At 35.1% G+C, this 72,089-nt stretch overlaps 2 protein-coding genes across 2 annotated transcripts; both read left to right on the top strand.

The window, feature by feature from the left end:
• The first annotated feature begins 31,933 nt into the window (after positions 1–31,933).
• Positions 31,934–66,685, top strand: LOC145307029 (uncharacterized). The gene is made up of 22 exons (XM_080149368.1): positions 31,934–32,186; positions 34,022–34,076; positions 40,361–40,421; positions 46,992–47,075; positions 47,931–47,978; positions 49,068–49,230; positions 51,225–51,476; positions 52,656–52,712; positions 54,344–54,435; positions 56,679–56,777; positions 56,975–57,017; positions 57,077–57,383; positions 58,264–58,355; positions 58,855–58,932; positions 59,919–60,001; positions 61,308–61,375; positions 62,010–62,085; positions 62,515–62,660; positions 63,742–63,793; positions 64,481–64,538; positions 65,522–65,851; positions 66,485–66,685. The coding sequence occupies exons 1-22, from the start codon at positions 32,124–32,126 to the stop codon at positions 66,683–66,685; spliced, it is 2,508 nt and encodes an 835-aa protein (XP_080005494.1). The 5' UTR covers positions 31,934–32,123.
• A 532-nt stretch (positions 66,686–67,217) lies between these two features.
• LOC145307243 (uncharacterized) lies at positions 67,218–70,983 on the top strand. The gene is made up of 6 exons (XM_080149616.1): positions 67,218–67,319; positions 68,176–68,297; positions 68,721–68,805; positions 69,392–69,442; positions 70,246–70,333; positions 70,761–70,983. The coding sequence occupies exons 1-6, from the start codon at positions 67,254–67,256 to the stop codon at positions 70,838–70,840; spliced, it is 492 nt and encodes a 163-aa protein (XP_080005742.1). The 5' UTR covers positions 67,218–67,253; the 3' UTR covers positions 70,841–70,983.
• The last annotated feature ends 1,106 nt before the right edge of the window (positions 70,984–72,089 follow it).

Below are 72,089 nucleotides of genomic sequence, written 5' to 3'. Positions count from 1 at the left end.
ATTGTACCTTGGGAATCAATATTTTTGTTTGGTTAAATTTTTTTAACATTTAAGTACACAGTGATCTAATGGGATAAGACAATATGGACGCTAAATTGATGTACACCACAACTATGATAAACAAAAATACCTCTTCTTTAGATTAAAATTATTGGCGGACTAGTTTATACAATGATAGTTTTTCACAAACAAATCAAGTCCCAAAAGTGTATCAAACGAAAGTGTTAAATTATTCTGGGACCAGTATACTTTACAGTCCAATGTCTCCTCCCTCCCTGGCTGTCACTCTATAATTGATTACGTTCGTTTACCTGACAATTTGTTGAGCTTTTGCATTTATGGATGTTGTCAACCTTGTTTATTAAATATTTTTTACCTTAGTTGATGCTTATTACATTTTCAATTTTCAGATGCAAATAAAAACTAAAATATTTTTTTTTTAAATTCAAGGATTTTTCTCTTTTTATTTGGTGGATTTTTTTTACATGTTCAATACTTGAAATATCAAATTATATGTTTATTTGTAAGGGAAAACCATATCAGTTCAGCAGTCAGTGAGATCCTTTGCTACACACATACAAACATCCCTTTACTTTTATAAAAGGTTAATTATTATCTCAGAACAAGGATCACAAAATAGGATTTAAAATAGCATTTTTCTTTAAATTAGGCATATTAGAATTGTCCTATCGATTTCAAACTTTGCATGGTGATTCCTGTAGTAGTTAGGTACGATTTATGAAGCGTAGCAACTCTATAATCATTACAAGAATGTCTGTATGTTCATTTAAACATGTTGATTTTTCTACTTTAAAAAAAAATTTATTTGATCTAAATATCCTATTGATTTGATTTTTGGTATGTTGATTCCTAGGACAACAAAGTACAATATTATAAGCGAAGCAACTCTATAATCAAGTCCTAAAAATGTAAGTATGTCCATGAACACTAACCTTTATCAAGCAGTTTTTCAACAAATTTACTTACAATTTTGCTTCGCCTCTTATACATTTATATTCTGATTATTCAGTTGTGACACAATACAAATGTTCATGTACGTTTGTCCTACCGTTTCAGTGCTTCACTTTTATGGAATTTGTCATCTTTTTTTTTGTAATAAACTGTAAAAAACAAAGAGATTTTTAAAAACAAAATATTAATTCACTTTTTATTCAGCATTTAAGAAATTTGAGAAATTACTTGCCAATATACTTTTAAGCTCGTTTACATTTTCGGTCTACTGGGTATCTGTAATCAAAACAAGGATGACAACATCCATAAAAGCGAAGACGAAGCGAAGAACTGAATATACAAAATAGGAATAAAAAGTTTGGCAAAATTATACTTGATTATAGAGATGCTTCGCTCATGATATTGTACCATATTGTAATTGGAATCAGTAATCCAAAAATAAGATCAATCAGATGATCACATAAAAAGTTGTTGTTAAAAAAGTAAAAATAAAACATGTTTAAAATGGACTTACAGATATTCTGGTAATGATTATAGAGTTGCAACGCTTTGTAAATCTTACCTAACTACTACAGGAATCATCATGCAAAATTTGAAATTAATAGGTCAATTCTAACGTGCCTAAATTAACAAACAAAGCTCTCCGTTGAGGACGGACTGACTGACCGACTCTAATTATATAAAAGCTTCGCCTTTTAAAAAGCCTAATATATCCATAATTTTTAAAGTGTATTTGCATAACACGGTTGGACCCTCAGATGTCAAAACTTTATTTTAGTGTTTGGCCAAAATGACTTTGCAATTGTATCTGTAAGTACGTCTAATAACACCCTTTGCTATTTTTAAAATCCTAGAAAATTTTTTTTGCAAGAAAATTGCATAAATTCGCAACCTTTTTTAGAACCACTGCATAACTCGAGTTTTAAAACTTTTTATATAAAATCCTTTTTACAAAAAATATCAATAATTACTTAAAATTAAACCTGAAAGAAAAAAAATCTCATTACACGTGTTAATTTGCATATTTTAGGTCTTTTTTTGAGGAAAGTATAACTTCCACATTTTTGACAATAATTATATTTTTTTAACATTTCAAAGTAAAATATAATAAAACTTAAACGATTTTTCTTGAATTATCAGTTGAAAATTTCATCAAACATGCAATTTAAGTGATGAAAATTTAATAAAATCATTTTTTGAATGTTTAGAATTACCAATTTTCTACATTTAAAACAAAATGTTAACAAAATTTAAAAACATTTTAACATATAACTTCAAAAATCAATAACATTTTATAAAAAGATGTTTCAAAAAATAAATCATTAAAAGGTATTAAAATGCATTTCAAATTACTTAAAATTAAAACAAGAACATCTTTTTACACTGTATTCTGTGTAATAGAGTTTAAATGACATGATTAGTGAATGAAATATTTCCTAAACTCATTAAGCCTTTTTGTGACTATATTAAAAATAATTTATTTTCTTTTATATTGTTTTTTTATTCAAATATTTGACAAAATTTTCCCTACGTCAATAAAATAAAGTCAGTTTTTTACTGTTTCCAGGTTTTTCTTTATAATTATAACAATTAAATATAATATAAATCTTCATTATCTTTTATTTGAATTATCATACACATTAAAATGTAAAGTATAAGCTAGAATAGCACTTTTTTTAACGAATATTTTAATGACATTATATCAAAATAATTCCTCTTAAATATCACACAACATATGATTGGGAAGTATAGCCATTTCTTGGAGGTATAATATTTACAAAAATACCATTAATTCTGTTTTTATCAGAAGTTAAAAAAATTTAACAATTCTAAAACAATGGTTGGCTGTCTAGATATTGAGTACACTAAGACTACGGCTCTGTTCTATTGAAATAACGTTGCAAAAAGAGGGGTTCTGAAAGTAATCTACCTAATTATTTTTAAAGAACCAACAAGTACTGTCAGTATCTTTTTTCTTGTAATCTAGCAGACAATCAAATCATAACACAATTTTCATGATAAAATATTCAGGTTTCTACTTCACATTTTAAAAAATATACTGATCAATAAAATGTTCAAAATTTTACTTTGTACTAATTGAAAAAATATTTTGTAATTCTTATTTTAAAGTTACATTTTTATCCCTGACAAAATCATAGACGACTTTTAAAGGCATCTTATCTAAACTTTTTGAAGAAAAACTTAAAAACGTTAATTAAGTATTAAAACTATTTTCTTCGATTTTTCTGAAGTTATTATCGCATTCTATGGGTTTTTTATTATCATTTACTTATATCGAAAGTGCCAAACATTGTACCCTAACTTATTCATTTAATAAAAAACCAAGCGTGATAATGGAAGTTTTGAATGACCTTAAAACTGTAAAATTATTTTAGATTTTCAACGTCCGACAATTCTCTATATTGTGTCTGTATAGAAGCTGATAAATTGATGTATAGCCCCTAATTATGATGAACAAAATTGTCCCTTCTGTAGAAAACAATTAGTACGTTGAGACACTTAAAGAATTATAGCACATTAATCAACTGAACATTGGGGATGGTACCACCAACCTCCCAAGAGAAAAAAATCATCTCCCCCCCCCCCAATTTTTTTATAACTTTCTTTTAAAATCTAAAATAAGAAATTGGGTTATCAAATGCGACTCTCCCCTTCTCAAGTGCCCTAGAGGCCTCTAGGGTGCGTAGCCGCCGCGCTAGTTTTCTATAAATCATTTTGTCTGTTTTTAAAAGCTTTTCTATAATTAGGGTCGGCCCGTCCGTCCGTACGTCTGAGATGGATAGCTTTTTTCATTAATTTAGGCATGTTAGAATTGTTCTATCGATTTTAAACTTTAAATGGTGATTCCTGTAGTGGTTAGGTACGATTTAGAAAGCGTAGGAACTCTATAATCATTAGCAGAATGTCCGTACATCCAATTTAAACATATTGATTTTTTACTTTTTGAACAACAAATTTTTATGTGATCTAATTATCCGATTGTTGTGATTTTTGGTATTTTGATTCCTGAGACAACAAAGTACAATATTTTAAGCAAAGCAACTCTATGAATAAGTCCTAAAAATATAAGTATGTATAAACATTTTCCTGTATCAAGATGTTTTTTCTTGATTTATTCTATTAATTATTCATTAATATTCTGATTATTCAGTTCTGACACTATATGTTAGTGTCCGTTTGTCCTACCGTTTCAGAGCTTTGCTTTTATGGATGTTGTCATCCTTGTTAAACTATATTTCGATTATCATATTAAAAAGTCTTTTGTAGTCCTAATTGATTGATTGATTAGTTTTTTTAGGGTTTGGACCTAAGTCATCTGCCAAGGACGTCCAAGGGGGGGGGGAGTAATCCTTTACCAAATTACCCTATAAAAAAAGCTTGAACGTCCTTGACATCATGGAGTAGGCTGAGATACTTTTGTATAGCCACTAGGGACAATTCAAGCTCATTATTATTACCTCAACCTGGCCGAGTATGGCAGGCGTCCCAAATTTAGTCAACTTAATGAATGAAGCTATCCACAAAGGAGTTTGGGATAAAATAGCAGTACTAAGTACATGACTGTAGTGTATCCAAACTTACTCAATAATCCCCTTCTTACATAACAAGGGGGAGTTAAAATTATGTTGTGGTATTCGGCAACCGTGAGCCATGCCCATGGCACCCCTGAACTGGGGTTCGGTGGAGGGTCAATGGCCCTCCCCCGAGTCCTGGGGAAGGGGTCTAGTGACCCCCTCCCTCTGCTTAGAATTAATGATTGAATCTGTCATGTTTATTATGGTTAACTGTATTCTTAATTCTCCCCCACCCTTTCCAGGGATGGGGGATCATTATTGCCCAAACTGACTATTGTATATGTGTTATAATGCTTTTATGTTATGATTATTTATTCCTATCCATGTACTTATTGTTTGTTGTATATAGCTTTAGTATCCTTTAAACCTCCAATAAAGTGACAACTGAAATAGATGTTGATTATTATCTAGTGAATGCTAGAGAAGCGTAGCTTCTCTATAGTAAGGTGTCCACGTCTGTCACACTGCCGTAATCTAATTGAACTCCGGTGTCTGCCACTCATCCTCGGCGGATACCACAACTTTTGGTGACAGCTGTGTGAGATTACGGCGAACCACAAGTGTAGAGCAGACGTGCATCTGAGACTAAGGTACTCCCAGCAGTGAAACTGGCAAAACTGACGCAAGCAACCTGAATTACCCACCCTGGACAGCAAAGTCTAACTCTGCATCCGGCAGTTGTGGAAGCGAGACAGCAAAATCTGACGAAGAACTGCGAGCAGCGCCGACATCTAACGGAGAATTGAGCGCTCAAAAGGCTGAAACAGGCCTGCGGACCGGCTGAAACAAGCCAAATAAGTGTAAACGGCTGAAAATAGGCCAACTTTACTGCAAGAAATAGTAGGATCCGAACCAGTGGCGCTAGCAGGACGGGACATTCCCTGCCGCCATCAGCCGGATTTGGATCAGCGGCGCTAGCAGGACGGGACATTCCCTGCTGCCGATTCCTGAAACACGCCACATAACTGCAAGCTGCGAGCCAACATACGAGCGTAGTGCACCAGAACAGAGAAAAACTACGCCAACTCCAAGTATCCTGAGAGGCTACAACGCAGCCACCCATCTAGAAAAACAGATATTGTGTCACATTGCAAGGATTACCACCCTGGTGTGATGGCTAAACAATAGATTTATGAGCAAAGCTTGGCAAACAAATTGTTGTGTTGTGATAAATCTAAGAATAGAACAGGCTTGGATTTATTGTGTATTGTGATAACAGCTAAAAATAGAACAGGGTTAGTAAACAAATCTGTTATGCAATTGTGATAAGGACAAAAATAGAAGCTAGATGTAATATAATAAAGACCCTGATATACAATCAAATCACCTCAAGCCCACAGCACAACAACAATACACCCCTTATTCCAGAGGAAAGGGAGGAGCCCCTCTCCATTGAAGGCAAATATAATCAGGATGATATAATAGATAAGCCTAGGATTAAAAAGAAAAGGCACTATTACACCAGCACACAGTTACCCCCCTCCCTCACAGGGGGAACGGACGGAGTTACCCCCGTCCCCTCACGCGCTTCCCCCCTTTCTACCCACAATAGACTAAGTCCGTCTGTAGTGTGGGGCTAGTGACCGGGAACACAGAGCGCCATTTACGGGTAGCGCAACAGAGTGCGGGAAATGCAATAAATTCAACGGACAAAGCGGACCAATGAGAGAGCGAGTTGAGGGTAAGTGCGCGTTTTCCCCGTATGCGCGGATTTGATGGTGCGTACGCGCGTTGCAAGGACAGGAGATTTCACGCACACACACACACACCGGAGCGGAGCTACTCCATAGCATTTAACAGGGGTGTTTTCAACAAATAAAGAATTACAAGCTTCTCTCCTTCTAGCTCTAGTGTGATAAAGGAAAACCCAATCAGTTCCTGACAGCAGTTCAGACCCTCAACATCTATCTACACCTACCAGCCTACCCTACTACCTCAGCACCTAGCTAGTGATAAGTACAGCTAAGCTATACATTTGCAACTAAAACTACCAACCTAGTGATACAAACAGTGTTGGCTGTTAGGCTAGCAAGCCTCCAGTGACAAACCATTCATTTTAATATTGTATAACTTTGTGTCCCGCCGTTGAACCGTTGACCCGATGGAACAGCCGCACGCTCCAGGAGGTGATCAAGCCCCAGGATGGCTCCAGGATGACCCTCAGCCGGCCCCAGCCGAGTACCGCAAGCTGATGCTGAGCAATCTGCCGGAGTATAGAGGGCCGCCCAAGCAATCCTGGTCGTCACATATCCGCAGGTTAGAAATGTCATGGGCGGCCTACCGCGTGCCACCTCATGATTCCCTCAACCGCCGCAACGCCCTCCTACTGTCACTGGTAGGGCAAGCGGCGGAAATGGCGTCCCATCTGTTTGGCGAGGCAGGCCAAGCCTTGACCTACGAGCAGGTCAAGACCGAGTGTGAAATGCTATTTCGTCCTGCTTTTGAATCCCAAACGCTTAAACAAGCGTTTAGGGATTACAAGCAACACTCGACAGAACCGATACAGGCGTACATATCCACTAAGTGTGCCCTGTATTGGGACGCCTACAGCCATGAGGATCTTGAGTTGTTGGTGGACGAATTAAACCGTGGAATTCGTAACGCCAACGTAAAACGCATCATGATGGGGCATGAAATTACGAGTGTACCTGAGTACACTCGTAAGGCCATGTTCACCGTCACCATGATCACAAAGCAACTGAAGGAAGGTGTGTGCCTAGTGGACTCTACCGACGGGCTGACTGGATCCGCCAGCATCCAGTTGCCCCAGTATGATGATTCGGAGCCAATGGAGATTGGCGCCTTGGCTCCGGGTCTCCACCAGATGGGGAAGGTCGCTCCAGATGACAAGGTTCCAGGACGCTGCTTCCGCTGCCAGGGGAGAGGCCACCGAGCTAGAGACTGCCCGACGCCTGTGGAGGTTAGCCTAGAGGAGAGACGCACCCAGCCACGCCGTGACCGTTCTGCCAAGTGCGAGCGCTGCCACTATGACGGTCACACGGCCGCCGACTGTAGAGCTGACTGGGCCCAGGTAGCCAGCCGCAGGCGCACCGCCGATAAGGGCGCCCCTCCAGGGAAGCCCAGCAGAGTTGCCCAGATGGAAGGGAGCGCGCCCCCAGCACCACCGCAGCAAGCAGCCGCCCCCAAAGCTGCGGACCGAGCCGATGGGATGCCGCAGTTTGGGACTGTCCCAGCTAAAATCAACGTACTGGGCGGCGCGGCTGAACCCAACAGGGTTGGCCTAGGCTTCAGCCTCAACCACCTGGGGCCAGAGCTGATACAACCCAACAACATTGCCGAGCCAGAGGTTCTGAGGCCCCAGCCTTTTAGCCTCAACATGATGGAACCTGCCCGGCTGAGACTACCCAGCAAGAGTGGTGGGGCGCTACCCAGCGTCCCTGAGACGATGTATGGGGAGGCCCTGGCGGCCGCTGAACGAGAGAGACAGGAGGCGCTAGCCAGCGCCTCAGCTTCGATGTATGGGACGCCACCCGGCGTCGCCACCTGGGATGACGGGGGGGTGCTATCCAGCGCCTCCCACCTGGTGCCTGGGGCGACAACCGTCGCCCCACCGAGATACCTGGATCCTGGAACGAGCCAGCCTCCAACCTGATGTCTGGGGCGACAACCGTCGCCGCCACCGAGATACCTGGATCCTGGAACGAGCCAGCCTCCAACCTGATGTCTGGGGCGACAACCGTCGCCGCCACCAAGAGACCTGAGCCCTGGAACGAGCCAGCAGTCCCAGAGGGAGGGGTGACACCCGTCACCCCCAGCCAGCCAGAGCCACCAGCCTGCAGGGAGAGCCCAGCTACATGCCATCCAGAGCCCCCTGCCAGCCGAAGGAACCCAGCTGCCCAACATCAGGATAAGTTGAATTTGTTAAATGTACTGTATCCAAGTTATTGTAAAACCCCAGCCTTGCCTGTGCCCCCTGCACCAGAGGCTGGGGAGATTGAAATTTGGGAAAATAAGGACTTGCCTGTGCCACATGCACCTGAGTTCCTAGGGCAGGGGAGGGAAGTGAGTAAGGGCGAGCCTGTGCCACATGCACTTCAGCCCCATGCCACTGGGCATGCCTTGAACCAGGGAAGGGAGCACTTGGGGCTAGGGGAGCCGACACCCAGGCAAGTGCCCGTCGCTTGCCAGTCTGTCATTGGGGAGGGTATTGGGGTGCCCCGGCCGCATAAAGATAACGCTCAATGGAAATTTGTATCTAGCCAGGAGCAGCCCAGCCATGTCCAGCCCCAAGAAGCAGCCGTGACCCGAGCTGAAGATCCCCAGCCGCGTGTGCGAGGTAGATGGTTGCCTGGAAGCCTCTCCCATTGGTGGATGGTCCTGTGGGGCCTCCTGCTGGCAGCCGTGTGGCCTACAACCAGCTACGTTCTGGTGGGATGGGACTGTGCCAACCCCACCCATGTCACATCCTACAATAAAGAAAAGATGTGTAACACGGAGCCCCTACACCAGGAGGTGCCCCTGGGCCATGAAGTGCACGTCCTGCAGCAAGTCAAGGTGAGGGAAACAACCGGGTACAGTTGCCAGCTCACCGTGTCCCAGTGGACATTCAGGTGTGGGGTATGGGGTCACCTCAAGGTGACCTCGGTCCCCACCCTCATGAGGCCAACCAAGATAGACCCAGAAGCGTGCCGAGACCTGGCCAGGAACCGAGTCTACACGCTGCCAGGCAAGACCCAGCCACTGACGTTCCAGCTGAACCACCCCCTGTTCTTCATCATCGACATGGTGGGCGCCCTCGTCAACAGCCCCGAGGGGGTGGGTTGTGAAGGGGAGGACGTCCACTTTGAGGGCCAGCTGTACCGCAATGAGTTAGTGCTCCAGGAGCGACGGCTGCTGGTCAAAGAAGAGACCTACGTGGTGGAGGATGGACGGGTGGAGTCCCAATCTGACCACCTGACCCTGGAGTGTCCCCATTCTGAGCTGTCCTGCATCACTGGGGAAGCCACCTACGTGTGGGACCACCTGGGGAGAGATTGCCCCTTGAGGCTGATCCGCAGCCTCCAGCCCAGCCTAGTGATGGATGCATACCTGGTTGACCATCAGGCCCAGTTTTTCATCAACATGACCAACCCCACCTCGATTGTGAACTGCGACTTCGAGGCCCATGCCACCAACCATCCAGCGTTGTTCGTGGCAGCTGACCCCGCCGCGGCTGCGCTGCCCAGAGTGTCGGCCAGGGATGTTGACGTCCCCCTACAAGCCCAAATACATGTAGGCTATATTGGGTTTACCCTGGAAACGCGCATGAAAAGCACAGCAGCAGAAGAAGTAGCGGCCAACTGCTGGAAGCTCCAGCAACTAGACCCGGCCCACCCGGTGCGTGTCCAGGGGAGCACGTTCTCGGTACTGAGGGGAGACATCCTGCTGCAGCTGACCTGCCAACGCCACAAATACGTTGTCCGCGAACACAAGGAGTGTTGGGACAAAGTGCCAGTAGAACCCACAGGATTTGTAGACGCTGTGACACGAGTCTACAGTGAACACGCCACCAAGATTCCTTGCTCCTCCACCTACCCCCTGACTGTGCACGCGGAGGAAGGCTGGATAGAGTTAACCCCCGCTCCTAAGAAGAGGCCACCCCCGCTGGACACGCCTAAGCAGTTGTTGACAGAGCCCTTGGATGACTTCAGTTCAGGGGGCTTGTATTCGCAGGCTGAGTTGAATGACTGGCAACAACTGCTGGCGTTCCCAGCATACAAGAGCGCCATGCTGACCGGCCTATCCTATGGCTCCTGCGTTCAGCAAGGCAGCTGTTCGGCCACAGGAGACCATGGGATAGTGTCCTACAACATTGACCGACTGGCGGAGGAAGGAGAGGCCGCCCTGGATGTCTGGGCTGGATTTAGAAAAGCTATCCACGAGTGGGGAGATGGCGCAGCCATACTGTGCTTGCTGTTGTTGATCCTCAAACTGCTGGGGGACCTAACCATCATTTCTCTGGCAGCAGCACAAGGAGGCGTCCGAGCAGCCCTGAATGCGGTGTCACAAGTATTCCTATACCATCCAACTTTGTATAGGAAGGCCTTGGCCAGAGCCAGGCTCACCCATGCCAAGTCCCGGGATTTTTCAGTAGACTGGGATGCCATTCCCATCGGCAGGGAAGCAGCCGAGGAGATGGTGTCTATGCAATCAGCCGATAGCGGGCATGATCGCCCAGGTAGGCCAGGACCGCCCTCTGGCAGACCCCGCGGCCCCTCAGGAGGACAGGGTGTTACCCAGACGATCAACCTGGCAGCCAGCGCCCCAGCCGCTGCCAACAACAACCAGCAGGCCCCGCTGCTGACCGTCCCAGCCACGACGGTGCCACCTGCCAACCTGACACCCGCCGGCGCAGAACAACGTGTCCAACCAAAGCCAGCCTCTGCCTTTTATCCCACGTTGGGAGCCCATCAACCCTGAGAAAACATTCACCACTAGGATTCCATTGAATCATTATCGTTTGTATATATATCTAGCCCTAAGGAGCGGACCGAAGGCCTCAACCACTGTCGGAAGTCTGGTAGGGAAACCCCCTCCCAGCCTTCCGAGGGGAGAGTTGTGGTATTCGGCAACCGTGAGCCATGCCCATGGCACCCCTGAACTGGGGTTCGGTGGAGGGTCAATGGCCCTCCCCCGAGTCCTGGGGAAGGGGTCTAGTGACCCCCTCCCTCTGCTTAGAATTAATGATTGAATCTGTCATGTTTATTATGGTTAACTGTATTCTTAATTCTCCCCCACCCTTTCCAGGGATGGGGGATCATTATTGCCCAAACTGACTATTGTATATGTGTTATAATGCTTTTATGTTATGATTATTTATTCCTATCCATGTACTTATTGTTTGTTGTATATAGCTTTAGTATCCTTTAAACCTCCAATAAAGTGACAACTGAAATAGATGTTGATTATTATCTAGTGAATGCTAGAGAAGCGTAGCTTCTCTATAGTAAGGTGTCCACGTCTGTCACACTGCCGTAATCTAATTGAACTCCGGTGTCTGCCACTCATCCTCGGCGGATACCACAATGTATTACAAATATATATGTCTTAATCACTAAACCTTTCTAAATGCAAAATAGTTTTTTCTTTCATCGTATTATAAACGGCTTTCAGCGGCTTTAGAATGTACAATTACAAGATTAAAACCAGATTTTTTAGCCCCGAGATGCCGAAGGCACGGGCTAAAAAAACTGGTTTTGATCTTATGATTGTACATTTCTTATTTGTAGAAAACTGGATATAATACGATGCTAGACATAGTTTTATCGTATGGATAAGAACCGGTTCCTTTCCTCCGGATTCGAATGAATACGAGAAAGTAATTGTTTTTCAATTTATTTTTTTGGGGGGGAAAATCTTCCAAATGATTTTGACAAAATCGTCTAACAAAATGTATTAAGAACAAGGATGACATGAGTAGCCAAGTTAAAAAATTGGATCTACTGCAGTTCAGGGTAAAATATTGCTGGTAAGCAATATTTTCAAAAATCTATGAATTTTAAAGGCTGCTAGCTGCCAAACGGCTGAACGTACAGATCATACCCGCATACCATTTTACGCGGCATAATAAGGCCTACAAATAATCTGAAATAGCCAAGATCCAATTATGCACAGGGAAAGCTTCACTGAAGAAAATACGCGTAGAATACGTCTTTTTCGCGCATTTCTCTGCACTGCGAGATAATTATGCATTATTGATTTATGGCTATTCCAGATTATTTGTAGGCCTTCTTATGCCTCTTAAAACAGTGTGCTGGTATGATCTGTACGTTCAGCTGTTTGGCAGCTAGCAGCCTTTAAAACTCATAGATTTTTGGAAATATTGCTTACCAGCAATATTTTACCGTGAACTGCAGTAGATCCAAAAAATTATGGATGAACAATAATATCCAGAATAAACTATAGATTATTTAAATACAAAATAAAAATTTTAATGAAATATTAAATGATTTATAATTTGGGAATCTAGGAATCGATCTAGCACCACAACCAATAAGTAAATCTTATTGAAACTTTGTGGAATGATGTACAATGTAAACTTATTTAATCCCTGAAAATTACAGCCGTCTATCTGGACTAAGAATTGAAAAAAAGCTTGAACACATAAAAAGCTAGGAATCGATCTAGCACCCCAACCAATAAGCAAATCTCACTGAAACTTTATAGAAGTGTGCAAAATTTGAATTTATTTATTGAATCCTTGAAAATTTTAGACTTTTATCTTTAATAGGAATCGATAAAATCATGAAAATTTAAAAATCTAGGAATCGATCTAGCACCACAATTAATTGACATATCTCAATGAAAACATGAAGAATTTTTAATCCCTAAAAATTCCAGCTGTCTATCTATAATAGGAGCTGAGTAAATCACGTTTCCCCCAAACGTTTCAGACAGACATACAGACGGACATTTCAAAGAGTAGTTTCGTAATAAAAAATAAGAAAAACAACATCCATAAAAGCGAAGCTCTGAAATGGTAGGACAAACTTAAAGCGTGTCAGAACTTAATAAGCAGAATATGACTGTTAAGCGTTAAGACTCAAGGGGACTAGGTGTCGCTTCGGGTACTAGACCTAACTCCACGCACCTTGGAACATACATACAATACTTATGATTGCGGTGTAAAACGTCCATTCACCCATCAGACAACCAACTCTCTGAGATGCACGACCTTTGTCGGTCGCGGGTTTGAGAATATTACTGTACTATAAGTCTAAACAAAGTTGTAAATAAATTTGATAATAAAACTACATGACGATTCCTATTACAGTTAGGTACAATTTAGAAAATGTAGCAACTCTATTATTGTTACTAGACAGTCCAAACGTCCATTAAAAATATGCTGATTTTTGTAACAATTTGACAACAGTTTTTTTTGTATGATACTACGATTATACTATTTATCTGGAATAATGATTCTTAGGACAACAAGGTAAAGTATTATAAGCAAGGCAACTCTATAATCAAATCCTAAAAATGAAAGTATGTCCTTTTACTGTATCCTATATACGCAATTTAGACTCATACATATTCGTTAGCCTAATAACTTTGGGGACTTCTTTTAAATTTTGATTGGTTGGTTCATTAAGTTGAGTGTCCAAAGGTTCCAACCATTATTTGTAAACTAAATTTAGAAATCTAGGGACGTACATAAATTTATCAGCCATTGTCTTATCCCTTTAGATCCCTGTAAAACAATAATATAAAGGCCTGTTATATGTATATTATTACCAAATATATTCATATAATAATACTAAACTTTTAGATAGCAATAAATTTTAGGATTTCTCAGCCTAACTGAAATTACATGTATAGGATCTTATTAGAGACAATTCTCCACAATTACTACATTAAGAATCATAACATTAATACCACTTTTAATAATATTTCTTTTTCATTTTAATATCAGCGGATTTTAAAAAAAATATTTAGAGGATTTTTAAAAAATAAGTAATATACAATTTGGAATTGAATAATAAACAGTCTGAAGGGATAAGACAATAGCCGATAAATTAATGTACATCCCAAAATGATGACACATTAAATTACCCCATCTATAGATTAAATTAGTAATTAAACACTCAAATTAATGAATGAACCAATCAAAATTCAATATAAGGCTCCAAAGTTGTTAAGCCAACTAATAAGAAAATGTTATTATAAAACTCTGGGGACTAGTGTAATAAACAGCCCATAATCCATTCGCTGTGGAAAACCAAAATTCTCAACGAACAAAAAACCATTAATGCTTTTTAAAAGCAAAGCTTTTCTATAGTCAGGGTCTGTCCGTCCGTCCGTACGTCCGTCCGAGATAGATAGCTTTTATTCGTTAATTTAGGCATGTTATACTTGTCCTATCGATTTCAAACTTTGCATGGTGATTCCTGTAGTAGTTAGGTACGATTTAGAAAGCGTAGCAACTCTATAATCATTACCAGAATTTCTACTTTATTAAAAACGAATTTTTATGTGATCTAATTATTCATTTGATCTGATTTTTGGTATATTGATTCCTGGGACAACAAAGAACAATATTAAAGCGAAGCAACTCTATAATCAAGTCCTAAAAATGTAAGTATGTCCATAAACATTATCCTGTATCAAGCAGTTTTTCAACAAATTTACTTACTATTTTGCTTTGACTGTTATACTTTTATATTCTGATTATTCAGTTTAAACGCTATACAAGTGTTAATGTCCGTTTGTCCTACCGTTTCAGTGCTTCGCTTTTATGGATGTTGTCATCCTTGTTTTAATTAAAATATTTGGTTGGTTTGAAGAAACACATTGGAGAACTGAGAATTGGAGTCAGGGGGAAAGAGAAAATTATCTCGGCCAAGAAATGAGAATCGATTTATTACCCAGAGCTGGATCTTTAAATCATTTCAATGGTGCGCCAAATCGGAGTTAACCAACTTTCCACCAATGAAAGCACAGCATTTTACGAAATGCCGCGCTTTCATTGGCTGAAATTCGGCGCACCCCGATTTGGCGCACCATTGAAATGATTTAAAGATCCAGCTCAGGGAGGGAGCGGACATTGGGCTGTTTATTACACTAGTTCCCAAAGTTTTAAAACACTGTATTCTTATTCGTTGACTTAACAACTTTGGGGACTTGGTGATTTTTTATTGGTTGCTTTAATAAGTTGAGTGTTGAAATGTATTAACCACTAATTTTATTTTACAGAAGGAGTAATTTTGTGTTTCATCATTACTAATATACATCAATTTATCGGCTATTATCCCTTATCCCTTTAGATACCAGGAACCCTAACAGTTCAGTGGTTAGCAATAACATCAGATAGATAGATAAACATCCTGTTACTTATGTATATAATTTATCAACCATTGTTCTATCACTTTAGATCCCAGAGATTTATTACAATAGATCAAGAAAATTTTCAGATTCCCACTCCCTACCAACACAAAAAATGATTAGAATAATACAAAACTTCCCTAAAAATTTAAGTCAGTTTAGTGTAAGGGATAACTATATGTATCAATGGGAATGTACATAATTTTTTATCGGCCATTGTCTTATCCCTTTAGATCCCTGCAATATTACTTATCCCTTTAGCTATGAAATAACTTTATACAGAGAGAGAGAGTCAGTTTAGTGTAAGAAGTAATTTTGTGTATCATCATTGGGGATGTACATCAGTATTTATCAGCCATTGTCTTATCCCTTTAGATCCCTGCAATATTACTTATCCCTTTAGCTATGAAATAACATTACACAGAGAGAGAGACTGAGTTATTTTAGGGAAAGGGGTGATTTTGTGTATCATCATTGGGGATGTACATTAATTTATCGGCCATTGTCTTACCCCTTTAGATCTCTGCCATATTACTTATCTCTTTTGCTGTGAAATAACTTTACACAGAGAGTGGAGTAAGTTAGTTTAGTATGGAAGCAAAGCAGTGGCACGGGCATGGCCAAGCCAAGTGCATTACCAATGGATCTATTATTACATGGATCCTACACCAGATTTTCATGTTTTATAATAAAGTGAACTCTAAAATAACTATCTATCCCCCCTCCTTTACCAATAAATGCGATGGGGGTATTGCAACCTATAAATTTTTCTCCTGTCATAATATCCACGTATATTAAATCCATTGCGCCATTACCAAATCCAGTGTACATAGTAGTGACTTGACTAGTGGTGAGGGAGGAAGAAACAAAATTACGCAACACTAGCGCTAACACGCCCGTGGCGGTGGCCATTTTGTGAACTAATCAACGTGAAGGCATGAAATATGATAGATAGGTAGATAGTTAAACAAACTGAAACAACAGCAGAAATTGAAGTGGTGATACACTGATAGTGAAAGTTATTTAATAGTTATTCATTGCATATCGTATTATAGACAGCTTTCCGCGGATTTTAAAAATGAAAATTATATAAGATTAACACCAGTTTTGTGAGACCGAAGGCCCGGACTAATATAACTGTTTTTATTTTATTTTATGATTTTTATGTTAATATTCGTTGAAAATTGTCTGTAATAATAAAAACAATAATTATTCTGTTATTTCTAATTATTCATTAAAAGTTAATATAATTGTGAGTCATATTTTGGCTGTAAAAGTGATTTTTGTTAGTTTGTTATATGATTTTTTATTTATGTCGAAGTTAATTTTAATCAATACATAGAAATATTATATAAGTGGTATAAGCTTTTTCTTGTCTGTAGCGAAGGTTCTCGCTAACGGCTGACGATATGGTTTTCCTTTACAATAAAACTTCTTATAGGAAGGTGGGGGGGGGGGGGCGGTGTGAGTTCCCCCCAACTTCAAGTGCCCCTAGAGGCCTGAAGGGGCATAACCGCTAGTTTTCAATAATACAATACTTTTTTTAAAGGAATAGAAAAAAAATACTTCATACCAGAGAGAGAAGGGACAATGGGCTGTTTATTACACTAGTCCCCAAAGTTTTATAATAACGTTTTCTTATTCGTTGGCTTAACAACTTTGAAGAATGGTGAATATTAAATGGTTGTCCATATGGTGTCCATACGTTTCAACCACTAATTTAATCTCGAGAATTGGTTATATTGTGTATTGGTGATGTGCATCAATTTAGCGGCCATTGTCTTATCCCTTTAGATCCCTGGCTATATCCTACTCTTTAAATATTTCTTTTGTCTGTAGCTTAAGATTTCAATAACTGAAATTGAGTTCTCATCTTTTAGGGAGGCTTCATATTGGTCCTGGGATGGTTTTAGGCCATTCTATTTAAAGATTTAAGTCTTAGAATCGTTTTTTCTGTCTTCCTTAGATGCTAGGGGCGGAGCTGCCAGTAATTTACACGTCGACCTTCAACTTTTCATTTTATTTTTAAAGATAATTATAAATATTTTTTTGTTGATGCGATTTTACTTGGGAGGGTGGTACCCTCCCACAAAATAATTATAAACGTTCTCAAGACCTATTAAGAAGCTTTGTTTTAAAGAAGGACCATATTAGTTCAGCGGTTAGCGGGATGTTAAGCTACAGATATATATGTCTTGAGAGAGAGAGAGACAGAGAGAGAGAGAGAGAGTGGTTAGTGAGATCCTTCGTTACAAAAAAACAGACATCCTGTTACTTTATTATAGTTATAGTTCAAATTAGTTAAAAACCTTCCCTGGACCTATAAGAAGCTTAATTGTAAAAGAGAACCATATCGGTTCATCCGTTAGCGAGATCCTTTGGTACAGACAAAGAAGCTTACTACTTTATATAATAGGATAAGTCCATCTCCATTAAAAATTAGTAACTACTGCTGCTTCATAACTGTTACTTTATTATAAGGAGTTTAAATCTGAATGTTTCTCGGCTATTTTTATGTTTTAATGACCAACTGTTATGTAACTTACTTTGTCCGTTTGTCAATTCAGAATTTTTGGGCTTCGCTTCTTAAAGATGTTGTTTATATTAATTAGTTTTTCTTTGTATGATACTTGCGGTTACGCCAAAAGAAGTCTCTAGTGGCACTTTAAATGTTTTTTATCAAGTCTCTCAAATATCTATTTTTTCAATTTTTTTGTGATTTCTCTTAGGAGGGTTATAAACCCTCCCAGGACCTATGGGAAGCTACCCTGTAAAGGAGAACCCGATCGGTTGAGCGGTTAGCTGGATCCTTCGGTACAGACAGACACGCAGACAAACACACATCCTGTTACTTTATTATAAGGATATCTCTATCCATTCAGGGAGGGAGGGAATATTGAACTGTAAACTATACTGGTACCCAAAGTTTTATAACCACGTATATCTTATTAATTGGCTCATAAACTTTGGCGACTTTTATTGAATTTTGATTGGTTGGTTCGAAACTAGTTGTGTCCAGTAGTTATAATCTTTAATTGTTTATCATCATTGGGGATGTATATCAATTTATCGGCCATTGTCTTATCCCTTAATATAGAATTAACAAAACCGTTGAAAAAAATAATTATCTATTTATTAGAGTTTTATCGATTTTTCAAAAAGTGTTTTCATGGATTTACCAATTTTTAATTTGTATATTTTTAGCTAATTTCTGGATCAAATGCAGTTTACAGAAGAGAGAGAGAGGGGACATTGGCCTGTTTATTATTCTAGTCCCCAAAGTTTTATGATAACGTTTTCTTATTCGTTGGCTTAACAACTTTGGGGACTTTAGTGAACTTTGATTGGTTGGTTTATTATGTGGAGTGTTCATATGTTTCAACCACTAGGTTTAATCAACAGACATCCTATTACTTTATTATAAGGATTCTCCTTATTAAAGCATTTTCAAGCCGTTTATAAAATTTTACATGACACATACACACAAACACACACACAACTTTAGTATTAGGATTTTTAAATATTGCTAAAATAAATTTTGGTTACATTTTGTGATACATCTTATTATGACTCATAGGTTACCTAGGCCAGGATTCTAAAGGGATAAGACAATAAATTAATGTTCATCCCAAATGATCATACACAATATTAACCATTCTATAATTCACAATTAATGGTGGAAATATTTGGACACTCACCTAAATAAACAAACAAATCAAAATCCAATAAAAGTTACATGCTTGTTAAGCCAACGAATAAGAATACGATATTATAAAACTTTGGGGACTAGTGTAATAAACAGCCCATTGTCCCCCCCTCTCTCTTCAGTGATTTTTCATTGGTTGGTTTATTTAGTTGAGTGTTTAAAATTTTCAACCACTAATTATAATGAGAGAGAGAGAGAGAGAGAGAGAGAGAGAGAGAGAGAGAGAGAGAGAGAGAGAGAGAGAGAGAGAGAGAGAGAGAGAGAGAGAGAGAGAGAGAGAGAGAGAGGAGAGAGAGAGAGAGAGAGAGAGAGAGAGAGAGAGAGAAGAGAGAGAGAGAGAGAGAGAGAGAGAGAGAGAGAGAGAGAGAGAGAAGAGAGAGAGAGAGAGAGAGAGAGAGAGAGAGAGAGAGAGAGAGAGAGAGAGAGAGAGAGAGAGAGAGAGAGAGAGAGAGAGAGAGAGAGAGAGAGAGAGAGAGAGAGAGAGAGAAGAGAGAAGAGAGAAGAGAGAGAGAGAGAGACAAAGACATAGAGAGACATAGAGACAGAGACAGAGAGACAAAGACATAGAGAGACATAGAGACAGAGAGAAGGAGAGACATAGACATAGAGAGACATAGAGACAGAGAGAAGGAGAGAGGGACGGAGAGAAAGAGAGAGAGAGAGAGAGAGAGAGAGAGAGTGTGTGACAGACAGACAGACAGACGTATGGATATATGCTATTTATAGAGCAGCTACGATCCTAAAGATAGTTGTGCAAATGGATATATGATATACATGGATATATTGACAGGGTAAAATTTGTCGTCAATTTAGCTTGCCTCATTTATTGGTCAGTACGTTCATCTAGTAGAAGGGATGGTTAAGGAGGTGTGGGCGTGGAGTTTCGTTATTTTAACCAGCTGCGAACATAACTTTATTCAATTACATGAAAATCTGGTCCAACATCTATGTATTAATATATCGATTGTTGTAAACTTCATAAAAGCCATTCGATCTTGTAACGATTTAACAAATAAGGTCTTATGTACATATATAGATTATTGGGATCCGATCCATTATACAAAGAAATATGATTAAATAATAGTAAAGTAATAGGATGTGTGTGTGTGTGTGTGTGTGTGTGTGTGTGTGTGTGTGTGTGTCTTTCTGTGAGTACCGAATGATCTATCTAACCGCTGCACTGGACCGATTTGGATATCATTTAAAATAGACTTCTCATAAATCCTTGGAAAGTTTTGGGAGAGGTTACCACCACCCTCCCAAGAGATATCGCCACTAGATGTGGCAATTTTCTCGCTTGTTTGTACATCCCAAATGATGAAACACAAAATTACCCCTTCTGTAGATTAAAATTAGTTGTTAAATACTCAACCAATCTAAGTCCCCAAAGCTTTTAAGCCAACAAATAAGAAAATTTTTTTAAAACTTTGGGGACTAGTGTAATAAACAGTCCATTGTTCCATCTCTCTCTATATATATACAGCTTAAAACATCCACAACATAATTAAAAATCTTTTTTGCGCGTTTTTTCTTTAGCCGCGCATTATTTTGATTTTGCTATTATTCGCGGTTTCTAATCATTATAATTTGCCGTTTGGCCGTATGTTGCAGAACACAGTAATAGTGTCTGACTGATTATGACGTAACAAAAAAAATTAGCCAATGAGAGGCCACTATAAATTTTACCATTGGTCAATAACGGCCTCTCATTGGCTAATTGTTTTTTTACGTCATAATCAGTCAGACACTATTACTGTGTTCTATGTTGCATTTTTAAAAAATTATATATTCTCTGTTTGTACTTGATCTATCTTATTATAAAGGTAGAGAGAAATGGACTGTAAATTACACTGGTTCCCAAAGTTTAAAAATTACAAAAAAATTTTGGGGTTGGCCTATTGGTTACTTTTATTGAATATTGATTGGGTGGTTCCAGACTAGTAGTGTCCAAACTTTTCAACCAACTGTTTTAATCCATAGAAGTTGTAATTTATAATCCATTGTCGTATCCTCTATCTACATATCAGGGAGGGATTTTACAGAGCTCCAAACACATTCTGACATTCGATGGCATAAGACACTTTTGGGAGGTTGATTCCAGATAGAGAGAGATGGGACAATGGGCTGTTTATTACACCAGTCCCCAAAGTTTTATAATAACATTTTCTTATTCGTTGGCTTGACAACTTTTGGGACCTTAAGGAACTTTGATTTGTTAGTTCATAAAGTAGATTGTTTAAACGTTTCAACCACTAATTTTAATTTATAGAAGGGGTAATTCGGGTATCATCATTGGAGATGTACATTAATTTGACGACCATTGTCTTATCCCTTTAGATCCCTGAGTTGATTTAGTGTTTCAAAATAATATAGTCAAAACATTTTGGTTAGGTTAGGTTAAGTTGGGTCATTTGATTGTCCTGCATGGATAGGCATATGGCCCCGCAGGGGCTAGAAATAGGAGAAAAGCTACTGTGAAAATACGACGAAACGCCCCTTAAGAGGCGTTGCCACGAAAGGGACTATACCCAATCATTTTTATAATTTTAGGGGTATATTAATTTCTCGTCAATTGATCCCTCCTTTCAGGGCCCTGGTACATGTTAGATTGTTGTCCATTTTTGGGTATTAAACATGCATCTAAAGGGATAGGACAATGGCCAATAAATTAATGTACATTCCCAATGATGAACACTAAATTACCCCTTCTTTAGATAACAATTAGTGGTGAAAATGTTTGGACACTTAACTAAATGAATCAATAAGAAAACGTTATTATAAAACTTTGGGGACTAGTGTAATAAATATTTCAATGTCCTCACCCTTGGATCAGTAACTTTGGGTACTGAAATTTGAAAGCTCGTAGAAACCTAGTTATGTCCAAACTTTTGAACCAACAATCTTAATCTACAGAAGGGGTAATTTTGTTTATCATCATTGGGGATGTACATTTTTATTAGTGGTTGAAACATTTGGACACTCAACTTAATGAACCTACCAATTAAAACTGAATAATAGTCACCAAAGTTGTTGAGTCAAAGAATAAGAAAATGTTATTATAAAACTTTGGGGACTAGTGTAATAAACAGCCCATTGTCCCCTCCCTTCCTGGAACATAAATCATTTTGAGAGATGGGACAATGGGCTACTCTTTACTCTAGCCCATAAAGTTGGTTGGTTTATTAAGTTGAGTGTTCAAACGTTTCAGCCACTAATTATAATCTACAGAAGGGGTAATTATGTGCATTATCATTTGGAATGTACATCAATGTATCGTCCATTGTCTTATCCCTTAAGATCCCTGATTTGAAGGATCAATGGCCGATGAATTGATGTTCATACCCAATAAAAATATTTAAAATTAACCCCTTTAATTAGATTACAATTAGTTGTTGAAACGTTTTGACACTCAACTTAATGAACCGACCAATTAAATCTGAATAATAGTCGCCAAAGTTGTTAAGCCAAAGAATAAGAAAATGTTATTATAAAACTTTGGGGACTAGTGTAATAAACAGCCCATTGTCCCCTCCCTCCATTGAAAATATATTTATTTAAACATTACATTAGTCCCCAAAATTTTATTATAACGTTTGTTACTAGTTGGGGACTTTAAATAAATTTTGGTTGGTTTAGTGAGTTGAGTGTTCAAACGTTTCAGCCACTAATTATAATCTACAGAAGGGGTAATTGTGTACATCTTCATTGGGGATGTGCATCAATTTATCGTCCATTGTCTTATCCCTTTAGATCCCTTATTTGAATGCTATATTTACGACTGGATGATTTTCAAGAGCGCGTCATACAAAGGAGGGGGACAGTTAATATAAAAGTACCCAAAGTTTTTAAATTTGTTTGATAAAAGTACCCAAAGTTTTTAAATTGGTTTGATAAAAGTTCCCAAAGTATTTAAATTAGTTTAATAAAGGTACCCAAAGTTTTAAATTGGTTTGATAGAAGTACCCAAAGTATTTAAATTGGTTTGATAAAAGTCCCCAAAGTTTTTAAATTGATTTGATAAAAGTACCCAAAGTTTTTTTAATTAGTTTGATAAAAGTACCCAAAGTATTTATATTGATTTGATAAAAGTACCCAAAGTTTTAAATTAGTTTGATAAAAGTACCCAAAGTTTTTTAATTAGTTTGATAAAAGTACCCAAAGTATTTAAATTGGTTTAATAAAAGTACCCAAAGTTTTTAAATTGGTTTGATAAAAGTACCCAAAGTATTTATATTGATTTGATAAAAGTACCCTAAGTTTTTAAAATCGTTTGATAAAAGTACCCAAAGTTTTTAAATTGGTTTGATAAAAGTACCCAAAGTTTTTAAATTGGTTTGATAAAAGTACCCAAAGTTTTTAAATTGGTTTGATAAAAGTACCCAAAGTTTTCAATTTGTTTGAGTACATACTATCAATGTCAAAACTTATCCTTATAATAAAGTAACAGGATGTTTGTTTGTGTGTCTGTCTGTGTGTACATAGGAAATCTCGCTAACCACTGAACCATTATGGTTCTCCTTTACAGTGTAGCTTCTCATAGGTCCAGGGAAGGTTTATGGCTATTATGGGGGGAGTGTAACACCATTATAAATGCTCCTAGAGGCCTCTAGATGACACATTTCAATTATATAATTACAAGAAACAATTTTGTTTACCATCATTGGGTATTTACATCATAAACAAGGATGACAACATCCATAAGTAGCGAAGCACAAAAAATTGTGGATGGGAATACGTAGAAGTAGATTTATAGTGTATTTATTAAAATCAAGAATATATTTATTGGAGAAAATAAACACGAAACCTTGTTTTATTTTGTATGATGAAGACGGTTAAAGTAAATTACATACTAGATGCACATAACAATGGGGGAAAAAAATTTGAAACTGTTAATGCAAAAAAGTTTTAAAATTGGACCAAAAATACCAAAGATATGGGGAAATATGTCAAACATATAAAAATAGCCAAAAACCTGCTAAAAGGCAGTTTGGCCGCCATTGTTTCTTTTCTTAAAACACCAGAAATTTAATGTTAATATCTTTAACTGAAAATTTTTTGAAAATTGGACTATAAACACCAAAGATGTGGGTAAAAATGTGATAAATACAAAAATAGCCAAAAACCTGCAAAAAGGCAGTCTGACAGTCATTGTTGTTTTCTTCAAATGACAGGAAATTTAATTTTGATATCTTTAACTGAAAAAATTTCGAAAATCGGACCATAAACACCAAAGATATGGGGAAAAATATAAAAATAGCCAAAAACCTGCAAAAAGGCAGTCTGACCATCATTGTTGTTTTCTTCAAATGACGGGAAATTTAATTTTGATATCTTTAACTGAAAAAATTTTGAAAATCGGACCATAAACACCAAAGATATGGGGAAAATTTGGAAAATATAAAAAATAGCCTAAAACCTGCTAAAAAGCAGTCCGACCGCCATTGATGTTTTATAGTTGATTGTGCTCCTTAATTATGGGAATGTTGTCAAAAAATTTCAGCTCTCTATCTTTTATAGGAGCCGAGAAATTCACGTTTCCCCCAATTCATTAATTACGGACGGACGGACGGACAGACGGACGGACAGACGGACGGACATTGTGAATTATAGAGTAGCTTCGCTACTAAAAATGTAAGACTCAATTCAATTAAAATATTTTAATGATCGCTACTTTCCTCGATACACACACATACACACATACATACATACAAACACACACACATACACACAAAGACACACACACACACACACACACACATACACACACATACACAAATAATCACTCTTTCTTTCTTTTAAATAAAAGTCAAAGAAAAAGGAATTTGTGGATTAAATTATTTTTTTTAAATTTTCAGTTTGGCTTGGAAACCGATTAATATCTGCAGGTTTAGAACCGGTTCTCAGCCATACTGAATAACATAGAATTACAGGCAATTTTCCATGAATATTAAAATACAAATCATAAAATGAATACCATTTTTGTTAGCTCTGTCCTTCGGCTTCCTTCGGGGCTAACAAAACTAGTTTCAATCTTATAAATTATTTATTTTAATATCCGCGAAAAACTGCTACACAATTAATGGGCTTCCCACGAAATAGTTATAAAACCTTCCCAGGACCTATTAGAAGTTTAATTGTAAAGGAGAACCATATCGGTCCAGCGGTTAGCAAGAACCTTCGTAACAGACATCCTGTTACTTTAATATAAGAATTACATATGAGGAAGGAAGGGGTCATTGGGCTGTTTATTACACTAGTCCCCAAAGTATTATAATAAAGTTATCTCATTCGTTGGCTGAACAACTTTGGGGACTGTTATTGAATTTTGATTGGTTGCTTCATTAAGTTGAGTGTCCAAACGTTTCAACCACTAATTGTAATATACAGAAGGGGTTTATTTTGTTTATCATCATTGGGGAAGTTTATAATATTATTGGCCATTGTTTTATCCCTTTAGATCCCTGATTAATCATTCTTTAATTTTTGATAAAATCAGTAACCATAAAGAATTTAAATAAACAAGGATGACAACATCAATAAAAGCGAAGCTCTGTAACGGTAGGACAAACGAACATTAACACTTACATAGTGTCAGAACTCATTAATCAGTTTATAAAAGTCGAAAAAATTGTACGTAAATTTGTTGAAAAACTGCTGAAATACAGATAATGTTTAAGGACATACTTACATTTTTAGGACTTGATTATTGAGATGCTTTGCTTATAAAAATGTACTGTGTTGTCCTAGGAATCAGTATTTTAAAAATCAGATAAATCGGATAATGATATCACATACAAATTTGTTGTTCAGAAAGTTAAAAATCGACATGTTTAAATGGACGTACGGACATTCTGGTATTGATTATAGAGTTGTTACGCTTTCTAGATTGTACCTAAATACGACAGGATTCACCATGCAAAGTTTGAAATCGATAGGACAACTCTAACATGCCTAAATAACGAAAAGATCTATCCGTTCCAGACGGATGGACGTATGGACGGACCGACCATTATTATAGAAAAGCTTTGCTTTAAATAAAACATGAATAAATGATCTCCATAAGAAGCGCAGCAATATTAAAAAGTTTAACATATTATCGGGGATTTAAAGGGATAAGACAATGGACAATAATTTAGTTATTTATCGCATCGTGTTATTGACTGCTTTCCGCGGTTATTAAAGTGTAAATTTTAATATTGAAACCAGTTTTATTTTTATATTCGTGGAAAATTGTATAAATGATATTTCAGTATGGCCAAAAACCAGTTCTAATCCAGCGAATATCAATCGGTTTCGAAGCCATTCTGGAAATTTATTTACATCTCCAGTATTTAAAGGATCCACCTTTAAATTGAAGGTGGATTCCTTTAAAAAAAATTAGGGTCGTTGCTCGCTTGTGAGACAAAATTGTTGTAGCAAAAAAATCCTCCAAAATCACATAAAATCTACAAAAATTTAAAAAAAATTATGTTAATAACCCTTTTATGATTTTATTTAACTTTTGTAGATTTTTTATCAGATTTTTTGAGGATTTTTCACATAAATAATTTTGCCTTACATTCACCAATTAAAACTTTGGGTACCAGTTCTCATTTTATAGATTTAAAAAGTTAAACTGTTTCACCAATAAAAAAGACTTGAATTATTAATTATCAGAGATCTAAAGGGATAAGACAATGGCCGATAAATTAATGTACATCCCCAATGATAATACATTATAATACAAAACTTAAATTCACTGAAGTCCCTAAAGTTGTTAAGTCAACGAATAAGAAAACTTTGTAATAAAACTTTGGGGACTAGCGTAATAAACAGCCATTGTCCCCTCTCTCTCTTTCTCTGAAATATATTCTACATCAATTGATATAAATTAAAGCGTAATAATATCAACACCAAACAATTGTCCATAATTAAGTACATACTAATGTTATAATGTTATACAAAATTACCCCTTCTGTAGATTTATATTAGTGGTTAAACGTTTGAACACTCAACTAAATGAATCAAACAATCCAAAAGTCCCTAAAGTTGTTAAGCCAACGAATAAGAAAACTTTATTATTAAACTTTGGGGACTAGTGTAATAAACAGGCCATTGTCCCCTTCCCCTCTCTCTCTCTGAAATATATTCTACATCAATTGGTATAAAATAAAGCGTAATAATATCAACACCAAACAATTGTCCATTGATCTATTAAGCAAAGCTTTTCTATAACTAGATCCATTCGTCCGTTCGTAACAGATAGCTATTTTCGTTATTTAAGGACTGTTATAATTGTCCAATCGATTTGAAACTTTGCATAATAATTCATATAACAGTTGGCTACGATTTTGCAAAGTTTTGAGAAAGTCATTACGTTCATTTAAAACATGCTTATTTTTCATACAAAAATATACAATTTTTTTTATTATACAATTATCCTATTAATATGATTTTTTGAAGAATGATTTTTGGGACAACTAGGTATAATATTTTTGGCGAAGCATTTCTACATTAGAGTAAAACACTAGAGGGAGAAAGGGTTAAAACACTGTATTTACCCATCGCAACCACCTTGTGTAACCTTTCTATTGGGTCAACAAATGGTGTCGCTTATATTAACACAGCCAAGTAGCAGAAAAAAATTTAGAAGCAGACGAAAGAGGTCTTTGAAAAAGGAAGGGAGGTAGTTGTCTGTATATACATCTATACTATAGATCTGTTATTTCTACAGTCAAGTCCTAAAAATGTAACTATTAAAGCCTTAAAGTAAAAAAAATGGTCCCCTACCTTCCTAAATTAAAATTTTTGAAACCGACCCCTCCTTTAAAAAATTATATAACAAGCTTGGGCATCCTTTTTATCTTCCATGGAACTAAAGGGATAAGACAATGGCCGATAAATTGATGTACATCCCCAATGATGAAACACAAACTATTCTCTTCTGTAGATTACAATTTTTAGTTGAAACGTTTGAACACTCAACTTAATGAAACAACCAATCCAAAAATTTATAAAAAGTAACCAAAGTTGTTAAGCTAACTAATAAGAAAATGTTATTAAAAACTTTGGGTACTTTGTGTGTGTAAAAAACAGCCCATTGTCCCCTCCCTCCCCGGGTAATAAATATCCCCACTCCGAAAAGTTGACACCTGTTTCATTCATTTCATTTAATTTTGGGCGTTTTTTTTATAATTTTTTAAAAGTGAAGCCTTTCTATAATTAGGGTCGGTCCGTCCGTCCGTAACGAGACGGATAGCGTTTTTCGTTAATTTAGGCATGTTAGAAGTGTCCTATCGATTTCAAACTTTGCATAATGATTTCTATAGGAGTTAGGTACGAGTTAGAAAGCGAAGCAACTCTATAATCATTACCAGAATGTCCATTTTAAACATGTTGTTTTTTTTTACTTTTTTAACAACATTTTTTTGATTGATCTTATTTTTGGATTATTGATTCCAATTACAATATGGTACAATATTATGAACGAAGCATCTCTATATTCAAGTATAATTTTGCCAAAACTTATTTATTCTTATTTTGTATATTCAGATCTGACACATTACAAGAGTTAATCTTCGTCTGTCAGAGCTTTGCTTTTATGGATGTTGTCATCCTTGTTTTGATTACAGATACCCAGTAGACCGAAAATGTATTTCCATTTTAAATATGTTGATTTTTTACTTTTTTAACAACAAATTTTTATGTGATCTAATCATCCGATTGATCTGATTTTTGGTATATTGATATTGGGATAACAAAGTTTAATGTTATAAGCGAAGCAACTCTATAATCAAGTCCTAAAAATGTAAGTATGTCCATAAACATTATCCTGTATCAAGCAGTTTTTCAATAAATTTACTTACAATTTTACTTCGACTATAATACATTTCTATTCTGATTATTCAGTTCTGACACTATATAAGTGTTAATGTTCGTTTGTCCTACCGTTTCAGAGCTTCGCTTTTATGGATGTTGTCATCCTTGTTTTATAATTGGACATCTTTTCAAATTCTACAATTTCTAGTGTTAGTATTCAGGGAGGGAGGGGACATTGGACTGTAAATTACTCTAGTTCCCAAAGTTTTACAATTACGTTTTCTTATTTGTTGGCTCAACACCTTTTGGGACTTTTATTAAATTTTGTTTGGTTGATTAAGTTTAAACGTTTCTACATAAGGGGTATTTTTGTATATCATCATTTAATATGTCAAGAGAGGACAATGGGCATTTTATTACACTAGTCCCAAAGTTTTATAATGACGTTTCCTTATGTGTTAGCTTAACCTTTGGGGACTTCAGTGAATTTTGATTGGTTAATTCATTATGTTGAGTGTTCAAACGTTTCAACCACTAATTTTAGTCTACAGAAGGGGTAATTTTGTGCATCATCATTGGGGATATTAATTAATTTATCGGCCATTGTCTTATCCCTTTAGATCCCTGGGAAAATTTTTATTAAATCAAACACAATTTATTATTTTCTTTAAAAAAATAGCCATTAGCGATATAATCATCGTGGTTTGAAACAGTTTTGTAGCGAAGCTACTCTATAGCTTATCTTTGTACACAGGGATCTAAAGGGATAAGACAATGGCCGATAAATTGATATACATCCCCAATGATGATTCGCAAATTTACCCTTTATCTAGATTAGAATTAGTGGTAACAACGTTTCAACACTCAACTTAATCAACATTAATTCCCCAAAGTTAATGTTATTATAAAACTTAAGGGACTAGTGTAATAAAACAGCACATTGTCCTCTCTCTCTCTCTCTCTCTCTCTCTGTCTCTCTCTCTCTCTCTCTCTCTCTCTCTCTCTCTCTCTCTCTCTGTCTCTCTCTCTCTCTCTCTCTCTGTGTATGTCTATAAATGAAAAAAATGGGAGGGAGGGGACATTGGACTATAAATGAAATTTGTTTTGTAATTATTTTTGTCAAATTCGTTATTTTTAAAAATTAAGAACTTTAATCAAATCTTGATTGGTAGGTGTAAACTAGTCCAAACTTCAAGTACCGTATCGTATTATAGACAGTATTCTACGAATAATAAAATAAAAATCATAATATTATAATACCAGTTTTGTTGATCTGGAAAAAAACCTTGAAAAAAACCTTGAAAAAATATTATAATTTTTCATTTTATTTTTCGCGGAAAGCTGCTTATGATACAAAACGATTAAGAACTATTAACCTATCCTTTTTATTTTACTTGTTATGGATGTTGTCATCCTTGTTTTTCCATTGTTTCTCTGTCTTTGCCAAGGATAGTGAAACCGATTAATATCCGCTGGATTAGACCCGGTTTTCAGTCATAATATCCGCATATTGTCCGTGGAAATCTGTCTATAATACGATGCTATACATAATATATGAAACTATAAGATCTAAAGGGATAAGACAATCGCCGATAAAATGATGTTCATCCCCAATGATGATACACAAATTTACCCTATAGCTTACTTCGTATGTTTGTACGCAGTTATCTAAAGGGATAAGACAATGGCCGATAAATTGATATACATCCCCAATGATGATTCACAAAATTGCACATTCTGTAAGTTACAATTAGTGGTTAAAACGTTTTGACACTCAACTTAATGAACTAACCAATCAAAATTCAAAAATTGTCCCCATAGTTGTTAATCCAACGAATAAGAAAACGTTACTATAAAACTTTGGGAACTAGTGTAATAAACAGTCCAGTGTCCCCTCCCTCCCTTACTGGTCTTTTGTTCGAATAAGGGACAAGGGACCAAGATTCTAACAAATAATTCTAAGTGAAAATTTTCTTACAACCCATATTCTTCTCCCCCCCCCCCTCCCTTCTTATCCACTTCCCTTTAGTTACAAAACAAAACAAGTTTAATACCAAATATCTAAAGGGGTAGTTTCACGAAGTGCATTTGAACTTAATTTAGTGAACCACAATTTTTTTCCTAGTTAATGGGTTAAACTACATTTATATAGCATATATTTGAACACAGTAATAGTGTCTGACTGATTATGACGTAACAAAAAAAATTAGCCAATGAGAGGCCGCTATTGACCAATGGTAAAATTTATAGTGGCCTCTCATTGGCTAATTTTTTTTGTTACATCATAATCAGTCAGACACTATTACTGTGTTCATATATTTGAAAAAAATTCAATTTTCTACCACGTAGTTTTGAAAATATCAAGCTTTTTGTGATATATGCAATTTAAATAGACGATTTTCAAGTCTTGATATTTTAAAACTACGTGGTAGAAAATTGAAATTCTTTCAAATATATGCCTTATAAATGTAGTTTAACCATTTAACCAGGATAAAATATGCGGTTCACTAAATTAAGTTCAAATGCATTTCGTGAAACTACCCCTTTTCAAGAATTTTAAATGAAATAAATTCGCTTAATCACAGCCCCTGGCTGTAAGGCTTAAGGGATAAGACAATGGACCTGACATTTTTAGGATAAACTGTAGTTTATTATTATTGGTGGAAAAGTTTGGACACTTTTTGAAGAAAAATAAAATATATATTTGTTTGTCTATCTATCATGTAAATGATTAATTTATCTATATATCTTTACGTATAAACTAGTTGCTTCGCCCGTAGCCTCTAGGGGAGGGCGGGGGAGGTCAAAAAAACAGCCTACTAGAAGCCACTAAGTGCATTGAAGATGGGGGGGGGGGGCGGGTGGAGTTGAATTTGATATCCCAACTTTTTCTATTGTAGATAAAGAAAAATTTAAATACATACAGACAAACAGACAGACAAACAGACTGACAAACAGACAGACAAACAAACCAACATCCTTTTTTTTATTATAAGGATAATTTATCAACCTATAAAATAATAATAAATATTTCAGAATCTTTTTTTACTTTTTTATACATAAGAAAAAATGCTTATCCCCCGCTCCCTGGACCATCAACAACACTACCACTTGTGATTTGTACTCTTTGTGATGTGTACTCTTTGCATTCTGTGATTTGTACAGTTTGTACTCTGTAATTTCTTCAAATTGGACTTTGGTACTTCCGATGCTTGGTATAAAAATCCAAGATGGCGTCTTCAGTGCTAGAAGAGGAAGTACCGTGCAGAGACACAGACCCACTCCCAAGCAAGGTAGGCCCCGCCATTTTTATCATTTTCGCGCCATTTTTTGTTTTCCGCTATTTTTAAAATTAAAGCTTTTCTATGATTAGGGTCTGTCTGTCCTTCCATTTTTTAATATTTTTTAATCACCCCTCATGTAAATTAAAATGCCCCCCCCCCCCCTCTTACTAAAACTATTTTTAGTTAAAATGCTACAATTTTAAAGTGAAAACACCAAAACTAAGGAACGATTTGATAATAAACAAAGATAAGGATAGTGCCTAATAAAAAATGACATCATACATTACTAATGACCAATGATAGGCCAGTATATATTTTACTATTGGTCAATTGTATACTGGCCCATTTTGGTCATTTGTATTGCATGACGTCATTTTTTATTAGGCACTATAAGCTGCTTCACAAAGATTAATTCCTAAAAGTAAGATAAAATAACAATCAAATCAAATATTCATATTTAGTGATTTATTGGCTATTTACTTTGTATATAAAAATATCCGGGTATAGTCCCTTTGTCGTATTTTTCACCGTAGATTTTCTCCTATTTCTAGCACCTGCGGCGGGCTTTAGCCCTGCGGGGCCAATTACCTAACCCTGTGGGGCAATCACCTAACCCAATATAACCTATAAAAAGCCATTTTAAAAATACGACAAATCGCCCCATAAGAAGCAATGTCACGAAAAGGACTATTCCCAAATATCCTTATATAGGGTGAACTGAAATTAGTTTCCGAATGTGAACACATTTTCCTAGGTGTTTCCCAATCCTATCCCAATATTTGCTACTAGCTAAAAAACCTTCAAACTTCCAAAAAAAAATCAAAATTTGAAAAATTAAAACTTTGAATGTATAATGTATAAATCGTCAATACATTCAAATTTTGATTTTTTTTTTGAAGTTTGAAGGTTTTTTAGCTAGTAGCAAATATTAAGATAGGATTGGGAAACACCTAGGAAAATGTGTTCACATTCGGAAACTAATTTCAGTTCATCTTATATAGAAAAAGAACAGGATGTCTGTAGCTAAATGAACAGCTAACCACTAAAACCAGACAGCTAACCACTGGACTAAAATGTAAAATAAAAACTCGACAATACTTTCTCCCCCCCCCCCCACTCTCCCTCAAGTGCCCCTAGAGGCCTCTAGGGGGGAAGTAACCACTAGTTATTCATAACAAGTATGCTATTTTAATGATGCCATCCTTTAAATCCTTTAAATTATTGTATTTCCCCTTCCCAATGACTTTGAACTGTCTCTCAATTGGGTCTTTGTAAATCAAGCAATGGCGTCGAGAATATTAACACAGCCAAGTAGGCGGAAATAATTTGCTAACAGACAAAAAGGTCATTGGAAAAGGGGGTAGGTAATCATCTGTATATAAATCAATACTATAGATCTGTTGTTTTAGGATTCAGCTTATTACAATATTTGGGTATAGTCTCTTTCGTGGCAACGCCTCCTAAGGGGCGTTTCGTCGTATTTTCACACTAGCTTTTCCCCTATTTCTAGGGGGCTCTAACCCTGCATGTCAATCACCTAACCCAACTTAACCTAACCTAACCTAAAATAACCTATAAAAACTAAGGTGAAAATACGACGAAACGCCCCTTATGAGGCGTTTCCACGAAAAGGACTATACCCCAATATTTTATTTTAGGACCAGGACTCGAACTTATGAAATTAGAATGGTACCCAAACTTTTAAAATTAGAATAGTACCCAAACTTACATAATTAGAATGGTACCCAAACTTTTAAAATTAGAATAGTACCCAAACTAATAGGTATACTAGAACGGTACCCAAACTTATTTGGAATGGTACCCAAACTTTTTATTTATTTTAGGACCAGGATTCGAACCGCGATAGTCCTGTGGCTTTCACTATTAACTTTGGACTAGGTAAGAGTGCACTTTTAGTTTGGTTTCCCGCCATTTTATTATTTTCCCGCCATTAAAACTAATTTTCGCGCCATTTACTTGTAAGCCAATTGACAATGGATAAGCCAATGGCCGATAAATAGATGCACATACCCAGAGATTATACACAAAATTACCCCTTCTATGGAATAAAATTAGTGGTTAAAACGTATGAACACTCAACTTATTGGAATGAACAATCAAAATTCACTAAAATTACCAAACTTGTTAAGCCAACGAATAAGAAAACGTTATCTTGAAACTTTGAGAACCAGTGTAATAAACAGCCCATCGTCTGTTCTCTCCCTTTCTGCAATGGACGATAAATTAAAATGATTGGTTGACATGTTTGGACACTGCTTGTTTGAATCAAAGTACCCAATTAGTGAAATATATCTTTAATAAAACTTTGGGTACTAGTATAATTTACAGTCCAATATCTCTTCCCTCCAAGAAAAAAAACTACAATTTTTTTGCATCTTTTTGTTAAATTGACATTTTTTTTATTTTCGTGCGACTTTTAGCAACAAAGAAGGTTGAATTTATTCAGGGAGCTAAAGGGATAAGACAATGGCAGATAAATTAACGTACATACCCAATGAAGATACACACAATCGCCCCTTCTGTAGATTACAATTAGTGGTTGAAACGCTTGAACACTCAACTTGATATACCAACCATTAAAAATTCAAAAAAAAAGTCATAATAGTTGTTGAGCCAAAAGATAAGAAGACGTTATTATAAAACTTTGGGAACTAGTGTAATAAACAGCCCCATGTCCCCTCCCTCCATGGTTCCATCGTGAAAAGAGATGTAATATAATTGTCCTATGGGGTTAAAACCTTCAATGATAATTCCTAACACATTTCAATGATCTTTATTAAACAAAATTATACATTTAAGATTTTATTTCCAGTATGGCTGAGAACCGATTCTAATCCAGTGGATATTAATCGGTTTGGAAGACCATTTTCCTCGAGTATTAAAATAAAATTAATACCAGTTTTGTAAGACCCGAGGGGCCGAAGATGGTACATAAAATAACCCCTTCTATACATTACAATTAGTGGTTGAAACGTTTGAACACTGATAAACAAACCATTAAAAATTCAAAAAAAGTCATAATAGTTGTTGAGCCAAAAGATAAGAAAACGTTATTATAAAACTTTGGGGACTAGTGTAATAAACAGTCCAATGTCCCTTCCCTAGATAAATATCCGTTCAGGGATAAGACAATTGACAATAATTGATCTACATCCCCAGTAATCATAAACAAATATATACCCTCTGTAGATTTACTTTAATGGTTGAAAAGTTAATACACTGCTATTTAGCATCCGCCAATCAAAAGTAACAAGTAATAAGTGAAAGAGTATGTTTATAAAACTTTGGGTACCAGTAAAAAATACTGTAAAATAAAACTTTGGGTACCAGTATAATTTAATGTCGTATAAAACTTTGGGTACCATTAATATTTACTGTTCAATAAAACTTTGGGTACCAGTAAAATTTACTTTCTAATAAAACTTTGGGTACCAGTAAAATTTACTTTCTAATAAAACTTTGGGTACCAGTAAAATTTACTTTCTAATAAAACTTTGGGTACCAGTAAAATTTACTTTCTAATAAAACTTTGGGTACCAGTAAAATTTACTTTCTAATAAAACTTTGGGTACCAGTAAAATTTACTTTCTAATAAAACTTTGGGTACCAGTAAAATTTACTTTCTAATAAAACTTTGGGTACCAGTAAAATTTACTGTTCATTAAACCTTGGGTACCAGTAAAATTTAATGTCCTATAAAATTTTCGGTACCAGCTAAATCTAATATAAATATATAAGAGTCGAAGCAAAATTATAAGTAATTTTGTTGAAAAACTGTTACATACAGGATAATGTTTATGGACATACTTACATTTTTAGGACTTGAAACAAATTGTTGTTAAAAAAGTTGAAAATCAACATGATTAAAATGGACGTACGGACATTCTAGTAACGATTATAGAGTTGCTACGCTTTCTATATCGTACATAACTACTAGAAGAATCACCATTCAAAGTTTGAAATCGATAGGACAATTATAATATGCCTAAATTGACGAAAAAAGCTGTATGTTACAGACGTACTGATGGACCGACCCTAATTGTAGAAAAGCTTCGCTTTTAATAAAACTTTGGGTACCAGTAAAATTAACAGTCTAATATCCCCGCCCTACATGATATCCGCTTCAAATACAAAAATTTTTCCCATCTTTATTTCAAAAAATCAGGGAGGAGGGAGGGACATTGGGCTGTTTATTACACTAGTCCCCAAAGTTTTATAAATATTTTCTTATTCAATGGCTTAACAACTTTGGGGACTTTTATTGAATTATTATTGGTTGGTTTATTAGGTTGAGTGTTCAAACGTTCAACTACTAAATATAATCTACAGAAGGAGTATTTTTGTGTATCATTATCATAGGGGATGTACATCAATTTATCGGCCATTGTCTTATCCCTTTAGATCCCTTGAAAATCTTCTCATCTTTATTTCAAAAAGAAAAAGAAAACAAGTATGACAACATCCATAAAGCTCTAAATTAAGACAGTAGGACAAACGAACATTAACTCTTGTAAAGTGTCAGAAGTTAATCAAAAAGACATGCTTAAATTTCTAACGACTTGGTTTTAGAATGCTTCGATTATACAATTATACCTTGCTGTCAAAGGAACCAATGTTCCAAAATGTAGTTGATTAGGATATTACATTTAAAAAATTGTTGTCAAAAAATAAAAATCAACATGTTTTAAATGTACCTTTAAAAATCCTCCAAAATCGCATAAAAATCTACAAAAATTGAATAAAATCATAAAAGGGTTATTAACGTAAGATTTCGTTTAATTTTTGTAGATTTTTAATGCGATTTTGGAGGATTTTTCACAAAATTTTTAGCGAGCCTCACTAAGTTTGTGAGGCAATGAGTAAAAAAGTTTTTTTAATAATCCACCTCTGGTAACGTTTATAGGATATATTATACCTAACTGTTACAGAAATCATAATGCCAAGTTTGAAAGCTATAGGACAGTTCTAACATGTCTAAATTAACATAAAAAGAACAAATGTATTAAGGACAAATATACACTACTGGTACCCAAAGTTTTATAACCATGTTATCTTAACTCAAAACTTTGAGTACTTTTAAAGAAATAAAAATGTTTTATTTCAGGCTAGTAGTGCCCTAACTTTTCAACCAATAATTTCAATCTACATAATGAGTAATTTTGTGTATCATCATTGGGGATGTACATAAATTTTTCGGCCATTGTCTTATCCCTTTAGATCCATGAATATGTTTGTTATTAAATCAATACGTTTTCTTTCACGTTGGTCCGAAATATTTTTTTTTATGGCTTTCAATCCGATTAATATCCGCTGGATTAGAACCGGTTCATTGCCAAACTGAAAAATCTTATATAGCATCGTGTTACACTTTACAGACAGTTTTCCACTATTATTAAACTTTAAATTTTGTTAGCCTGGGATCTGGGGACTTAGTTGATTAGTTGGTTCTTTCAGTTGAGTGTTCAAACGTTTCAACCATCAATTATAATCTACAGAAGTGGCAACTTTGTCAATTATCATTGGGGCTGTAAATCAATTTATCAACCGTTGTCTTATCCCTTTAGATCCCTGAATATTAATTGGTTTTAAAGCCATACTTTAAATTATTTTGTACCATAGTGAAATATTATTTCATTGATTTAACAATAAACATATACTTATGCAGGGAGGGAGGGGACATTGGGCTGTTTATTACACTAGTCACTAAAGTTTTATGATAACACTTTCTTATTCGTAGGCTTAACAATTTGAATTTGTATTGTTTGGTCAATAATGTGTGTTCAAACTTTTCAACCACTAACTGTAATCTACAGAAGTGATAATTTTGTGTGTAATCATTGGGGATGTACATCAATTTATTAGCCATTGTCTTATCCATTTAGATCCCTGCATATTTATTCCACAAGGAGGGAGGGAACAATTGCGTTTAAAATAATCGTTTGGGGGGTGGTTGATCTATTATTTGATTGGTGGTTTATTATAAATTAGCGGCTATGCCCCTAGAGGCCTCTAATTGGCACTTTAAATGTTTTTTATTTTAAATATATAACTTGAGAAATAATTTCTTTGTTGCATGTAAGTCTCTACGTGAAAATTTTTATTTCGATCTTTTTGTGATTTCTCTTGGGAGGGTGGTGGTACCCTCCCCCAAAATAGTTATAAACCTTCCAAGAACCTATGATAAGCTACCCTGTTAAAGAGAACCCGATCGGTTCAGCGGTTAGCGAGATCCTTCGGTACAAACACCAAGACAAACAAACATCTCGTTACTTTATTTTAAGGATATAGTAGGTTAGGTTAAGAAAAAGTTAGAAAAGCCCCGAGGGTTAGGTTAAATCTAAACCCCCTCTAAGAAGCTAGATTTATTTTTTTCTTAACAAATATAGAATAAGACCATGGTGGGCCGGGGGGGGGGGGGGGGGGTTAGTAGCAAAGAAACAAGTTTGGAAAATTGTAGAAAAACAAAAATATTGCTTTAGGGATATTTAGGGATAAGACAATGAACGATGAATTGATGTACATCCCCAATGATTAAATAACCTTTTGTAGATTAAAATTATTGAATTCAAAAGTTTGCGCGCATTAAAAGTTGTTAAGCCAACGAATTAGAGAACGTAAAAATAATACGTTGGGTACAAGTATAATTTACAGTCCAATGGATATAAAGGGATAAGACAATGGCCGATAAATTAATGTACATCCCCAATGATGAGACACAAAATATTCTCTTCTGAATTTGTGGTTAAAACGTATGGACACTCAACTTATTAAACTAACCATTCAAAATTCAAATATAAATACCCAAAGTTGTTAAGCTAACGTTGGGTACAAATACAGTTACAGACCAATGTCCCAGAGAGAGAGAGGGGGGGGGGACAATAAGCTGTTTATTACACAAGTCCCTAAGTTTTATAATATCGTATTCTTATTCGTTGGATTTCCATTGAAGACTTTTACTGAATTTTGATTGGTTGGTTGAGTGTCCAAACGTTTCATCCACTAATTTTAATCAAGAGAAGGGGCAATAACGTTTTCTTATTTGTTGGCTTAACCACTTTGTGGACTTTTATAAATTATTATGATTGGTTGGTTTATTAAGTTGAGTGTTTAAATATTTCAGAAGGGGTGATTGTGTGTATCATAATTGGGGATATACATCAATTTATCGGCCATTGTCTTATCCCTTTAGATCCCTGCTAATTTCCTTAAGACAGGAAATGAACTATGGCTTCGAGCGTTTCATTTTCACTTTTGTTTTTAAAAAATCAAAGCTTTTCTAAAATTAGGTTTGTGTCTGTACGTCTGTTCTTGCGTCCGTGACGGATAGCTCTTATTTAGTTTTTTGTTGGAATTGTATTATTGATTTCAAACTGTTGGTGGGGATTACTTGAAATTTAATCTATGTAAAACTAAAGTTTAAAATAAATTTAAAGGATTTTTAAAAATATTTTGGAAGATTTTTTGGTGTATAATATTTTTTTCTAAAATTATCCATCTTTCTATCTATCTATTTAACTATCTATCCATCAATTTTAAAATATCTATTTATTAATCTATTTTCCATCTATCTATCCATCAATACTAAAATATGTATCTATCTATCTATCTATCTATCTATCTATCTATCTATCTATCTATCTATCTATCTATCTATCTATCTATCTATCTATCTATCTATCTATCTATCTATCTATCTATCTATCTATCTATCTATCTATCTATCTATCTATCTATCTATCTATCTATCTATCTATCTATCTATCTATCTATCTATCTATCTATCTATCTATCTATCTATCTATCTATCTATCTATCTATCTATCTATCTATCTATCTATCTATCTATCTATCTATCTATCTATCTATCTATCTATCTATCTATCTATCTATCTATCTATCTATCTATCTATCTATCTATCTATCTATCTATCTATCTATCTATCTATCTATCTATCTATCTATCTATCTATCTATCTATCTATCTATCTATCTATCTATCTATCTATCTATCTATCTATCTATCTATCTATCTATCTATCTATCTATCTATCTATCTATCTATCTATATATTTATCGATCTATCTATCTATCTATATATCTATCTATCTATCTATCTATCTATCTATCTATCTATCTATCTATCTATCTATCTATCTATCTAGGAGATGAGGATGGGGAACTGTCCAAAGAAAAAGCCAAGAAATTGGAAAGATTCGCGCTAAGGTTTGTAAACTTGCATTTAGTTTTAATACAAACAGACAATTCTTTTATGTATAAAACTAGCAGCTACCTCTAGGGGCAATTGCGAGTAAGAGGGATTGAGGGAGGAGTTGCACCCACACTTTTAATAATAGTTTTTATAGAAAGTTAATTTTTTTTAAGGGGGTGGGTAATTTTTCTAGGGGCAATTCTCTTAGGAGGGTGGTGATACCCTCCCCCAAAATAGATATAAACCTTCCTTTGACTTATGAAAAGCTACCCTGTAACTTTGAATATCATCATTGGGAATGGACATCAGTTTATTGGCCTTTGTCTTATCCCTTTACAATTACATTTACAAATCACAATTTTTTCTTATAAAAATCAATAAGTCTAGCCTTGTAGTATAAATAAACTAAGTTTTTTTTTCTCCGTTTTATTATGTTTGTCTGTCTGTCTGTATGTCTGTCTGTCTGTCTGTCTATCTGTATGTCTGTCTGTTTGTCTGTATGATTGCCTGTCTGTATGTCTGTTTGTCCGTCTGTCTGAATGTCTGTCTGTCTGTATGTTTGTCTGTGTGTTTGTCTGTTTGTCTGTTTGTCTGTCTGTATGTCTGTCTGTGTGTTTGTCTGTATGTTTGTCTGTGTGTGTGTCTGTCCGTCTGTCTGTCTGTTTGTTTGTCTGTCTGTCTCTCCGTCTGTGTGTCTGTTTGTCTGTCTTTCTGTCAGTCAGTCTGTCTGTCTGTCTATCCGTCTGTATGTTTGTGTGTCTGTTTGTCTTTCTCTCTGTCTGTCTGTCTGTTTGTCTGTCTATCTGTTTGTCTGTCTATCCGTCTGTATGTCTGTCTGTCCGTCTGTCAATCAGTCTGTCTGTTTGTCTGTCTGTTTGTCTGTCTGTTTGTCTGTCTGTTTGTCTGTCTGTTTGTCTGTCTGTTTGTCTATCTGTCTGCCTGTCTGTCTGTCTGTCTGTCTGTCTGTATGCTTGACTGTCAGTCCGTCTGTCTGTATAGCAGACTGTAATTTTCATGGAGGGAGGGGACATTGGTCTGAAAATTACACTGGTACACAAAATATCCTTCGCTGGCTCCGCAACTTTAATTGAATTATAATTTGAGGGTTCCAAACTTTTCAATCAATGATTTTAATCTACAGATGGGGTAACTTTCTTTGTCATCATTGGGGATATATATTAATTTATCATCCATTGTCTTATCCCTTTAGATCCCTGATACTTTATTTTTATTTTGGTCTAGAAACCTAATTCTACGGATAGACATGCATAAAATTCCGTTTCTCGAGGTTGTACGCGGACATACGCAATGTTGGAAGGTAGACAAATTTCGGGAAAAATTCATCTTTATATTATTTTGATTTATATAATCTTGCAAGCATCGCTTTTATCGAGAAAAAATAAGTTAATCAAATGGCGAAAAATGGGACAAAACATATATTATCCTGTTGTGACGTCATAAATTTCGGGAAAGGAAAAGGAGAATTACATTTTTACCATCTCTTTTGAAGATATTTTCTTTTCTCCTTCACTTCTCCTATCCCGAAATTTATAACGTCAAAATGGGATCTGAAATTTGCGTCAACCTTCAAACATTGCGTATGACTGCGTACGACTTCAAGAAACGGCATTTAGTTGTTGTCTATCAATTCTACCAGATGCACTCTATACCTTATAGACAAAACTAGTATGATAGTGGATAATTTAATGCTACGTCTTGCGGTCGTAGCGGTCATGCGTCATATTGGAAGGGTGACGCAAATTTCAGATCTCAGTTTTCGCTGTTTGATTTACTATTTTTCTTCATAAGACAAAAGCGATGCTTGCGAGATTATTTAATTCGTTATAATATAAAGATAATTTTTATTCAAATCGCGAAATTTGGGATCTGAAATTTGCGTCAAACTTACAATCTGAAAGTGGGGAAGATAATAAGGGATGGGGTAGAACCGGTTATCATGATGTTTTATGTTGTCGACTTTAAGTTAAACTCTACCAAGTAGTATAAATTGAATATTATATTTAAAACATGTATGTTTTCTGACAAATGACCACAAAATGTGCTTAGCTGGATCTTTAAATCATTTTCGTGGTGAGCCAGATCGGAGTGAGCCAACTTTCCACCAATGAGAGCACAGCATTTTATGAAATGCTACGCTGTGATTGGCTAAAATTCGGCGCACCCCTATCTGGTTCACCACTAAATTCATTTAAAGATACAATTGTTCAAAAACTGACGGCTGCAGCTAGATAAAAAATGTAATATCAGCTGCTGTTGACTGTGGACGAGTGTAGCGTACGGCGGGGGTTGTATAGTATGACCGGTTTGTTCCTCCATCGTTTTCATATTGGCTGTTTTAGAGATTGTGTCTCTAGATTATCTCTTTTCATTCTTTAAACATTTTTAAAAGCGAAGCTTTTCTATAATTACGGTAGGTCCGTACGTACGTCCGTCACAAACGTATAGCTTTTTTACGTCCGTCACAAACGTATAGCTTTTTTCGTTAATTTAGGCATGTTAGAATTGTCCTGTCGATTTCAAACTATGCAGGGTGATTCCTTTAGTAGTTATGTACGATTTAGAAAGCGTAGCAACTCAATAATCATAACGAGAGTGTCTGCACGTCCATTTTAAACATGTTAATTTTTTAATTAACGAAAATTAACGGACGGACCGAACTTAATTATAGAATAGCTATGCTTAAAAAAAAAGACCTTATCCCCTAATTCCCTGACCCCCTGCGGGGGCGTATAAATTAGACCATTCATAATCAACAAATGCATTACACAGTGGAATATAATCAGAATTTCTAAAGGGATAAGACAATGGCCGTTAAATTGATGTACATCTCCAATGATAATACACAAATTTACCTCTCCCTTTTAGTAATTAGTAGTCTATATTAAAATTAGTGGTTGATACGTTTGAACACTCAACTTAATGACTCTTTCTCTCTCTCTCTCTCTCTCTCTCCCTCTCTCTCTCTCTCTCTCTCTCTCTCTCTCTCTCTCTCTCTCTCTCTCTCTCTCTCTCTTCTCTCTCTCTCTCTCTCTCTCTCTCTCTCTTTCTTTCTTAATTTAGGCATGTTAGAATTGTCCTATCCATTTCAAATTTTGGATGATGATTCCTGTAGTTATATGTACAATTTAGAAAACAAAGCAACTCTATAATCGTTACCACAAAGTTCGTACGTCCAGTTATAACATGCTGATTTTTTACTTTTTTGGACAACAATTTTTATTATGAAATTCAATTATCCTAGATTTTTAGAACTATTATTCCTATGACAGGTACAATACTTTAGACGAATCATCTCTATAATCAAGTTCTAATGTAATGTCAGTATGTCCTAAAACAGAATTCTGTTTTTATGTAATTTAAGTGTTTCAAGGCATTGCTTATTACAAATAGCAAGCTCCTGATCGTAACTCATGTCAAAGAAAGCGGGGACAATACACTAGTCCCCAAAGTTTTATAGTAACGTTTTCATATTCGATGGCCTAACAACTTAAGTGAGTTTTGATTGGTTGGTTTCAACCAATAATTTTTACGTTACAGAAAGGGTACTTTTGTGCATCATCATTGGAGATATACATCAATTTATCTGCCATTGTCTTATCCCTTTCGATTCCTGAACTCATGCCATTGTTTTTAACTTATCTAATATATTTATAATTTCCTTCAAATTCCAAATTTGAAGTGATTTTTTCCCATTGTGTATAAAAAGTTAAATCGGCCAATTTCAAATCTTTACCAAATTTGTTGGCCCGTTGTAATTTAACAATTCAGGGATCTTAAGGGATAAGACAATGGTTGATAAATTTATATTTGTCGTCAACAGTGGCGTGTGCATTCCTTAAACCCAAGAATATGATTATAAAACATTGGGTACTAGTAAAATTTTCAGTCCATTGTCCCCTCTCTCTCCTTGTCAAAGCCTTTCTATTCATAATCCTTATACAAAAGTAACAGGATGTCTGTATGTATGTAAGTCTGTATGTCTGTCTGTCTGTCTGTCTGTCTGTCTGTCTATCTGTCTATCTGTCTATCTGTCTGTCTGTCTGTCTGTCTGTCTGTTTGTCTGTCTGTCTGTCTGTATATTTGTTTGTTTGTTTGTTTGTTTGTCTGTCTGTATGTCTGTCTGTCTGTCTGTCTGTCTGTTTGTTTGTCTGTCTGTCTGTCTGTATGTATGTCTGACTGTCTGTATGTATGTCTATCTGTCTGTCTGTTTGTCTGTTTGTCTGTTTGTATGTCTGTCTGTTTGTATGTCTGTCTGTATGTATGTCTGTCTGTCTATCTGTCTGTAAGTCTGTCTGTCTGTCTGTCTGTTTGTCTGTATGGCTATCTGTCTGTCTGGCTATCTGTTTGTCTGTCTGTCTGTCTGACTGTCTGTATATCTGTCTGTCTGTCTGTCTGTCTGTCTGTCTGTCCGTCTGTCTGTATGTATGTATGTATGTATGTATAGATTTGTCTGTATGTTTGGCTGTTTGTCTGTCTGTATGTCTGTCTTTACGAAAGGATCTCGCTTATCGCTGCAGAACCGTTATGGTTCTACAGGGTAGCTTCTCATAGGTCTTGTGAAGGTGTATAACTATTTGGGGTAGAGGGTACAACCACCCTCCTAAGAGAAATCGCCCCGAGAAAAAAAATTCACCCCACTTAAAATTTTATTTTTTCATTTTTTAAAACTTAAATAAGAAAATGAGGGGGTTGGTCGACCCCATCCCCTTATACGAAAGTAACATGATGTCTGTCCGGCTTTGTGTTGCTAACCAATAAGTTTCTTCTTTACAGTTTATATATTTTGTGGAGTGTACACCGACCCTCCAAATCACTCTTGGAAAAAGTAACCCCACCCCCCAACAAACTTTTTTTACTTTTTCTTTTTCAAACTAAAATGATCGACCCCTCCCCCCCACGCACACTTTTATAAATTGCCCCTAGAGGCCTATAGGGGGCATAGTCTCTAGTATTAGATAGAGTCGGGAGGAGCTTTGTCTAAAATTGAGAGATTAAAACAATTTTTTATGCTTTTTGAAAAAAAAAATTTTAAAATCCAAAGAGGGTAATACCGATTTCTATTATATATGTGCATCTACGCTATTCATTATTTTGTTCGTCTGTACGTCCGTGACACTACTGGGGAAATGTGTTTCTCAACTGCTATTTTAGATAGTCAGCTGAAATTTTTAGTGAAGATTCCTATTATACATATGCATCTACTCTTAACAGTATTTTGTCCGTTTGTCTGTCGGTCATGCTTAAAAAGACAAATAAACTCATTGTTGGGGAAATGAAATTATCTCGGCTTCTATTTTAGATAGACAGCTGAAATTTTTAGTGAAGATTTCTATTAAACATGTGCATCTACTCTGTACATTATTTTGTCCGTTTGTTTGTATGTCGGTCAAGCTTAAAAAGACAAATAAACTTATCGTTGGGGAAATGTGATTATCTCAACTGCTATTTTAGATAGACAGCTGAAATTTTTAGTGAAGATTCCTATTATCATATATGTGCATTTACTCTGTACATTATTTTGTCTGTCTGTCTGTCTGTCAAGCTTAAAAAGACAAAAACCTTATTGTTGGGAAAATGTGATTATCTCAACTGCTATTTTAGATAGACAGCTGAAATTTGTAGTGAAGATTCCTATTAAACATGCGCATCTACTTTGTACATTATTTTGTCCGTTTGTCTGTCGGTCATGCTTAAAAAGACAAAAAAATACTTATCATTGGAGGAAATGTGATTTTCTCAACTGCTATTTTAGATAGATAGCTGAAATTTTTTTGTCAAGATTCCTATTATACATGTGCATCCACTCTTAACAGTATTTTGTCCGTCTGTCTGTCTGTCGGTCAAGCTTAAAAAGACAAAAAACCTCATTGTTGGGGAAATGTGATTTTCTCAACTGATATTTTAGATAGATAGCTGAAATTTTTTAGTCAAGATTCCTATTATATATGTGCATCTACTCTTAACAGTATTTTGTGCGTTTGTCTGTCGGTCATGCTTAAAAGGACAAAAACCTTATTGTTGGGGAAATGTGATTATCTCGACTGCTATTTTAGAAAGACAGCTGAAATTTTTAGTGAAGATTCCTATTGTATATACATGCATCTACTCTTAACAGTATTTTGTCCGTTTGTCTGTCTGTCGGTCAAGCTTAAAAAGACAAAAAACTTATCGTTGGGGAAATGTGATTATCTCAACTGCTATTTTACATAGACAGCTGAAATTTGTAGTGAAGATTCCTATTATATATGTGCATCTACTCTTAACAGTATTTTGTCCGTCTGTCTGTCGGTCAAGCTTAAAAAGACAAAAACCTTATTGTTGGGAAAATGTGATTATCTCGACTGCTATTTTAGATAGACAGCTGCAATTTTAGTCAAGATTCCTATTATATATGTGCATCTACTCTTAACAGTATTTTGTCCGTCTGTCTGTCGGTCAAGCTTAAAAAGACAAAAAACCTTATTATTTCAATTTAAAAAAGACATCAGTTTTCATGAAAACAATTCTTGAAATGTAAAAAAACCGGCAGTGCCTAAACTTTGCCACCAATATTTTTGTTTTAGGTCAAGTCTGAGGAAGCCCAAATCTCCCCGCCTGCCCCAGTCTAACTCACCATCAAATAACACCAGCAATAACAATAACAATATGTAAGTATTAACACACTTCTCCCTGAATTATGATTTTGAAATCTGTGAAATAAACCATTTATTACGTTTAAGGGAAGTAAAAGGGAATAATTATAGGAAAAAAATCCCCTAAAATTACACTGTTCATAATAATAATAATGTGTAAGCTACAACACACTTCTCCCTGAAATATGACTCTGAAAACTGTAAAAAAACATATTACGCTTTTGATGTGAGGAGAGAAGGGGAAGTAAAGGGTAACAATTAAAGAAACAAGCAATAATTACAATATGTACGTAACACACACTTCTCCCTGAAATATGACTTTGAAATCTGTGAAAAAAACCTATCTAACTTTGAATGTAGGAAAATGGGGGAAGTAAAGGGAAACCTTCCCTAAAATAATATTAGTAAATAATTATAACAATATGTAAGTTAAGCACATCTCCTTGAAATATGATTTCAAAAACAATGAAAGAATCCATTACACTGTTGATGAAGGAAAAGTAATGGGAAAGTATAGGGAAAGAAAGGGTGGGAAAAGTAGAGAAGTAATGGGGAAATATAGGAAAAAGTCCCCTAAAATAAAACAGCAACAACAACAATATTTAAATAACAATATACTTCTCCCTGAAATATGACTTTTGAAAATAGTATGAGTACCCAAAAGGCTTTTGATGTGGTAATATGTAAGTTAAGCCCTTGAAAAAAAACTATTTTTTTCTTTCCTTTGTTCAAACTTTTTCACCATTAATTTTAATACTTTTTTCATTTTTTCATTGAGAACAAAATTAATGCTTTTCATCTCATAAAAACCCTTTCATTGCACGACTTTTGCTTGGGTGTGTACTAATAATATTTTTTTTTAATTTTTAGGGTAAAAAGTGGCGGTCTTGTTAGGGAGAAAAGCAACCTTTCTTTTAGGTATAATCCTTATAAAAAGTAACAGGATGACTGTCTGTTTGTATGAGAGTATCTCGCTAACCACTGAACCGATATGGTTCCCTTTAGAGAGTAGCTTCTTAAAGGTCCTGGGAAGGTTTACAACTATTAACTATAATTATTCAGTTGTATGTACATAAACTCTCAAACAATTAGAATTGAGAAGGCTTGAATAAAGCGAAATATATTTTCTACAAAGAAGTGTGTTCTTACTGTATAGTTAGCTCTAGCCGCGCGTTTTTTGAAATATAACTATTTTGGGGGATCGAGGTTACCGCCAAGAGAAGATCGGTAAGGAATAAAATAACCACCCTCCAAAAAGTTTTTTTTTTATATATATATTGAGGCCTCTATGGGCGTAGCTGCTAGTAAATATATAAATAGATAGATAAAGTTCATAAATGAGAATAACATAGACGGATATTAGACTTAGGATCAACTAAGAATAACAGGATAGAATATTAATTGTTTTAGACAGATAGACAGACAGACAGACAGACAGACAGACAGAAAAACAGTTAAATATACAGATCGACGTAAAATCTAGTGCTGCTATCTATGGATATTTCCAAAAAAAATATTATGTACAAAAAATCTTCCAAAATATTTGTAAAAATCCTTTAAAATTAATATATTTGAAAATTTTAGTTTTTCATTGATATTTGAAGAGTGCAATACTCGAAACAACTTAAAATGTCTGAATAAATATGTAAAATTCTTATTTTTTTTGTGAGTTAACCTCTTATATAAATCCTATGGTATAAAGTAGTAAGCTTTTTTCGTCAGTAGCAAAGGATCTCGATAACTGCTGAACCAATATGGTTCTCCTTAACAGTTAAGCTCCTTATAGGCCCTTGAAAGGTTTTTAACTATTTTGGGATAGGGTATCTTCACATCCCCCAGATAGAAATTCCCCTCCCAAAAAAATAAAAAAAAATATTTTAAAACTCAAGTTAGGGGGGGGGGTGGACTTTTCCCCTCCCACCTTAAGTCAGACAGACAGATAGGTAGATAGGTAGTTAGATAGAAGATAGATAGATAGAAACTTAATAAATCAGAACTACTGTTTAGGGGATCATATAGAGCAAAATCAGCTGTAACCACTGCCTCTAGTAATAATACAACAAACAGTCCAACAACTTACCATAACAACAGCCCAGCAACCTACACCCAACAACAACAACAACATTCTGTGATGTCTACTCCGTCCTCTGCTAAGGCTGCTTACAGAAAGGTAGATAGATAGATAGATAGATAGATAGATAGATAGATAGATAGATAGATAGATAGATATATAGATAGATAGATAGATAGATAGATAGATAGATAGATAGATAGATAGATAGATAGATAGATAGATAGATAGATAGATAGATAGATAGATAGATAGATAGATAGATAGATAGATAGATAGATAGATAGATAGATAGATAGATAGATAGATAGATAGATAGATAGATAGATAGATAGATAGATAGATAGATAGATAGATAGATAGATAGATAGATAGATAGATAGATAGATAGATAGATAGATAGATAGATAGATAGATAGATAGATAGATAGATAGATAGATAGATAGATAGATAGATAGATAGATAGATAGATAGATAGATAGATAGATAGATAGATAGATAGATAGATAGATAGATAGATAGATAGATAGATAGATAGATAGATAGATAGATAGATAGATAGATAGATAGATAGATAGATAGATAGATAGATAGATAGATAGATAGATAGATAGATAGATAGATAGATAGATAGATAGATAGATAGATAGATAGATAGATAGATAGATAGATAGATAGATAGATAGATAGATAGATAGATAGATAGATAGATAGATAGATAGATAGATAGATAGATAGATAGATAGATAGATAGATAGATAGATAGATAGATAGATAGATAGATAGATAGATAGATAGATAGATAGATAGATAGATAGATAGATAGATAGATAGATAGATAGATAGATAGATAGATAGATAGATAGATAGATAGATAGATAGATAGATAGATAGATAGATAGATAGATAGATAGATAGATAGATAGATAGATAGATAGATAGATAGATAGATAGATAGATAGATAGATAGATAGATAGATAGATAGATAGATAGATAGATAGATAGATAGATAGATAGATAGATAGATAGATAGATAGATAGATAGATAGATAGATAGATAGATAGATAGATAGATAGATTTGACAGATAGATAGATAGATAGATAGATAGATAGATAGATAGATAGATAGATAGATAGATAGATAGATAGATAGATAGATAGATAGATAGATAGATAGATAGATAGATAGATAGATAGATTTGACAGATAGATAGATAGATAGATAGATAGATAGATAGATAGATAGATAGATAGATAGATAGATAGATAGATAGATAGATAGATAGATAGATAGATAGATAGATAGATAGATAGATAGATAGATAGATAGATAGATAGATAGATAGATAGATAGATAGATAGATAGATAGATTTGACAGATAGATAGATAGATAGATAGATAGATAGATAGATAGATAGATAGATAGATAGATAGATAGATAGATAGATAGATAGATAGATAGATAGATAGATAGATAGATAGATAGATAGATAGATTTGACAGATAGATAGATAGATAGATAGATAGATAGATAGATAGATAGATAGATAGATAGATAGATAGATAGGTAGATAGATAGATAGATAGATAGATAGATAGATAGATAGATAGATAGATAGATAGATAGATAGATAGATAGATAGATAGATATATAGATAGATAGATAGATAGATAGATAGATAGATAGATAGATAGATAGATGATTGGTAGATAGATAAAATTCTTTCTCCATAAGATATGGTTCCATTTTGCTGACTTACCTTACCTACATTATTCTAAAAGTAGGATATATGTACAGTTATGAGTTGATAAATAGATAGGTGGATAGAATATATGTAAATGAATATATGGATGTAAGAGTTCATGGACATATGAATGGACAATAAGATCAATTGATTGATAGATAGATAAATTGATAGATAGACCAATAGATAGAATGACAAATAGACTGATTGATAGATAAAGAGATATGTGGATGGATGGATGGATATATATGAATGGATAGATATATTGTTTGATAGATATATAGAAAGATAGACAGACACTCAAAAATCTGACAAATTATCATTTTTAAATTTTCTATTTTTAGGATTCAAGCAGTAATACTACGCGTCAAAATGAAACAATGTCCAAACTGAACCAACATTCCAACTCCACGCTTTCATCTGTACCACGTGACGCGCCACGTGATCAGAATGCCGCGTCGTCGCGAGATAGAAATGAAAAGTCGTCATCTTCCGCGCGCCATCATAATAGTGAACAATCAGCTGATGCGCGGCGTCGGTTGACAACCACGCTTTCGCCAGAGGAGGCGAAAATGATCTCACACTTTGAGAAAGAGGTAATTGCATTAATATCCGCTGGATTAGAACCGGTTTTCAGTCATAATATCCGCATAATGTCTGCGGAATGCTGTCTATAATACAAAGGGATAAATAATTTTAAAACTCAGGGATCTCCCACTTTGTGAAAGAAGTAATTGCAGGGAGATAGAGAGGGGACAATGGGCTGTTTATTACACTAGTCCCCAAAGTTTCATAACTATTTCCTATTCATTTGGTTAACAACTTTGGATACTGGTGAATTTTGATTGGTTCAAACATGTTAATTTAATCTACAGAAGGGGTAATGTTGTGTATCATCATTAGGAATGTACATCACTTTATAGGCCATTGTCTTATTCCTTTAAGTCCCTGGGTAAATGACATCAAGATTTTATCAGGAAGCTTCTTACTCTTTGAGTTAGTTTGGGGGTCAGTCTGGAGAGATCTAAAGGGATAAGACAATAGCTAATAAATTGATGTACATTCCCAATGATAATACACAAAATTACCCCTTCTAAAGATTATAATTAGTGGTTGAAACATTTGGACACTTAACTTAATGAATCAACCATTTAAAATTCAGTAAAAGTACCCAAAATTGTTTAGCCAGCAAATCAAAAAATGTTTCACAATAAATTTTGTTTAGACTAAGGCATTAGTATTCTGTTTATTAAGTTCTGACACTCTACAAGTTTTAATGTTAGTTTATCCTACCGTTTCAGAGCTTTGCCTTAATGAAACTTTGTGTTGGAATAAATTGTATAAAAGAAATTAAACAAACAATTAAACAAAGGTTTTTGTCTGCTAAAATTTCTTTTCTCGTATTCATTCGAATCCGGTGGATAGGAACCGGTTCTCATCCATACGAAAAAAATTATGTCTATAATTGTATTATATCCAGTTTTCTACGAATATAAAAACTATTTTAAGTTTGACCATCTATATACTATATCTATAGATAAAAGCTTTTCCAGTATGGATTTGAAACCGATTAATATCTTCTGGATTAGAACCATTTCTCAGCCATACTGTATGCATCGTTTCACATTATAGACAATTTTCTATGGATAGTAAAATTAAAAATTTGATATTATTACCAGTTTTGTTAGTCCCCTAATGCTAATCAAGCATAATTTATCACTTTGCTGTCCGCGGAAAGCTGTTTATGATACAATGTGATATTTAACTAATTTTAGATTGAGGCGCACAGCTTAGAGATTGTTGAACGCAGTTACGAAGATGATGAATTTGAGGTTAGCTTATTAGTAGCAAAGCTACTCTATAATTTGAAATGTCTGTATGTCTGAAACGTTGTGGGGGGAAACGTGATTTTCTCGGCTCCTTTTCAAGATAGACAACTCAAATTTTTAGGAATTGAATAAGTTTACATTCCTCATATTTTCACTAAATTTCATTAAAATTCGTCAATAACTTGGGGTGCTAGATTGATTCCTAGATTTTTATGATTTCATCATTTTCTCGACTCCTATTCAAGATCTACGGCTGAAATAAATTCAGGGAATAAATAAGTTCACATTTTACATACTAGCGGCTTCGCCCCTAGCCTGTAGGGGCTTTGCCCCAAGAGGTTCGATAAAACTATTTTTTTCGTATTTTAGATTTTAAAAAAAAAAAATTGGGGGGGGGGAATTTTTTAAGGGGGGTTAGTCGACCCAACTATTTTAATTTTAATTTTAAAAAGAAAAAAAATTTTGGGGAGGGGGTATTTTAAATTTTTTTTTTTTTGGGGGGGGGTACCCCCCAAAAAATAGTTACAAACCTTATCGTGACCTATGAGAAGCTACTTTGTAAATGAGAACCCGATCGGTTCAGCAGTTAGCGAAATCCTTCGCTACAAACAAACAGACAAACAAACAAACAAACAGACAGACAGATATCGTTCTACTTTGTATTATAGATTCCCACAAAGTTTCATTATGATTTGCTAGATCGATTCCTAGATTTTCACATAAATATATTTCGTGATTATTTTAGTTTAATTTTTTTTATAAAACTGCGCAATAGTTCGTTTTTTTTCTGGATGTCTATCCATAATTTTTGAGCTTCTCTATTTATGGATGTTGTCATCCTATTTACATAATAATTAACTCAAAACCTAACAAGAAATGTTCCTTCAAGAGAAATATTTTTTTTAAATTTTAATTATGCAATAAGAAAATAAAACAATTATATAAAATGCTTTATATAATAGAAAAACCTGTTCTGGGACATTTATGTTTCATCTATACTATTTAAATAAGATTTTTTCAACAAATTATGCCTTAAAAACCAGTTTTTCCAAAAGCCTTATTTTTGAAAATTTATGGATTAAAAGGTTGTTGAAAAAATGCGCACATTTTTAAATACGTTATTCCTACGGTTGGAATCTTCTAGTTTTTGGAAATACATTTTTGTGCCATTTGTAGTTTAAGAGCTACGTTGAAGAATGTGAGAAAAATGTTGAAAAGTTTTAAGTAAGTTGGGTCATTTTACCACGTAGCTCTTATACTATACGTAGCACAGGAATAGTTCTTATATATCCAAAAACTAGTGCTTATGACGCTTCCATCGATCTGTATTCTGTCTGTTTGTCTATCTGTTTGTCTGTTTGTATGTGTGTCTATATTTTCAGTGAAATAGGAAACTACACTATCTATCTATCTGTCCCACTAACTATCTATCTATCCATCTATCTATCTATCTATCTATCTATCTATCTATCTATCTATCTATTAATCTATCTATCTATCTATCTATCTATTTATCTATCTATCTTTTCCCACACTTAATAATATTTTCCCACGCTCTATGATAATTTCCCACACTCTATAAATTTTCTCACGCTCTATAAAATTTTCCCATGCTCTATTTATGTTATATCTAGCTGGAGTCCTGCCCAAGTGAGACAGGCACCTATACTGTGGGTAAAGATGAGGAGAAAAAGAATCAAACAGCAGCTTCTGAAGAAAAAGCAAGGTGAGATTACAAAACCAGTTTTAGCACTTCTAAACCCACTTTGGGGACCTTATTTAATCTCAAAACCAGTTTGGGTACTTTTATTTAATCTCAAAACCACTTTGAGTACTTTTATTTTCATCATAAAACCACTTTGGGTTCTTTTATATTATCTCAAAACTACTTTGGGTTCTTTTATTTAAACTCAAAACCATTTTGGATACTTTTATTTTCATCTGTAAACCACTTTGGGTACTTTTATTTTCATCTCAAAAAAACTTTGGGTATTTTTTATTTAATCTCAAAACTACTTTAGGTACTTTTATTTAAACTCAAAACCACTTTGGGTACTTTTATTTAATCTCAAAACTACTTTGAGTACTTTTTTTTTCATCTCAAAACCACTTTAGGTTCTATTATTTAATCTCAAAACCACTTTGGGCTTTTTTATTTAATCTCAAAACTACTTTAGGTACTTTTATTTAATCTCAAAACTACTTTAGGTACTTTTATTTAATCTCAAAATAACTTTGAGTACTTTTATTTAATCTCAAAATTACTTTGGGTATTTTTACTTAATCTCAAAACCACTTTAGGTTCTTTTATTTAATCTCAAAACTACTTTGGGCTTTTTTATTTCATCTCAAAACTACTTTGGGTTCTTTTATTTTCATCTCAAAACCACTTTAGGTTCTTTTATTTAATCTCAAAACCACTTTGGGCTTTTTTATTTAATCTCAAAACTACTTTAGGTACTTTTATTTAATCTCAAAACTACTTTAGGTACTTTTATTTAATCTCAAAACTACTTTAGGTACTTTTATTTAATCTCAAAACTACTTTAGGTACTTTTATTTAATCTCAAAACTACTTTAGGTACTTTTATTTAATCTCAAAACTACTTTAGGTACTTTTATTTAATCTCAAAACTACTTTAGGTACTTTTATTTAATCTCAAAACTACTTTAGGTACTTTTATTTAATCTCAAAACTACTTTAGGTACTTTTATTTAATCTCAAAACTACTTTAGGTTCTTTTACTTAATCTCAAAACCACTTTGGGTATTTTTATTAAGTCCCAAAACTACTTTGGGTATTTTTATTTAATCTCAAAACCACTTTGGGTACTAAAATTTCATCTCAAAACTACTTTAGGTACTTTTATTTAATCTCAAAACTACTTTAGGTACTTTTATTTAATCTCAAAACCACTTTGGGCTTTTTTATTTAATCTCAAAACTACTTTGGGTACTTTTATTCAATCTCAGAATTACTTTGGGTATTTTTACTTAATCTCAAAACCACTTTGAGTACTTTTATTTTCATCATAAAACCACTTTGGGTATTTTTATTTTCATCTATAAACCACTTTTTATTTTCATCTCAAAAAAACTTTGGGCACTTTTTTATATCTTTGGTACAAAATAATAGTGTCCAAACTTTTTAACTAATGCTTGTCATCATTATTAGGGATGTACAGCAATTTAATGTCTATAACTACCTATCTATCTAGATATCTAACTATCTATCTAATTATCTATCTAGATATCTAACTAAATTGTAAATATCTATCTAATTATATATCTATAAAAATATAAATATATAAGATATCTAGATATTTTACTGTCTATCTAGATATCTAACTAGATATCTGATTATATATCTCTGTATCTGGGTATCTAATTAGATATGTAGGTATCTAACTATTTATCTAGATATCTAGGTATCAGACTATCTATCTATCTATCTATCTATCTAGATATCTAACTATCTATTTAGATATCTAATTATCTATCTACATATCTAACTATCTATCTAGATATCTAATTATCTATATATGTAGGTTCTAACTATTTATCTAGGTATCTAACTATCTATCTTTACCTAACTATTTATATATCTAATTATCTATCTCTGTATCTAGGTATGAGCTTGAGAACCTAGTGGGAGAGAACCAAACTAAATATCTAACTATAAATCTAGATATCTAATTATCTATCTCTATATCTAGGTATCTAACTATTTATCTAGGTATCTAACTATCTATCTTTACCTAACTATTTATATATCTAATTATCTATCTCTGTATCTAGGTATGAGCTTGAGAACCTAGTGGGAGAGAACCAAACTAAATATCTAACTATAAATCTAGATATCTAATTATCTATCTCTATATCTAGGTATCTAACTATTTATCTAGGTATCTAACTTTCTATCTAGATAGCTAGCTATTTATATATCTAATTATCTATCTCTGTATCTAGGTATGAGCTTGAGAACCTAGTGGGAGAGAACCAAACAAGAAACAATTACGTTCAGGAATATTTTATCACAAATTTAATTAAATTTTTATCCACCAGATGGTGTTACATCCAAACAGACAAACAACCCTTTAAATGCATGACTTTTCTCCTGAAGTCTTGTGCATATTATTAAATTATGAGTTTCATTTCCCCCAATAGGGAAATGAAACAGTAGGGATTTATTGAGTTCTTCATAAGCGTTGGAAAGTCTCATGTGTGACATCATAAAACTACATCTATAGTCATCTTTATTTTAGGGGTTTACTTTCCCACTTCTCCTCTCATCCTTCCTTTTCAGATGTATTTTCAGCACTTCATTCCTCATTTATTTAAGTTTCTGATAAGATTGAAAAACGCAGGATTGGGCTAACCGCCATGCCGCACATCATAACCGCCACTCTCCCGACACCTCCGGCGATGCACGCCGCAACTCCCCGTCATCCCACGGACATCGCCGCAACTCCCCGACGCACCATGCACGAGTGTCACGAGGAGTGTCGGCACCATCATTGCGCCCAACGCTTATACCCACCCCGCCGCTCCCGGGTGGGGATAGTGGGTTGTGCGGCGATGACGGCGATTTGAGTCCGCAACCACTGGGCAGTGGCAGTGGAGGAACGGCAAACAGTCTGTCCAAGTCCAGGCGAAGGTTACCCCCCACTCCAGGTATCCAGGGTTGGAGGGGACAATGGGCTGTTTATTACACTAGTCCCCAAAGTCCTATATTTTTATTGATTTTACAACTTTGGGGACTTTGGGTTGAGAGTCCAATTGTTTCAGCCACTAATTGAAATGTTCAGAAGGGGTAATTGTGTGCATCATCATTGGGGGTGCACATCAATTTATTGGTCATTGTCTTATCCCTCGTTTCAATGTTTACCCAATAAGACTAGGAGGGAGGGGACACTAGACTAGGAGGGAGGGGACACTAGACTAGGAGGGAGGGGACACTAGACTAGGAGGGAGGGGACACTGGACTGTGAATTATACTTGTGCCCAAAGTTTTATAAACATGCTCTCTCATTAGTAAACTTTGGGTACATTTATTAAATCTTGATTTGGTTATAAATCTTCAGTTTTACACCAATAATTTCAATCATAATTTACATCAATTTAATGTTCTTGTCTTTTCCCCTAATCCTATTATATAAAGTAGCAAAGCATTTTTTGTCTGAAGAATCTTGCTAACCACTGAACCGATATTGTTCTCCTTTACAGTGAAGCTTCCTTCAGGTCCTAGGAAGGTGGTTTTAAACTATTTTTCAAGAGGGTTTCTTCACCCCCCCCCCCTCGAATAATTTGAAACTCAAATCTACCAGTGCCCCTAGAGGCTTCTAGGGGCGTAACTGCTAGTATCCATATAATAAACAATATGTGCATAAATAACAACTTTTATTTTCTATTTTATTTTCAAAGTTAAAGTCCACAGATTTAGCATAAACTAAACATAAATCTTTAAACCAAAAAAAAACAATTACAAAAAATATTCTTCTGAAATTTTTTGTGAATATTCCACTGACCAATAAGCATCTAACGTGTTGTTCAGGTGGAGTGTCCTCAACCCCTGTGAGTGGAATCTTGAGCCCGGAATCAAACCCAGAATTTTCACCAAGTACAGATTCTCCTAGTCCTACCCAGGTATTTTCCCACGCTCTATCATATTTTCCCAGGCTCTATAGAATTTTCTCACGCTCTATAATATTTTCCAATGCTCTATAATATTTTCCTGCGCTCTATAATATTTTCCCACACTCTACAATATTTTCCCCCACTCTATAAAATTTTCACACACTCTATAATTTTTTCTTACACTATAATATTTTCACACGCCCTATAATATTTTCCCACACTCTATAATATTTTCCCACCCTCTTTAATATTTTCCAAGGCTCTATAATATTTTCCCATGCTCTTTAATATTTTCCCACACTCTATCCATGTTTCTTGAAGTCAGATGAAGGGGAGAATAGTTATATAAAGCAAACACATCATTCTTTAATATTTTCCCACACTCTATAATATTTCCCCACGCTCTATAATATTTTCCCACCCTCTATGATATTTTCCCTCGGTCTATGATATTTTCCCACACTCTATAATATTTTCCCACGCTCTATGATATTATCCATGTTTCTAGGAGTCAGATGAGGGGGAGAATAGTTATATGAAGCACACACAACACTTAGTCAATGTCATGGAGGCTAGAATAAATCAAGTAAGATACACATTTCTATTGACCAATGGTAGGCCAGTGTACATTTTTAATTGACCAATGGTAGGACAGTTTACATTTAATTTGACTTATAGCAGGCCAGTATACATTTAATTTGACCAATAGTAGGCCTGTATACGGAGTGGGGACAAAACCGAGACAAACAAAACCGCGACAGGGACAAAACCGCGACAGTGACAAAACCGCGACAATAACAAAAATATAACTATGTAGGATTTTTTTTGTACAAATACATGGCCGCAACGCGCGGCCCCCTGGCCTGCCTAGCGGCGGGCGCTCGGCCCCCTTGCCCATAACCTAACCTAACCTAAATATTGTAAAAAAAAATTAGAAAAATTTGAAAAAAATCTACCAACCACTTTTTGTAAAATCCACGAAATTCTAAACTATAAATAAGTTAATGTACATTAAACATTCAAACATATAGGTTAGGTTAGGTTATAGGCAAGGGGGCCGAGCGCCCGCAGCTAGGCAGGCCAGGAAGCCGAGCTCTGCGGCCATGACCTTCTAGCATTAAGATTTTTTTTATTATAGATTTTTTTGCAATGTCGCGGTTTTGTCACTGTCGCGGTTTTGTCACTGTCGCGGTTTTGTCCCTGTCGCGGTTTTGTTATGTCGCGGTTTTGTCCCTGTCGCGGTTTTTTTGTCGCGGTTTTGTCCCCACTCCCTGTATACATTTAATTTGACCAATAGTAGGCCTGTATACATTTAATTTGACTTATAGTGGGTCAGTATACATTTAAATAGACCAATTGCAGGTCAGTATAAATTTAAATTGATCAATGGTAGGCTGAATTCATTAATTTGACCAATGACAGGCAAGTATGCATTTTAACATATACCCTACTAACTAAACTCTAGAGGCCTCTGGGGGCACTTGAGGTTGGGAGGGGGGGGGGGAGGGGTTATTGATTTAGACAACCTAATTTATTCATTTAAGATCTATCTATCTATCTATCTATCTGTAGGTATCTGGACACACCACAAGCACGAGCAGGGCCATAAAAACGTCAACCATAGTCAAGAAAAAATCTACCACAACATTACCGAGGTAAAATAAGGAGAAAGCCTAAAATGTCACGTGTGACGTCATAAAAATATGTCTAATAAGGAAGGTTGAGAGGAGAAGTGGGAAAGGAAACCCTCAAAAAAATAGATGGAGTTTTATGACGTCACACGTGTCTTTTTAGGCTTTCTCAAAATAAGTTTTAACGTCTTTAGTTTTGACGCGGTGTTGTTGAGTCGAGATCCCATCAACTCCCCAACGACGAGCGGATGCGCTAAATGTTCGTTCGTACGTCTGTATGTAATTTCGTCCATCTTTTTAAAAGCGAAGGCTTTCTATAATTAGGGTCGGTCAGTCCGTCCGTCCGTCCGTCCGTCCGTCCGTAACGGATAGCTTTTGTCGTTAATTTAGGCATGTTAGAATTGATTTCAAATTTTGCATGATGATTCCTTTAATAGTTTGGTATGATTTATTAAGCGTAGCTACTCTATAATCATTACCAAAATGTCCGTACGTCCTTTTAAACATGTTGATTTTTTTTACTTTTTGAACAACAAATTTTTGTGTGATCTAATCATCCGATTGTTCTGATTTTTGGTATTTTGATTACTGGGAGAACAAAGTACAATGTTATAAGCGAAACAGCTCTATAAGTCCTAAAAATGTAAGTATGTCCATAAACATTATCCTGTATAAAGCAGTTTTTCAACAAATTTACTTACAATTTTGCTTCGACTCTTATACATTTATATTCTTATTATTCAGTTCTGACACTATATAAGTGTTAATGTCCGTTTGTCCTACCGTTCAGTGCTTCGGTTTTATGGATGTTGTCATCCTTGTTTTCTAGAAATCTATGTAGGTATGTCTATACGTACTACCGTCAATACGCAGGGATATACAGGGATAAGACAATGGCCGATAAATTAATATACACACATCCCCAATTATAAAAAAAGTACTCCTTCTGTAGATTATAATAGTGGTTGAAATGTTTGGACACTCAAATTATTGAACCAACCATTGAAATTCCATCAAAAGTCCCCAAAGTTGTAAAGTTAAGAAATAGTTATTTATCGCATCGTATCGTAAGCAGCTTTCCGCGGATATAAAAATGAGATTACGAAAGAAAGGTTTTAATATTATGATTGTATATTTTTATATTCGTAGAAAATTGTATAATAATACGATACGATTTCAATACATCAATTTATCAGCCATTGTCTTATCCCTTTAGATCCCTGATTTTTAGTTATTTATCTCTTCGTATTATAGACAGCTTTCCGCTGCAGATAGTATGGTTGAGAGCCAGTTCTAATCCACCGGATATTAATCGGTTTCAATATTTTAGTAATGACGGAGTGAGCGCTAAGGAAGCATGGGAGCGGAGAAAAAATTATGATCCTCTGATAGCTTCAGGTAATTGCATCGTATTATAGACAGCTTTTCGCGGATATTATACGGATAGTATGACTGTGAACCAGTTTTAATCCAGCGGATATTAATCGGTTTTGCTATACCTTGGAAAATTTATGATGTATCTGATAGCTTCAGTTAATAACATCGTATTATAGACAGCTTTCCGCGGATATTATGCGGATAGTAGGACTAAGAACCGGTTCTAATCTAGCGGATATCAATCGGTTTTACAATACCTTGAAAAATATATGATCATCTGATCATCTGATCTGTTGTTTAACTTGAATCTACAGAAGGGGTAATTTTGTGTATCCTCATTGGGGATGTAGATCAATTTATCAGCCATTGTCTTATCCCTTAAGATCCCTGACTAAATGGACCTCCAGAAAAAGGTCATGCAATCAAAGTTGTGGAAACTTCAGTATGTAAGAAAGAACCAGTTTCTATCTAAGTGTCTATCTATCTATCAATAAATTTTAGGACGTATGAAAGAACCAGTTTCTATCTATCTATCTTTATATATATTTATGTATTTATCTATCTATCTATCTATCTATCTTTATAACTATTTATGTATCTATCTATTTATCTATCTATCTAAGTATCTATCTATCTATCTATCTATGAATTTCAGGACGAAAGAAAGAACCGGTTTCTGGAAGAAAAAGTTCAAGTTCAAGTATTGGGAGGTCACCTAGAGAGGATATCAAGTTAGTATCTATCTATCTATCTGTCTATCTATCTATCTATCTATCTATCTGTCTATCTGTTTGTCTTTCTATTTGTCTGTATGTCTGTCTGTCTGTCTATCGAACTAACAGATCAGATAGTTAGTATAGCACATTATCTATGTATCTATATGTCTTTTTGTCTGTTTGTCTGTCTGTCTTTTCTGTCTATCTGTATGTGTGTCTATCTATCTATCTATTTACCTATCCATCTATCTATCTATTTATCTATCTGTCTGTATGTCTGTATATATGTCTGTGTGTCTGTCTGTCTATCTCTCACATTAGGAGGTCACCTAGAGAGGATATTAAGTTAGTATCTATCTATCTATCTGTCTATCAATCTATCTATCTGTCTGCCTGTATTCTGTCTGTCTATCTATTTATATTAATATCTATCTATCTATCTAGATATGAGGAGAGAGGCAGTGCAAAATCCGCCAGCTCGGACAGCAGCGGATATTTCAGCCGGGGGGAGGTTGGGAGACACCCCTCCTCCCTAAACAGGGGGGACGGGGGAAGGTTCAGTATGAGGGGCAACCCTCATAAACTTAAAGGTTGGTATTTACAGTCTTTTAATACTTTGGGTACCACAGTAAATTTTAGTCCCCAATGTCCAGTAAGATGCTGTTATAATACTTTGGGTACCACAGTAATTTACAGTCCCCAATGTCCAATTAGATGCTTTTATAATACTTTAGGTACCACAGTAAATTACAGTCCCCAATGTCCAATTAGATACTGTTATAATACTTTGGCTATAATTAGGGTCAGTCCGTTCGTACGTCCGTAACAGATAGCTTTTTTCGTTAAATTAGGCATGTTAGAATTGTCCTATCGATTTTAAACTTTGCATGAGGATTCCTGTAGCAGTAAAGTACGATTTAGAAAGCATAACAAGTCCATAATCGTTACCAGAATATCCGTAATTCCATTTTAAATATGTTAACTTTTAACTTTTTTAATAACAATTTTTAATGTGATATAATAATCCGATTCATTTGTTTTTTTTTTGATATCTGATTCTTATTACAATAAGGTACAATTTTAAAAACAAAGCATCTCTATAATCAAGTCTTAAAAATGTCAGTATGTCATTAAACAGTATTATGTGTGTTAGGAATAGCAACAAATTTACGTAAAAATAATTTTGTCATATTTTTTGTATATTCAGTTCTGACACTCTACACAAGTGTTAATGTTCGTTTGTCCTACCTTTCCTGAGTTTCGCTTTTGTGGATGTTGTCAACCTTGTTTATTCTTGATTAATTGTGTTTATAATACACTAGCGGCTACGCCCCTGGAGGCCTCTAGTTGCACTTAATTTTTTTTTAATATTTAAAATATTGCTATGTTGCGTTTGACGTTTATGTTGCGTTGAACTCTCTTTCTGAAATCGAGAAATTTTAAAAAAATTGATTTCTCGAGGGAGGGTGGTGGTACCCTCCCCCAAAATTGTTATAAATCTTCCTGGGCCCTATGGGAATCTACCCTGTTAAGGAGAACCCGATCGGTTCAGCGGTTAGCGAGATCCTTTACACAAACAAAACATACAAACATCCTGTTACTTTAGTATAAGGATAGGAGCAGGGATTTTAAGGGATAAGACAATGGATGATAATCTTATTTTTATTTTAGCAATTTCGAGGCCAGGAGTTGTTAGTTCTAAACCTGCTAATAAACCACAGAGGTAAAGATAGATAGATAGATAGATAGATAGATAGATAGATAGATAGATAGATAGATAGATAGATAGATAGATAGATAGATAGATAGATAGATAGATAGATAGATAGATAGATAGATAGATAGATAGATAGATAGATAGATAGATAGATAGATAGATAGAGAGAGACAGACAGACAGACAGACAGATAGATAGATGGATAAAATTTACATTATATAGACAGGTAGATAGATAGTTAGGTAGACAGATAGACTGGTTGATAGATAATTGGGTAGATAGATGGATAGAAGATACATAGAGATAGATTGATTGATAGTAGTAATTGATAGATTGCTAAACTTGCAAATATACAAATATACAGAATGACAGTCAGACAGACAGACAGACAGACAGGCAGATAGATGAACATATGACATAGATAGACAGACAGATAGACTGATAAAAACATTTGTAGTAGTGAAGCTACTCTATATTTCACTTTGTATGTCCGTCAGTCCATACCGCTCAGCTACTATTAAAGATAGACATCTGAAATATTTAGTGAAGATTCCTAAGACATATATGCGTATCTAAACTATACATTGTTTTGTCCGTCTGTCTGTCGGTCATGGTTTAGAAGATGTAAATGTTAGGTATTCTTTTAAGGTTTCGTGATTTAATTGTTTAAAATATTTTTAAAATTATTTTTAGTAAATTATTGGCGACTGACAAACAAAACAGTAGAAGTAGTTCGTGCTTAACTTCCAAGGTAATATCCGCTGGATTAGAACCGGTTCTCAGTCATACTATCCGCATAATATCCGCGGAAAGCTGTCTAAAATACGTTGCTTTAAATAAATATATAAAACTGAGGGATCTAATGGGATAAGACAGTAGCCGACAAATTGATGTAAATCCCCATTAATGATATACAAATTTATCCCTTCTGTTAATTACAAATAGTGGTTGAAACGTTTGGATACTCAACCTATTAAACCAACCAATCAAAGCCATTCACTTATCTAACTATCTATACTTATTATACATACTACTTAAATATCTAACTATCTACTTATCTATCCAACTATCTACTTATCTATCAATTTAGCTATCTACATATCTATCTATCTATCTACCTATCTATCTAGCTATCTACTTATCTATCTAACTATCTACTTATCTATCAATTTAGCTATATACTTATCTTTCTACCTATCTATCTAGCTATCTACTTATCAATCTACCTAACTACTTATCTTACAAGGTATCTACTTATCAATCTAACTATCTACTTATTATATAGCTATCTACTTATCTACCTAACTATCTACTTATCTATCTAACTATCTACTTATCTATCTAGCTATCTACTTATCAATCTAACTATCTACTTATATATCTAACTATCAACTTATCTATCTATCTATCTACTAATTATATAGCTATCTACATTCTACATATATATCTAACTATCTACTTATCTATCTAACTATCTACTTATATTTCTAGTCAGCTACTAATATATCTGACTATCTACTTATCTATGGAACTATTTACTTATTTGTCTAGCTATCTACTTATTATCTACCTAGCTTTCAACTTACCTTAAAAGCTATCTACTTATCTATCTACCTATTTATCTAACTATATACTTGTATACCTAATTATCAACTTATCTATCTATCTTGCTATTTATCTATCTATCTTGCTATTTATCTATCTATCTATCTATCTACTTGTATATTTTGCTAGGAGGCAGAATTCCAAGCGTGGAAACGGCGGAAAAACTACGACCCGCTAAAATCCGCCACTGCAAGCGCTGCTGGTATCCGAAATGGCAGTGGCAACAGCACTATCCGTGAAAACGGAAATAACGTGAACTGCGATCGTAGCATCGGTAACTCCTCGTTAATCGGCTCTCACAGGTCAAGTGGCGGAGAAAGCGATAGTGGCGGCGGAAGGTTTTCAGGCACCAACGAAAACAACGGTGGCAGATTTGCGAGAAGTCCTCGGAATGCCTATGCTCCCTCACCAACCCCCCATCACCAACAGACCGGGTCTATTCAACATAAAAGAATTCAGGTACACAACTTTATAATATTTTCCCACACTCTATAATATTTTCCCACGCTATATAATATTTTTCCACACTCTATAATATTTTCCCACACTCTATAATATTTTCCCACACTCTATAATTTTTTCTCACACATTATGCTCCATTCCCAACCCCTCAGCACCAACAAGCTGGTTCTATTCAACATAAAAGAATTCAGGTAAAGACTTTTAAACCTCAATCTTAACTATTGGGTCTTTTGCATTAAAGTGTCAGGTTTGAGTCCTGATCACAATGCAATGATGATTTCTATTAAAAAAAACTCACGACCATGGCTCAACATGTAGTGCATCCACTTGTCATTGGGGGGGTTTGAATCTAGTAGGAGCAATGCCTTGGCCCAAAACAGGTGCAACTCATTACTATGCACAGTTAAGACTTCTCAGACAAAGGAGGTGCAATACAAGAGTTGGTTGTCTTATGGGTGTTACATAACATAATACCCTGGGTGTTTGGAGGGAAAAGGAGATATTTTGCTCCCCTTAGTTATCCTGGGTTGATGGACCTATAAGGTAATACATCCAGGTGATGATTTGTATTCAGGAAATGAGTCAGAGTCATGCTCAACTATGTACTAATATCAAATTTTATTGTTACAGGAAATGAGCCAAAGTTTGATTCACGGTGGTGCCGGAAGTCGGGGCTCACACCACGTGGCTTCAACAAGTGATCAACCACCTCCCATGCAGCGCAGTGCCTCGTTCCATTATGAGAATATACGCATGCGTGGGGCCAGCAATGGAAATAGCGGAGAGTCAGACCATCATCAATTGCGTATGTACAGCTTACAGGAAATTTGATGGATATTTTTTTATGGTTTATTAGCAAAATTAATGTTTTTCCAGTATAACCTTTAATCTGATTATTATCGGCTAGAAAAAGAGAACCCAATTCCTCCACCTAAAAAGTATATATATTTTTAATATTCTTTTAAAATCTGAGAATTGGGGCGGGATCCTCTCCTCCCACTTCAGGTGGAGGCCATCTTTAACTTAATGCAATCCTTACATCTTCTTGATACGACAAATTGAGCGATACCATTCACACTAGTTGCCACAAGGTAATAGCTATTTCTCGCATCATATAATAAACAGCTTTCTGCGGATATAAAAATGTACAATTATAAGATTAAAAACAGTTTTTTTAGCCACAAGATGCCGAAGGCATGGTTTTAAAAAATGGTTTTAATTTTATGATTTGTTGATTTTTTATATTCGTAGAAAACTGGATATAATAAGATGCTGTACATAATTTTTCAGTATGGCTTAGAAAGAACAGCTTCTAATCCACCGGATATGAATATAAGAAAATATCCATGTGACTGCGCAGGGCACACATCCGGATGATTTTGCACCACGTGGTGGTGGAATGCGTGGGAACACAAGTGAAGATGAGAGCACCGAGGATTATGGCTCTGGTTGTGATTCATCCAATGTAAGTATTTCACATACCTGTGACCATGGATCAACATTTAGCAGGGAATTGATAGGTTCGAATCTCAGCTAAAACTAAAGATGTTAAAACAGTTCCTACTGCTACTATGTCATGAAGACAAGAGCACAGAGGATTATGATGGCTCTGGTTGTAATTCATCCAATGTAAGTATTTCACATACCTGTGATCACAGCACAACATGAAGCAGGTAGGTGATAGGTTTGACTCTTGGCTCGACACCTCATCATAACTAAAGACATTAAAAACAGTTCCTACTGCTGCTATGTCATGAAGACAAGAGCATGGAGGATTATGGTTCCAGTTGTGATTCATCCAATTTAAGTATTTTGCATACTCGCGAATACGGCTCAACATGTAGCGGGGAGATGACAGGTTCGACTCTTGGCTCGACACCTCATCATAACTAAAGACATTAAAAGCAGTTCCTACTGCTGCTATGTCATGAAGACAAGAGCACAGAGGATTTGGTTGGCTCTGGATGTGATTCATCCAATGTAAGTATTTCGCATACCCGCGACTGTGGCTCAATACGTAGTGCATTGGCTCATTTTTGAGGAGGTGATAGGTTCGAATCTTGGCCTGATGTAAAGTGTCATAAGTAAAGACGTTAAAAACAGTTCATATTGCTGCTATGTCATGAAGATGAGAATAATGGTTCCAGTTGTGATTCATCCAATGTAAGTATTTTGCATACCCGCAACCGTGGCTCAACATGTTGCAAATCCGCGCATTGTCAAGAAGGTGATAGGTTTGAATCTTGGCCTGACACAGCATCATAACTAAAGATGTTGATGTCATTTATTCAAACTGGAAATAACTATTCTTGTTACTTTAGGCTGAAGGAGTGCCACGGCATTATTATTTGGATGAAGATGAGTTGATCCTGCCCATCTATCCATCCAGCTCACATAGATCCATCTATAATAGGTCCTTGTCACCAAAACCTTCTCCTTCCAGGTATGTAAAATATTTCCCCATGCTCTATAATATTTTCACACGCTCTATAATATAATATCCATTCAGCTCACATAGATCCATCAGGTCCTTGTCACTAAAACCTTCCCCTTCCAACGCTCTATAATTTTTTCCCACGCTCAATAATATTTTCCCATGCTCTATATTACTTTTCCACACTCTATAAGATTTTCCCGTGCTCTAAAGATTTTCCCATGCTTTATACTATTTTCCCACCATCTTTAATATTTTCCCACCCTCTATAATATTTCCCACACTCTATAATATTTTCCCATGCCCTATAATATTTTCCCATACTCTATAATATTTTCCCACGCACTATAATATTTCCCACACTCTTTAATATTTTCCCACGCCCTATATTCCCACAATCTATAATAATTTCCAACGCTCTAAAATATTTAGATCAAGATCAAGATTGGAGGCTCTGGATAATCTAGTCATTTCAACAATTTATTCAGTATCAAGCAAATTATGCAATAACACACAGGTAAGGAGATAAAGTAAAACCGATTAATATCCGCTGGATTAGAACCGGTTCTCAGTCATACCATCGGCATAATATACGCGGCAAGATGTCTTTAACACGATGCTATAAATAAGTATATAAAACTGAGGGATCTGAAGGGAAAAGACAATGGCTGATAAATTGATGTACATTCCCTTTGATTATTATCCCTTCTGTAGATGACAATTCGTGGTTAAAACGTTTCAACACTCAACTTAATAAAAGAACCAATCAAAAGTCTCTAAAGTTGTTATTCTAATGAATAAGAATATGTTATTGTAAAACTTTGAGGACTAGTGCAATAAACAACCCATTGTACCCACTCTCTCTGATATAAATAAGATCTAACAACCTCAGCTAGCTTGTAAGGGCAGGATTTTCCTTCGATTTTTATATGATTATCTAGAGAATTTAGATTTAAAATAGTGGTTGAAACGTTTAAACACTCAAGATAAATTTTATGATATTAGTTAATTCAAGCTTAATGATGACACAAAATCAACCCTTCTGTAGATTTAAAATAGTGGTTGAAACGTTTGAACACACAAGACAAATATTATTATTTTAGTCAATACTGAAGCGAGCAGGACTCACTTTTCCACCAGCAGATGAAGATCAGGTTAGTGTCTATCTAAATATCTGTCTGTCTATCTATCAGTCTGTCTGTCTATTTATCAGTCTGTCTGTCTATCTATCAGTCTGTCTGTCTATCTAGCATTATGTGTGTCTGTCTGTTTATCTGTCTGTATCTTTTGATATGACTTTCTGTATCTTTTCATCTGTCTGTCACTGTCTGTCTATTTGTCTGTCACTATGTCTTTATCATCGTCTGTCTGTCGATATATCTGTCTGTCTGTCGATATATCTGTCTGTCTATCTATCTATCTGGCTGTCTATCTATCTGTCTGTGTGTCTGTGTGACTGTCTGTCTGTCTGTTTATATATCTATCTGTCTGTCTGGCAGTATGTTTGTTTGTTTGTCAGTATGTCTGTTTGTCTTTGTTTATCTGTTTGTCTATCTGTCTGTTTGTCTATCTGTCTGTTTGTCTATCTGTCTGTTTGTCTATCTAGCAGTTTTTTGTCTGTCTGTCTGCTTTCTCTCAGTTGTTTGTCTGTCTGTCTGATTGTTAAGATAATACAAAAATGAATATTTTGCCTTATAAAGGAACTGTTTCAGTATCTCGGGTTTGACAGAGTTTTAGCCAAATACATGATCGAAAACTTACAGACTTTATAATATATTCCCTTGCTCTATATAAATTTCCCATGCTGTATAATATATTCCCACACACTCCATCACATTTCCCATTCTGTATAAATATATTCCAACACACTTCATCACATTTCCCACGCTTTTTAATAAATTCCCACGTTCTATATAAATTTCCCATGCTTTGAAATATATTCCCACGCTGTATCTAGGCTACAACTCTGGAGACAGTATTATACCTGTTAGAAGATGTGGACCTGCCCTGCAGTCCAGCAAAGAAAACCTCCAGAGAATTGTCAGGTATCCCCTGGATTAGAACTAGTTCTTATTTATACATCCGTCTAATATCCCCGGAAAGCGGTCTATAAGAAACGATAAATTACTATAAAATTAAAGGAATTGGTCAATGGCCGATAAATTGATGTACGTCTCCAATGATAATTGATGATGATGCACAAAATTAATTAAAACAATAATTTTCCAGAATGGCTTTAAAACCGATTAATATCTGGTGGATTATAACCTATTCTCAGCCATACTAGAAAATCATGTATAGCATCGTATTGCATACAATTTTCCACGTACATATAAATAAAAAAACATAAGATAAATACCAGTTTTGTTAATCTGTGCCTCCCTTGCCCTGGCACTAACATAGTTTAAACTTTTATTTTACTATCTTCGGAAAGCTGTCTATGATGTCATAAATAACTATTATTTTGTTTAGGCACCTTGAGAAACTTGAAAAAGGTTGAGCAAGCCCTGGAAGTCCTTCATAAACTAATTGAGAGTGACCAAGATGATTGATGAACAACCCTGAAAATCTTGATGAATCTAGTTGCTATGTTACGCACAGAAAAGCTATATTTTGCAAGATTTTGCTATGTTAAGGACATAAAAGCTATATTTTGCAAGATTTTGCTATGTTATGCACATAAAAGCTATATTTTGCAAGATATTGGTACGTAAAGGACAGAAAAGCAATATTTTGCTATGTTATGCACATAGAAGCTATATTTTGCAAGATTTTGCTATGTGAAGGACAGAAAAGCTATATTTTGCAAGATTTTGCTATGTGAAGGACAGAAAAGCTATATTATGAATCTTTCAAGATGATTGAGTAGTAGCTGTGTTGAGTGCCCTAGGAAAATGGGGATAGATGTCACCGCTTTTGGCCGACCTATTTTATTGACATCATAGTAGAAGGGGAGGAGAAAGGTAAGGGGGTAGGAAACCTCATGGAAAATAGATGGGGTATAGGGTAATTCCTGACGTCAATAGAATAAATAGGCCAAAAGCAGTGACATTTATCCCCATTTTGCTAGGGCACTATATACAGCTACTCCACAATCATCTTGAAAGATTCATATTATGCTTTTTTGTCCTTAACATAGCAAAATCTTGCAAAATATAGCTTTTCTGTCCTTAAAATAGCAAATTCTTGCTATAATAGCTTTTCTGTCCTTTACATAGCAAAATCTTGCAAAATATAGCTTGATTGAGGAACAACATTGAAGAATCTAGTTGTAATCCTTTTTCTAGTTTGGCTTCAAAACTGATTAATATCCAGTAGATAAGAACCAGTTCTCGGCCACACTGAAAAATCATGTATCGTATTGTATTACATCCAGTTTTCTACAAATATAAAAATTTGCAATTATAAGATTAAAACCAGTTTTGTTAGCATGTGCCTTCTACAACTCTGGACTTAAAAGCTGGTCTTTAATCTTATAATTTTACATCTTTATATCTGCAGAAAGCTGTTTATAATACAATGCGATAAATAGCTATTTCTAAAAGTAAGCATTTATAGAATAATCTAAAATTGAAAATAGCTGAAATCATATAAAAATACTAGAATGTATATCAAAGGGAAGAATGGGACATTGGGCTGTTTATTGCACTAGTTCCCAACTACAATCTTTAAACACTCAACTTAAATAACCAACCAATCAAAATTAAAGACCCTAAAGTTGTTATGCTAACGTTACTATAAAACTTTGGGGACTAGAGTAATACACAGCCCTTTGTCTCCTCACTTCCTGTATGCGCATAG

This window comes from Acartia tonsa, chromosome 15, assembly GCF_053477335.1.
Source record: "Acartia tonsa isolate MP-2025a chromosome 15, ASM5347733v1, whole genome shotgun sequence".
Lineage (NCBI taxonomy): Eukaryota > Metazoa > Arthropoda > Copepoda > Calanoida > Acartiidae > Acartia > Acartia tonsa.
Note: the sequence above shows the minus strand (reverse complement) of the source record. Positions and strands in the feature narration are given on the sequence as shown.

Excerpts from the sequence above, each read along its gene's own strand:
- LOC145307029 (XM_080149368.1), top strand. The coding sequence starts at position 32,124 with ATGGCGTCTTCAGTGCTAGAAGAGGAAGTACCGTGCAGAGACACAGAC. Across the intron at positions 58,356-58,854 it reads ATTCTCCTAGTCCTACCCAG|GAGTCAGATGAGGGGGAGAA; the intron begins GTATTTTCCCAC and ends CCATGTTTCTAG. Across the intron at positions 58,933-59,918 it reads TGGAGGCTAGAATAAATCAA|GTATCTGGACACACCACAAG; the intron begins GTAAGATACACA and ends ATCTATCTGTAG.
- LOC145307243 (XM_080149616.1), top strand. The coding sequence starts at position 67,254 with ATGCGTGGGAACACAAGTGAAGATGAGAGCACCGAGGATTATGGCTCT. Across the intron at positions 67,320-68,175 it reads CTGGTTGTGATTCATCCAAT|GCTGAAGGAGTGCCACGGCA; the intron begins GTAAGTATTTCA and ends TTGTTACTTTAG. Across the intron at positions 69,443-70,245 it reads CACCAGCAGATGAAGATCAG|GCTACAACTCTGGAGACAGT; the intron begins GTTAGTGTCTAT and ends CGCTGTATCTAG.